This window comes from Oncorhynchus clarkii, chromosome 25 (genome assembly GCF_045791955.1).
Source record: "Oncorhynchus clarkii lewisi isolate Uvic-CL-2024 chromosome 25, UVic_Ocla_1.0, whole genome shotgun sequence".
Classification (NCBI taxonomy): Eukaryota; Metazoa; Chordata; class Actinopteri; order Salmoniformes; family Salmonidae; genus Oncorhynchus; species Oncorhynchus clarkii.
In genome coordinates, this window is record NC_092171.1 from 8,493,849 (window position 1) to 8,565,937 (window position 72,089).

A 72,089-nucleotide genomic window follows, 5' to 3' on the forward strand; every position below is an offset into this window, starting at 1 on the left:
CATTTAAAAAAGGACATTTGAATTTACTTTACATTAGAGAGTGTGTGCATTTTAAAATACTTATTTATTGTACTTTAACTCCAGATAGGTCAAACCCACTGAAGTAGTTTGTATGTTTCTCTTGATAGAGTCATTATAGAGGAGAATGCATACAAAAGCAATTAATGTCAATTTATACACATTTCATAGAAACATAACCTCTATTAGGGGCCCATTTCGGGGAACAGATAAGCGCTGGTGCTCTCACAATGAACGTCTGAGGTCCAGACATACTCCAATGATCCCTATCTCTATCCACAATGCCATGTTTATTAGTCGTTTCACAGAACTCTGATTTGGCTAATTTCCAACACATCTAATTTCATCCTAATCACGGCTGTAGCAGACCAAATGAAATGGAGCCGTATTGATAGTGAAGCTTCTGATGCTTTACTTTGATTCATGTCTGTGAAAATAGGCCTTCAGTTTACAAGATACAGATCTATAGCTCCTCTATGTCCATCTCATAGACCAATTACTTTTCTCCATGTTTAATTATGCAGAATGTGTTTAACATATAGGCTACTGGGAGTATAATTGCTATTACCATAAAAAAACAGAGGGAGGATCAACTATATTGTTTTAACTTTACTATGTCTCAACCCCAGAAAAACATCTCACCATGATTTCATAACAATATCAACCCTTTGTCCATCGCAATATCTAATTTCCGGAGTAACAGTCTATCTCATAACTTCCATCTTGCTGACTATAATGATTTTTTTTGCAAGCATCGTTGTTTGCCCTTTAACAATGCACCTTGTTGCCATTTATAGAGGAAAACCCAATGACATACCAGAGTCCCACCATTCATTAGGCCAAACAGGCTTATCTGCTTAAAGTGTTCCGGCAGCAGCCATTTGCTCCAAGGATGAGTCACCTCCATATTGTCTCATCCAGTAGGAACCATTACGTCATCCTTCAACTTGCCCAGCGGAGATTAGTGTATTACTCTCGCAAATCCTCTATTTAGATTCTATGAAATAATATTCTCGGGGCACAATGGATCTAGACAATCAGTTAGCTCTTGAAGAACCCCGAGAAGGAATGAGAGAGAGAGAGAGAGAGAGAGAGAGAGAGAGAGAGAGAGAGAGAGAGAGAGAGATATGTGAGGAAGGAGTCCCAGTCACTGATCAGGATGATAGAAGGATGATAGAGGAAGGGAGCATGGCAGAAGGAGGGATGAAGAATGGGAGGATAACAAACCTGCTGACATCTAGCGAGGCTTAAGGCTTCTCAATCTGACAAGCACATTATTGGCAAATGGTCAGCGGAAAACAAACCCAGCAGAAAAGTTTAAAGCTCTGGAGGAAGTGACCTCGTTTTTTACTTTTTATAGATAGGCTTTACCTTTATATTGAAAAACCAAGTAGCTTAAAGCACACATCAAACATGTGGACCTTGATTCGACCCACATATGAGAAGTATAGACATAGTGGGAAAATACTTTGACTGGTAATCGCATCTGCATTGCAGGTAGCCTAGGCCACCACACCACAGTATGTTCAGGCGTGATCCCATGATTCTGCCATTTATTTACTTGGGAAGCATAGGGGAGCGTGGAGCGGGCACTGTGAACTCAATCACAGCGTGGGAGATGTCACAGTGTGGAACTCTCCCAGTGAATCACAGACTGAAAGGCTATCACCCAAACCTCCAAGGTCCACAGCCAATTCATCATTAATCTTGGACCAGGCCAAGAACTGATCAGCCATGCACACAACAGTGCTGGCCACTGGGGAGAACCACCAACTTTGGCTCTATACTATACCCTCTATGAAACCAAACCATGATACATGTAGCCTATAACATAATTAATTTACCCATAAAAATAGTAAATTACACCAACATGATTGTGTGAATTTGAAGCCGTCAATGGTATGTGTTGATTCATGAATCCATTTGATATTCTTATCCTAAGAGTGGAAATGTTAACAGGTATGGTGTCAAATGTTACATGCTGAGTAGAATGCATACTGTTACGATCAACTAGGAGTGGTGGGTGGAATCAGGCGCAGAGAGCAGAGTTCTGTCGTCTGTCAAATTTATTCACCAGCGCAACAAAACAGTCACGCAGTCACGCAATAAGTTGCCAGTCCAAACAACAGGACAAAAATAGTCCGGAGAATAAAGACTCGAATAAATCACACCATCAAACACAGAGTAACAAAAAACAAGCCTGCACAAATACCCAGCGGGCCTAGTGTCCTTAAATACCCTACAAACAAACCTTAATACAAAACAGGTGTACCCAATTACCCAATAACCAAAACAAACCGAAAGGGAATCGATGGCAGCTAATAGGACGGCGACGACGACCGCCGAGCACCGCCCGAACAGGAAGAGGCACCATCTTCGGCGAGGTTCGTGACAGTACCCCCCCCCCCCCCCCCCCCCCTGACGCGCGGCTCCCGCAGCGCGCCAACCCCGGCCTCGAGGATGACCCGGAGGACGAGGCGCAGGGCGATCCGGGTGGAGGCGGTGGAAATCCCTCAAGAGGGAAGGATCTAAAATGTCCCTCCCCGGTACCCAGCACCTCTCCTCCGGACCGTACCCCTCCCAGTCCACGAGGTACTGCAGGCCCCTCACCAGGCGTCTCGAGTCCAGAATAGCTCAAACTGTGTACGCCGGGGACCCCTCGATGTCCAGAGGGGGTGGAGGGACCTCCGGTACCTCACCGTCTTGTAGGGGACCAGCTACCACCGGCCTGAGGAGAGACACATGAAACGAGGGGTTAATACGATAATAAGAGGGAAGTTGCAATCTATAACACACCTCGTTTATCCTCCTCAGGACTTTAAATGGCCCCACGCACTGCGGCCCCAGCTTCCGGCAGGGCAGGCGGAGGGGCAGGTTTCGGGTCGAGAGCCAGACCCTGTCCCCTGGTGCGAACACCGGGGCTTCACTGCGGTGGCGGTCAGCGTCTCTCTTCTGCCGTTCACTGGCCTGCCTGAGAGAATCCTGGACTGCCCGCCAGGTCTCTCTAGAGCGCTGTACCCACTCCTCCACCGCAGGAGCCTCGGTCTGACTCTGATGCCACGGAGCCAGGACCGGCTGGTAGCCCAGTATGCATTCGAATGGCGACATGTTCGTGGACGAATGCCGAAGAGAGTTCTGGGCCAACTCTGCCCACGGGACGTACCTCGCCCATTCTCCTGGCCGGTCCTGGCAATACGACCTCAGAAACCTACCCACTTCCTGGTTTACTCTCTCCACCTGCCCATTACTTTCGGGGTGATAACCAGAGGTAAGGCTGACCGAGATCCCCAGACGCTCCATGAACGCCTTCCAAACCCGGGACGTGAACTGGGGACCCCGATCGGAGACGATATCCTCTGGAACCCCATAGTGCCGGAAGACGTGGGTAAATAGAGCCTCTGCAGTCTGTAGGGCCGTAGGGAGACCAGGCAATGGGAGGAGACGGCAGGACTTAGAGAACCGATCCACAACGAGCAGAACGGTAGTGTTCCCCTGAGATGGGGGAAGATCAGTAAGGAAATCTACCGAGAGATGGGACCATGGCCGTTGTGGAACCGGGAGGGGCTGTAACTTCCCTCTAGGAAGGTGCCTAGGAGCCTTACTCTGAGCGCATACCGAACAGGAAGAGACATAGAGCCTCACATCCCTAGTTAAGGTGGGCCACCAGTATTTCCCCCTAAGACCCCGCACTGTCCTATCAATCCCCGGATGACCAGCAGACGGTAGTGTGTGGGCCCACCGAATCAACTTATCACGGACACCAAGCGGTACGTAAGTTCGACCAGTCGGACACTGCGTAGGTGCAGGTTCAACCCTCAACGCCCGCTCGATGTCCGCGTCCACCTCCCATACCACTGGGGCCACCAGCCGAGAGGCTGGAAGGATGGGAGTGGGTTCGATGGACCGGTCCTCTGTGTCATAGAGACGGGACAGCACGTCGGCCTTAGTGCTGAGGGAACCTGGTCTGTAAGAGATCGTAAATCTAAAACGTGTAAAGAACATGGCCCACCTAGCCTGACGCGGATTCAGTCTCCTCGCTGCTCGAATATACTCCAGATTACGGTGGTCAGTCCAGATAAGAAAAGGGTGTTTAGCCCCCTCTAGCCAGTGTCTCCACACCTTCAGGGCCTTTACCATAGCTAGTAACTCCCGGTCCCCCACATCATAGTTCCGCTCCGCCGGACCCAGCTTCTTAGAAAAGAAAGCGCAGGGACGGAGCTTCGGTGGCGTGCCTGAGCGCTGAGACAGCACGGCTCCAACCCCAGCCTCGGACGCATCCACCTCCACTATGAATGCTAACGAAGGGTCCGGATGCGCCAACACGGGAGCCCCAGTGAACAGTGCCTTCAACTGGTTGAAGGCTCCATCAGCCTCTGCTGACCACCGCAGACGCACCAGCCCCCCCTTCAGCAGTGAGGTAATGGGCGCCGCTACTTGGCCAAAACCCCGGATAAACCTCCGGTAGTAATTGGCAAACCCTAAAAACCGCCGCACCTCCTTTACCGTGGTCGGAGTCGGCCAATTACGCACGGCGTTAACGCGGTCACACTCCATCATCATCCCCGAGCTGGAAATGCGATAACCCAGGAAGGAAACGGCTGGTTTGGAGAACACACATTTCTCAGCCTTGACGTATAGGTCATGCTCCAGCAGTCGCCCAAGAACCTTGCACACCAGGGAAACATGCGCGGCAGAATAAATCAAGATGTCATCAATATAGACTACCACACCCTGCCCGTGCAAGTCCCTGAGAATCTCATCTACAAAGGATTGGAAGACGGCTGGAGCATTATTCAACCCATACGGCATGACGAGGTACTCATAGTGGCCTGATGTGGTACTAAACGCTGTTTTCCACTCGTCTCCTCCCCGAATACGCACCAGATTATACGCGCTCCTGAGGTCCAGTTTTGTGAAGAAACGCGCTCTGTGGAATGATTCCACCGCCGTAGCGATGAGAGGTAGCGGATAACTTAAACCCACTGTGATCGAATTGAGACCTCGATAATCAATGCACGGACGCAGACCTCCCTCCTTTTTCCTCACAAAAAAGAAACTTGAGGAGACAGGTGACATGGAGGGACGAATGTACCCCTGTCTCAGAGCTTCCGTGACATAGGTTTCCATAGCCAGCGTCTCCTCCTGTGACAGTGGGTACACATGACTCCGGGGAAGTGCAGCGTTCTCCTGGAGGTTTATCACGCCGTCGATGGGGTGGTAATTTGGTCGCTTTCTTCTTACTAAAAGCGATAGCCAAATCGGCATATTCTGGGGGAATGCGCACAGTGGAAACCTGGTCTGGACTCTCCACCGTCGTGGCACCGATGGAAACTCCTATACACCTCTCTGAACACTCGTCTGACCACCCCTTAAGAGCCCCCTGTTTCCAGGAAATAAGGGGATTGTGAATAGCCAGCCAGGGAACCCCCAACACCACCGGAAACCCAGGTGAATCAATAAGGTAGAAACTGATCATCTCCCTATGATTCCCCTGCGTTACCATGTCCAGCGGAATTGTGGCCTCCCTGACCAGCCCTGACCCTAACGTTCGGCTATCTAAGGAGTGCACGGGGACAGGTGGGTCTATCTGCACTAACGGAATACCCAATTTACGGGCGAGTCCACAATCCATAAAACTCCCAGCTGCGCCTGAATCGACTAGCGCCTTATGCTGAAGAGAGGGGAAAAACACAGGGAAAAAAATTAACAAAAACATGTGACCAACAGGGAGCTCTGGGTGAGTTTGGTGCTTACTCACCTGGGGGTGGCCGAGGAGTGTTCCGCCGACCATCTCGACTCCCAGAGGGACTCCTCCAACACCGGTCCGAAGTGTGTCCTCTCCGTCCACAATAGGAGCAGGAGGAGTCCCCTCTGATCCCCCTAGATGCAGCTCCTCCCAACTCCATCGGAGTGGGAGTGGGAGAGCTGGAAGGTGGAATTAACAGTACCCCTTCTGAACGCCCGCGGGCAGCTAGCAGGTTGTCCAATCGAATAGACATGTCTATTAGTTCATCCAGGGAGAGAGTTGTGTCCCTGCAAGCTAGCTCCCGGCGTACGTCCTCCCGGAGACTACACCGGTAATGGTCCATCAGGGCCCTGTCATTCCACCCAGCACCAGCAGCGAGGGTCCTAAACTCCAACGCGAAGTCCTGCGCGCTCCTCGTCTCCTGTCTGAGGTGGAACAGTCGCTCACCCGCCGCTTTACCCTCTGGTGGATGATCGAACACAGCTCGGAAACGGCGGGTGAACTCCAGGTAGTTGTCCCGAACCGAGTCTGGACTGTTCCAGACCGCGTTAGCCCAGTCCAGGGCCCTGCCCGTTAAACAGGAGACGAGGAGGCTCACACTCTCCTCACCCGAGGGAGCCGGACACACGGTAGCCAGGTAGAGCTCTAGCTGGAGCAAAAATCCCTGGCACCCAGCCGCCGCTCCATCGTACTCCCTCGGGGGGGAGAGACGCAGTGCGCCGGACCCAGAGGACGACGTAGGTGGAGTAGGTGGTGTCGGCAGTGGGGAGCTGGGGTAGACGTCGGTAGACCACTCCTCTCCCATCGCTCCATCCTCTCCATCATCTGATCCATCGCGGTACCAATCCGATGGAGGACAGCTGTGTGGTGATGGACGCGCTCCTCCATAGTGGGGAGATGGGTGGTCGCTGCTCCTGCTGACTCCATTTCTGGTGGTGCGGGCTTCTGTCACGATCAACTAGGAGTGGTAGGTGGAATCAGGCGCAGAGAGCAGAGTTCTGTCGTTTGTCAAATTTATTCACCAGCGCAACAAAACAGTCACGCCAACACACAGGGCGTATATAAGTTGCCAGTCCAAACAACAGGACAAAAATAGTCCGGAGAATAAAGACTCGAATAAATCACACCATCAAACACAGAGTAACAAAAAACAAGCCCGCACAAATACCCAGAGGGCCTAGTGTCCTTAAATACCCTACAAACAAACCCTAATACAAAACAGGTGTACCCAATTACCCAATAACCAAAACAAACAGAAAGGGAATCGAAGGCAGCTAATAGGCCGGCGACGACGACCGCCGAGCACCGCCCGAACAGGAAGAGGCACCATCTTCGGCGAGGTTTGTGACACATACACTATATATACAAAAGTGTTTAGACACCCCTTCAAATTAGTCGATTCGGCTATTTCAACCACACCCATTGCTGACAGGTGTATAAAATCGAGCATACAGCTTTGCAATCTCCATAGACAAACATAGTAGTAGAATGGCCTTACTGAAGAGCTCAGTTACTTTCAACGTGGCGCCGTCATAGGATGCCACCTTCCCAACAAATCAGTTCATCTAATTTCTGCCCTACTAGAGCCACCCCGGTCAACTGTAAGTGCTGGAATCATCAAGGAGCAACAACAGCTCAGCCGCAAAGTGGTAGTGCACATAAGCTCACAGGACGGGACCGCTGAGTGCTGTAGTGTGCGGCGCTTAAAAATCATCTGCAGCGGTTGCAACACTCACTACTGCGTTCCAAACTGTCTCTGGAAGCAATGTCAGCACAAGAACTGTTCGTCGGGAGCTTCATGAAATAGGTTTCCATGGCTGCACACAAGCCTAAGATTACCATGTGCAATGCCAAGCGTCAGCTGGAGTGGTGTAATGCTTGCCGCCATATGGCCTTTGGAATAGTGGAAAAGTGTTCTCTGGAGTGATAAATCACTCTTTACCATCTGGCAGTCGGACGGATGAATCTGGGTTTGGCTGATGCCAGGAGAACGCTACCTGCCCCAATGCATAGTGCCAACTGTAAAGTTTGGTGGAAGAGGAATAATGTTCTGGGACTGTTTTTCATGGTTCGGCTAGGCCCCTTAGTTTCAGTGAAGGAAAATCTTGACGCAACATTACACTAACATTCTAGACGATTCTGTGCTTCCAACTTTGTGGCAACAGTTTGGAAAAGGCCTTTACCTGTTCCAGCATGTCATTGCCCCCGCGCACAAAGCAAGGTCCATATAGAAATGATTTATTGAGATCGGTGTTGAAGAATGTGACTGGCCTGCACAGAGTCCTGACCTCAACCCCATTTAACACCTTTGGTATGAGTTGGAACGCTGACCGCGATCCAGGCCCAATCGCCCAACATCAGTGCCCGACCTCACTGACGCTCTTGTGGCTGAATGGAAGCAAGTCCCCACAGCAATGTTGCGACATCTAGTGAAAAGCCTTCCCAGAATTGCGGAGGCTGTTATAGCAGCAAAGGATGTACCAACTCCATATTAATTCCCATAATTTTGGAAGGAGACCTTCGACGAGCAGGTGTGCACATACTTTCGGTCAGTGAGTGTATGTATCCATTCTTAATATCCGGTGTGAGCTACAAAATATTAGGAATTACAATACCATTTCAACCTAATATCACTTTGTGCTATACATCTATATGCTCTCAGATGTTGAAAGACCCAGTGCAGTCAACATAATTGTTTTTCCTGTGTTTTATATACAGTTGAAGTTTGAAGTTTACATACACCTTAGCCAAATACAGTTTTTCACAATTCCTGACATTTAATCCAAGTAAAAATGTCCCTGTCTTAGGTCAGTTAGGATCATCGCTTTATTTTAAGAATGTGAAATGTCAGGTTAATAGTAGACAGAATTATTTATTTCAGCTTTTATTTCTTTCCTCACATTCCCTGTACGTCAGAAGTTTACATACACTCAATTAGTATGTGGTAGCATTTACTTTAAAATGTTTAACTTGGGTCAAACGTTTTGGGTAGCCTTCCACAAACTTCCCACAATAAGTTGTGTGAATTCTGGCCTATTCCTCCTGACAGAGCTGGTGTAACTGAGTCAGGTTTGTAGGCCTCCTTGCTCGCACCCGATTTTTCAGTGCCGCCCAGAAATTTTCTATAGGATTGAGGTTAGGGCTTTGTGATGGCCGCTCCAATACCTTGACTTTGTTGTCCTTAAGCCATTTTGCCACAACTTTGGAAGTATGCTTGGGGTCATTGTCAATTTGGAAGACCCATTTGAGACCAAGCTTTAACTTCCTGTCTGATGTATTGAGATGTTGCTTTAATATATCCACATAATTTTCCTATCTCATAATGCTATCTATTTTGTGAAGTGCACCAGTCTCTCCTGCAGCAAAGCACCCGCACAACATGATGCTGCCACCCCTGTTCTTCACGGTTGGGATGGTGATCTTCGGCTTGCAAGCCTCCCCCTTTTTCCACCAAACATAAAGATGGTCATTATGGCCAAACAGTTCTATTTTTGTTCCATCAGACCAGTGGACATTTCTTCAAAAAGTACAATCAATGTCCCCATGTGCAGTTGCAAACCATAGTCTGACTTTTTTATGGCGGTTTTGGAGCAGTGGCTTCTTCCTTACTGAGCGGCCTTTCAGGTTATGTTGATATAGGACTCGTTTTCCTGTGGATATATATACTTTTGTATATACAATTTTCTGAGGTTGTGGCTGATTTATTTTGATTTTCCCATGTTGTTAAGCAAAGAGGCACTGAGTTTGAGGGTTGGCCTTGAAATACACGCACAGGTACACCTCCAATTGACTCAAATCAATTAGCCTATCAGAAGCTTCTAAAGCCATGACATCATTTTCAGGAATTTTTCCAAGCTGTTTAAAGGCACAGTCAACTTAGTGTATGTAAACTTCTGACCCACTGGGATTGTGATACAGTGAAATAATCTGTCTGTAAATAATTGTTGGAAAAATGACTTGTCATCCACAAAGTAGATGTCCTAACCGACTTGCCAAAACTATAGTATGTTAATAAGAAATTTGTGGAGTGGTTGAAAAACGAGTTTAAATGACTCCACCCTAAGTGTATGTAAACTTCCGACTTCAAGTGTATATTTACACACTGAGGCTGGAATAATACTGTGAAATTTAGAAAATTATGATATTGCCCTTTCAGTGTAAGAGGTGTTTGGAAAGACCGCTTGTATTTCAGCCTGTTTTGGTGGGATTGAGTTTTGTCCTGCTGGGTTACATCACCAGGCGATAAATTAGTTAATAGAACAATAAGAAAGAGAATTGCAAACCTCTCTGCCAATATCAGCTAGTTTTCCCCTCTGTACTCGAACCACTCCCAGACAGTCCTAGCAAAATTCTTGCTTTAGAAGCTATTATTAACCATTTTAATTAAAAGCAATCACAGTAAAGTACTTAATTGTTACCTAGAAGTTAGTTGATATTGAGTTAAAACAGCTGCTTTGGGCCTTTAAACATAATTTGCATATGAAATGTTGAATTGCTCCGCACTGCAATTTTAAGTATGGTCTTTTATCTTCCCAAAGACAAATAACCAATTGCAGATTTGACTCATTCCATAGCATTGACATGTAATGTTCCAAATGAGGTGAGAAGAAAACACATGAAAAAATGACACCAAATGCGGAGAGGAGGGATAAAGTAAGTTTGCATGATTATATGGAAATGTGAGTGATTTACCTGAGGTTTTGTCTGACAGTCGTTTTGCATGAGGGGCAGATGAGTGGCATCTGATTCCGTATTCACAGAGCACCTGAATGAAACAAGTGATTTCTAATAAATTATGTATAAATGTGAGAGGAAGCAGTCAGCGGCGCAAGCATACCTCTAACTTCCTTCTTCCAAGCAAGAGACTTCTATCAATTGTTGACCAAATGTTTTATTTATAACAGTTCTCTCACCCTAACCTAAACCCTCCAAGGCTAGACCATTTTAAGACCCCCTCCCAATATTCTCTGACCCAATGCTTACTCACTGTTGTGTATATTTGCTCAAATTTTCCAATTATAGTATCCCCAAGTAGAAAAGTATCATCAGCCAAGCCGAACGACCCCGTACACAACCCCATACAGTGTACTGTATATATTGAACAAAAATATAAACGCAACATGAAACAATATTATTTATTTTTTAAACTTAGTTACAGTTCATATAAGGAAATCAGCCAAATGAAATAAATTCATTAGGCCCTAATCTATGGATTTCACATGACTGGGAATACAGATCTGTTGGTCACAGACACGTTTAAAAAAAAAGTATCTGGTCTGACCACCATTTGCCACATGCAGCATGACACATCTCCTTCGCATAGAGTTGATCAGGCTGTTGATTTTGGCCTGTGGAATGTTGTCCCACTCCTCTTCAATGGCTGTGCAAAGTTGCTGGATGATGGCGGGAACTGGAACACGCTGACGTACACATTGATCCAGAGCATTCCAAACATGCTCAATGGGTGACATGTCTGGTGAGTATGCAGGCCATGGAAGAACTGGGACATGTTCAGCTTCCAGGAATTGTGTACAGATCATTGCAACATGGGGCTGTGCAATATCATGCTGAAACATGAGGTGATGGCGGCGGATGAATGGCACGACAATGGGCCTCAGGATCTCTTCACGATATCTCTGTGCATTTTAATTGCCATTGATAAAATGCAATTATGATTATTGTCCATAGCTTATGCCTGCCCATACTATAACTCCACCGTCACCATAGAAAACTCTGTTCACAACATTGACATCAGCAAACCGCTCACCTAAACAACACCATACACATATGGCTTACTGGGGCTCTTTCATACCGTCCCTAGGAGGGGTGCGTCACTTGAGTGGGTTGAGTCACTGATGTGATCTACCTGTCTGGGTTGGCGCCCCCCCTTGGGTTGTGCCGTGGCGGAGATCTTTGTAGGCTATACTCGGCCTTGTCTCAGGATGGTAAGTTGGTGGTTGAATATATCCCTCTAGTGGTGTGGGGGCTGTGCTTTGGCAAAGTGGGTGGGGTTATATCCTTCCTGTTTGGCCCTGTCCGGGGGTGTCCTCGGATGGGGCCACAGTGTCTCCTGACCCCTCCTGTCTCAGCCTCCAGTATTTATGCTGCAGTAGTTTATGTGTCGGGGGGCTAGGGTCAGTTTGTTATATCTGGAGTACTTCTCCTGTCCTATTCGGTGTCTTGTGTGAATTTAAGTGTGCTCTCTCTAATTCTCTCTTTCTTTCTCTCTTTCTTTCTCTCTCTCGGAGGACCTGAGCCCTAGGACCATGCCTCAGGACTACCTGACATGATGACTCCTTGCTGTCCCCAGTCCACCTGGCCGTGCTGCTGCTCCAGTTTCAACTGTTCTGCCTTATTATTATTGGACCATGCTGGTCATCTATGAACATTTGAACATCTTGGCCATGTTCTGTTATAATCTCCACCCGGCTCAGCCAGAAGAGGACTGGCCACCCCACATAGCCTGGTTCCTCTCTAGGTTTCTTCCTAGGTTTTGGCCTTTCTAGGGAGTTTTTCCTAGCCACCGTGCTTCTACACCTGCATTGCTTGCTGTTTGGGGTTTTAGGCTGGGTTTCTGTACAGCACTTTGAGATATCAGCTGATGTACGAAGGGCTATATAAATACATTTGATTTGATTTGACATTTGGTGTGCGGTTGTGAGGCTGGTTGGACGTACTGCCAAAATCTTTAAAATCTCTTAAACAACTTTGGAGGAGGCTTATGGTAAAGAACAACAGCTCTGATGGACATTCTAGCAGTCAGCATGCCAATTGCACGTTCACTCAAAACTTGAGACAGCTGTGGCATTGTGTTGTGTGAGAAAACTGCACATTTTAGAACAGGCTTTTATTGTCCTCAGCACAAGGTACACCTGTGTAATGATCGTGCAGTTAAATCATCTTATTGATATACTACACCTGCCAGGTGGACAGATTATCATGGCAAATGATACATGCTCACTGACAAGGATATAAACACATTTGTGGAACATTTCTGGGGTCTTTAATTTCAACTCATAAAACATGGGAACAACACTTTAAATGTTGTGTTAATATCTTTGTTCAGTGTAGTACCTACTCCAGTGTGCACAACAAATGTCATACATTTGGCACACTCAAACCCGCCTAAATCGCTTAAAAAAACAGATGATATGACAATTTCACTTTCAGCGTTATTTCCCTCCTCTTAGTTGGACTCACCTGGAGTAGGCCTAAACACAATAATAAGTAATTACCATAATGTTAAGCATTTTCAAAACGTTGGAGGCCGAGGGAAATATTTGATTCATCTTCTAAACACATTTTATGTGCAGATTATTTGAGTTAATTTCAAGGACCGGGCCTAAAGGAGATTACCTTCCCTATGCTCCTGCACATTTGGTCATGAGCGATTTTGTTTATTTATATTTGATATTATAATGCTCCATCTGCAGTCTCTATCCACAGAACCACTGGCAAAAATGCAATTTATTTCCAGCTCTGCAAACGATGGCGAAGGCTGATAATGTCACCGGGAAATATGAAGACTGCTGGATCGGGACCAAAACAGCCTACTATTTATGTATGGAATATAAATACATTTATTTTGTGTGCTCTGCACCACCAAAAAACGTTGCTCCACTTTTTAAAGTCATTCCTTGACTGTTGTTGGACCAACACTTAGGGCTACACAACAGTGTATGTCTGTGCGGATGTTTGTTCATTTAAAAATCTAGTTGTTGGACAGTACACTGACAGTGAACTACGACTTCTCTAGATTAATATTTTGCTATTTAACTATAGGTCATTGTTGTATAATATCAAAGGTCAAATGAAGATTTAATTTTTTTATGCAGATTACCTATAAGACATTCCTTCAGTCATCCGTGACTCTTATCACTGATATCTAACACTATAACGAGCTCTCTTTCGGCTGGCACAAGTGTCAAACGCACATTAGTTAGCAATTTCTTTTTACGGCCTTAACGCCAGGTTCGGAAATGTACCTGTCTAACATCAGAGATGTGTCCGTTAAAAACAAGCTCTAAAGTGACAATTTCAAGCAGCGCTAGCGGGAAGTTTTAAGACCCACAACAAGCAGGTATTAAGGGTAACTCATTTGACAGTGAAATGGATTTTGAGAGCGGAAGCGCAGCCTATCCAGCCGTGATGCACAGTGTGTATGGAATGAGAGATGTACCTTTTGTGCCAGTGAATCTCGTATTTAGAAACTTTAAAAAACGATTGGTTTCTCCCCATTTTGTTTCATTTGATTAAAAAAAACAAAGCATTGATTACCTTCCCCTTAATGAAGGCTGGTTTAGCAGCATCGCATACGTGTGTCTTTTTCTCCTGGCCATCGGCCAAGTAGCCGATGTATACGGGGTTTAAAAATGGTCTACTGAGAGTGCTTTTATCCCTCATGCCTTTTCATTATACACAATTCACATACCTGCATATTTCATTTCAATTGTTCAAGTAGGCTATCCATCCACATTTTCAGTCCGATTACCAAAGACACTCCTCCAAACTATTCAGCCTTGCACAGAGGCAGTGATACAATTGACAGGGGCCTAGGATTTTGGATAAACCTGTGAATGTTATACGTAAAGACATTTAGGCCTACGTCTGCACACAGTGCCATGGAACGAGAGAAGCGAATTATGATATCATTCTTCTGACTAGGGCTGCTGCTGGGACCATATTACCGCCACCGGCAGTCATGACAGGCAGTAAAATGTAAAGTGACCGTTGAGTCACGGTAATCTCCTCTTATGCACTCAGGACATGCATTGGTAGTACCCTAATGACCATTAGGTTGCTAATGGCCTGGTACTCAGGGCTCTATTGTCCCTCTAACTGCTCTGACATCAATGCAAATGCAATCGAAAATCACATCAAACACTTATCATCAAAACAGTATTATTGTTTTTAAAACTCACCTCACTGTGATGATCAATTGAAGAAATAAGTTCAACAGCAGGTTGAACCTGAGTGTATAACATGGTCTTTGTGGAGGTTGTTTCAAAGCCTAACACAACGAACAGGACAATGCTTTCTGAGGTGATGATTAATTCAAAACACCAATATGCATATTGGTGTTTATGCATAGGCTTATGAGCCCCAAAAAAACTGAATTAAGATGATGATTGTGCTGTTATTCCATACATAGCCTACTGCATATTACGCATGGCAGAAAAACATAAAACAACACTGATTTAAGATGTATTTGGTACATAATTGGTCTAGCCTATATTCCAAAATTAAACACATTTGAATAATCGCCTTTGAGTGTGGACTGTATTAGTATGCATGCTGGATGTACTGGGTTACCTTATGCTCTGAAATGTCTATCCAATAGTCTGGGAGATTCTGTTGGTTCATTGATTGTGCAAGGTGGCTTACAGTTAACTTACATTTATAGTGAATTTGTACAGTACCAGTCAAAAGTTTGGACACACCTACTCCTTCAAAGATTTTTCTTTATATTTAAATTTTTTCTACATTGTATAATAATAGTGAAGACATCAACAATATGAAATAACACATATAGAATCATGAAGTAACCAAAAAAGTGTTAAACAAATCTAAATAGATCTATATTTTAGATTCTTCAAAGTAGCTACCCTTTGTCTTGATAACAGCTTTGCACACTCTTGGCATTCTCTCAACCAGCTTCATGAGTTAGTCACCTGGAATGCATTTCAATTAACCCGGTGTGCCTTGTTAAAAGCTAATTTGTGGAATTTCTTTCCTTCTTAATGTGTTTGAGCCAATCAGTTTTGTTGTGATATACAGAAGATAGCTCTATTTGGTAAAAGACTAAGTCCATATTATGGCAAGAACAAATCAAATAAGCAAAGACAGTTCATCATTACTTTAAGACATGAGGGTCAGTCAATTCTGAACATTTCAAGGACTTTGAAAGTTTCTTCAAGTGCAGTCGCAAAAACCATCAAGAGTTATGATGAAACTGGCTCTCATGAGGACCGCCATGGGAAATGAAGACCCAGAGTTACCTCTGCTGCAGAGGATAAGTTCCTTAGAGTTACCAGGCTCAGAAATTGCAGCCAAAATAAATGCTTCACTGAGTTCAAGTAACAGACACATCTTAATATCAACTGTTCAGAGGAGACTGTGTGAATCAGGCCTTCATGGTAGAATTGCTAAAAAAAACACTACTAAAGGACACCAATAAGAAGAAGAGACTTGTCTGGGCCAAGAAACATGAGCAATAGACATTAGACCTGTGTAAATCTGTCCTTTGGTCTGATGAGTCCAAATTTGAGATTTCTGGTTCCAACAGCCGTGTTTTTCTGAGACGCAGAGTAGGTGAACGGATGAGCTCCGCATGTGTGGTTCCCACTGTGAAGCATGGAGGAGGAAGTGTGATGGTGTGGGGGTGCTTTGCTTGTGACACTGTCTGTGATTTATTTACAATTCAAGGCACACTTAACCAGCATGGCTACCACAGCATTCGACAGCGATACGCCATCCCATCTGGTTTGCGCTTAGGGGGACTATCATTTTTTTTCAACAGGACAATGACCCAACACATCTCCAGGCTGTGTAAGGGTTATTTGTCCAAGACGGAGAGTGATGGAGTGCTGCATCAGATTGCCTGGCCTACACAATCACACGACCTCAACCCAATTAAGATGGTTAAGGATGAGTTGGAGCTCAGAGTGAAGGAAAAGCAGCATGTGCTCAGCATATGCTCAAGAATGTTGGAATGTGTATGTAAACTTACGACTTCAACTGTATACAAAACACAGGGTTGAAACCCAAGCAAAAGTACGAGGAGTACCTTGCATAAATACACCGGGGCGAGACCCGTAATATACACTCACACAATGATACCACATGGGACGAGACCCGTAATATACACTCACACAATGATACCACATGGGACGAGACCCGTAATATACACTCACACAATGATACCACATGGGACGAGACCCGTAATATACACTCACACAATGATACCACATGGGACGAGACCCGTAATATACACTCACACAATGATACCACATGGGACGAGACCCGTAATATACACTCACACAATGATACCACATGGGACGAGACCCGTAATATACACTCACACAATGATACCACATGGGACGAGACCCGTAATATACACTCACACAATGATACCACATGGGACGAGACCCGTAATATACACTCACACAATGATACCACATGGGACGAGACCCGTAATATACACTCACACAATGATACCACATGGGACGAGACCCGTAATATACACTCACACAATGATACCGCATGGGACGAGACCCGTAATCATCAATACAAGCGGCAGGAAAGCCAAAACAACACAGCACAGGTACTCACACGACCAACAGACATAGGGAACAATAATCGACAAAACCATGGAAACCAAAGGGCACATATTTACAAATACTTATCAGTGGGTATAGGGGACAGGTGTGCGTGATGAAAGTTCAGGAGGAATCCGTGACACCAACTCATATTCTGTTCTTCTAAGTAGCGCCACGGCCCTACTTCAGGCCCCATCCTTTTTAGAAATACTGTATATTGTTCTTGTTTTTAAAAACAGATTTCTCGTTGTCCATTTCATATGATTAAAAATCAAGCCCTCCATAGGCTACCCTTACCATAGGCCTAGGCTACTATAACAAAGGCTGGTTCAGCAGCAACGTATCTTGTATTTTTTTTTTATCTTGGCCTCGCAAAGTAGCCTCAGAGTGCCTTGAATTGAAAATATACTGCACATCCTAAAACATACACACATATGCCTACCTGCAAACTTCATCTCACTTGTTCCAACCCGATCTTCAAAGAGTGCCTCTCATCCGGTTACCAATGACTCGCTCCACTAAACATATTTCAGTGATTCAGTCCTAAAATACAGTTTCAACGGTAGGCCTACGCTATATTTTGCTTATTGAGAACATGCCTCACACGTACAGTACAATTTACAGGAGCCTAGTATTGTCACGCCCTGGTCTAAGTATTTTTTGTTTTTCTTCATGTATTGGGTCAGGCCAGGGTGTGGCATCGGGTTTTTGTATTGTGGTGTGTTTTGTCTTGGGGTTTCCTTCAGTGCGCCTCGCCTGTTTAGCGCAGCCAGAGCCTTTCTCCTCTACAGCGCTGCGACGCAGCCAGAGCTTTTCTCCTCTCCTGCGCTGCCGGAGTCTCCCGCCTGTTCAGCGCAGCCAGAGCTGCCAGCCTGCATAGAGCAGCCAGAGCTGCCAGCCTGCATGGAGAAGCCAGAGCTGCCAGCCTGCATGGAGCAGCCAGAGCTGTCAGTCTGCATGGAGCAGCCAGAGCTGTCAGTCTGCATGAAGCAGCAAGAGCTGTCAGTCTGCATGAAGCAGCCAGAGCTGTCAGTCTGCATGAAGCAGCCAGAGCTGTCAGTCTGCATGGAGCAGCCAGAGCTGTCAGTCTGCATGGAACAGCCAGAGCTGTCAGTCTGCATGAAGCAGCCCGAGCTGCCAGTCTGCAATGAGCCGCCAGTCTGCAATGAGCCGCCAGTCTGCAAGGAGCTGCCAGTCTGCACGGAGCTGCCATTCTGCACGGAGCCGCCAGAGCTGCCAGTCTGTAAGAAGCCGCCAGAGCTGTCAGCCTACATGGAGCAGCCAGTGCCGCCAGTCAGCATGGAGCATCCAGAGCCGCCAGACAGTATGGAGCAGCCAGATCTTTCAGTCTGCCAGGATCCGCCAGTCAGCCAGACTCTTCCAGATCTGCCAGTCAGCCAGACTCTTCCAGATCCGCCAGTCAGCCAGACTCTTCCAGATCCGCCAGACTCTTCCAGATCCGCCAGTCAGCCAGACTCTTCCAGATCCGCCAGTCAGCCAGACTCTTCCAGATCCGCCAGACTCTTCCAGATCCGCCAGTCAGCCAGACTCTTCCAGATCCGCCAGTCAGCCAGACTCTTCCAGATCCGCCAGTCAGCCAGACTCTTCCAGATCTGCCAGTCAGCCAGACTCTTCCAGATCTGCCAGTCAGCCAGACTCTTCCAGATCTGACAGTCAGCCAGACTTCCAGATCTGCCAGTCAGCCAGACTCTTCCAGATCTGCCAGTCAGCCAGACTCTTCCAGATCTGCCAGTCAGCCAGACTCTTCCAGATCTGCCAGTCAACCAGACTCTTCCAGATCCGCCAGTCAACCAGACTTTTCCAGATCCGCCAGTCGGCCAGGATCTGCCAGTCGGCCAGGATCTGCCAGTCGGCCAGGATCTGCCAGTCGGCCAGGATCTGCCAGCCGGCCAGGATCCGCCAGTCGGCCAGGATCCGCCAGTCGGCCAGGATCCGCCAGATCCGCCAGTCAGCCAGGATCCGCCAGTCAGCCAGGATCTGCCAGTCAGCCAGGATCTGCTAAAACCACCAGCCAGCCAGGATCTGGTAGATCTACCTACCTGCCTGAGCTTTCTCTCACTCCTGAGCTTTCTCTCACTCCTGAGCTTTCTCTCACTCCCGACCTTTCTCTCACTCCCGCCAGTCAACCAGACTTTTCCAGATCCGCCAGTCGGCCAGGATCTGCCAGTCGGCCAGGATCTGCCAGTCGGCCAGGATCTGGTGGACTATCCAGGGACGCGAGGAGAGGGGACTAAGACATTGACTGAGTGGGTTCCATGTCCCGCGCCGGAGCCGCCACCATGGACAGACGCCCACCCGGACCCTCCCTATTGTTTTGAGGTGCGTTCGGGAGTCCGCACCTTAGGGGGGGGTTCTATCACTCCCTGGTCGAAGTATTTTGTGTTTTTCTTCATGTATTGGGTCAGGCCAGGGTGTGGCATCGGGTTTTTGTATTGTGGTGTGTTTTGTCTTGGGGTTTTGGTGTGTATGTATTGGGATTGTAGCTAGTGGGGTTATCTAGCAAAGTCTATGGCTGTCTGGAGTGGTTCTCAATCAGAGGCAGGTGTTTATCGTTGTCTCTGATTGGGAACCATATTTAGGCAGCCATATTCTTTGAGTTTGTCGTGGGTGATTGTCCTTAGAGTCCTGATGTCCTTGTCCTGTGTTAGTTTACACAAGTATAGGCTGTTTCGGTTTTCGTTACGTTTATTGTTTTTGTAGTGTTTGTGTTTAGTGTGTTTTTTCATTAAACATGAATCGCAATCGACACGCTGCATTTTGGTCCGACTCTCCTTCTCACCAAGAAAACCGTTACAAGTATTTTGCTATTGTGGGAGATGTGCAATGTGTAAAGACATGTAGGCTGGACTCTTTGAAGCCAATTACAACGATGACCGCCAACACTCCAAAAAAAACGCTAATGAGCAAGCATTTGATTTTTCTTTCTACTGCTGCTATTACTCATTACTGTAGCCTAAACTATTTAATAAACTGTAGCATCAATCCACAATTGACCAGGAGGAGAATATTCTGTGCCCCAGACGAATTGGTGTGGATGACAAAGCAAAGACTGTCAATAACCTACAGAACTTGAGAAAAATGCATGCGTTATTGAGCCATGGAACTCGCTGATTGGCCAGTGAGTGGCTACGCCCAAATCACACCTACAACTTGTTTATTCATCAAAACCCAGCCCTTTTGCGCCACCACCAACTATTGCGCTCATAATTCAGGCTGTGAAAATAGACACACCCCTCGACCTATAGAGCTACAGCCTGCACTTAGATTTACCATCGCATTAGATTTGTTCAAATAGAGCCCATAAAGTGCAGTACAGCACACCTCTCTCAAAGGAAAAAAACATCTACAGTATGTTGTCATGACATGTATGACAGAGCCTGCTCATAATTCTTTAGTATGGCTTTGGTAGTAGGAACATGCATCAAGGCTCCCCATTGACCTGTTAATATGGATTTATCTGGCCTATTGGCAGTAGCTGGGAACACGTGGCGGGCTGAGTGACGTAACTCTCTTTACATTACAGTACCCCCCGTTCATTCACCCCATGTGATGATGTGGACCACAGCTCTTAGCCGGTGGACTGGATTTATGGGCTGCTGTGGCATCCCAGGCACGGAAATGCATTGTCTCCGGGAAGATCGTTCGGCCTGTCCTTGCTTTATTGATCTCGCTCCTCACAAGTTCACAACTTCCGCATTCTTGTTGCTTCGCTTGACAGAAGAGAGATTTAGTGGAGGGATGAGGTCAGATACCAGAGGAAGAGAGATGGAGGGAACAAGAGAGGAGGAAAGCAGAAGTGGACAAAATAGGAGAGAGAGTGTTAGTTCTTCAGGGAAAAATGCTCTGGGGCCAGTCAAGGGAAGATTGATACTGGAGTGTTCAGAGGATTGCTGAAGTAGCCCCCAGAAACATTGAAAAGCCTGTGGTAAACACATCTTCACACTCTCTTAGGTGTTCACGTCAATCTGAGCACATTTCCTACTTTGCAGTGCCCACTCCACCCACACACACACACACACACACACACACAGTCAGAGAGTACGTACACATTTGACAGTATCCATATCATCCTTGTGCCATCATGGAACATGAAAATAGAGCTCTTTGTCCACAGCCTAGTGGTGTGTTTGGCATCAAAATGAGAATGCATGAGCAGAAAATAACCTCATACCAACTGTAAAATATGGTGCTGGCTATTTTTCTTCCACTGGTCCTGGGGCCCTTGTTAAAGTCAATGTCATCATGACATTTTCCCAGGATGTCATCATAACATTTTCCCAGTACCAGGATATTTTAGATGAAAACCTGGTTGCCTCTGCCAGGAGGCTGAAACTTGGCTGCAAGTGGATTTTCCAGCAAGACAATAACACCAAGCACACATCAAAATCCACAAAGAAATGGTTAATTTGCCACAAAATCACCATTTTGCATTGGGCATCTCAGTTTTTTGGACTTCAAAACCTGTGGTTTGAATTGAAGAGGGCAGTCCGTAAGCACAGAAAAGGATATCAAGGATCTGTATTGAGGAATGGTCAAAGATCCCTCTCAATGTGTTCTCCAACTCATAAAATATTTTAGAGCTCCGATAAACCATTGCAGGTTTATTTTTTTGTGTGTTTTCTAGTGTTTTTCTCAAATTCTCGTAATCAGTTTATTTCATGCATTACTACACACACCCAGGTAGAACGTTTGGACGAATCGCTGGGTACTCACCATCCACCCGATCTCCCCGAAATCCCTGAGACGGCAGAACAATGGACTAGCTTCTTTGACAAGGCGCCGAGCTGCTTGGGAGTCCTGCCGGAGAGTAGGAAGTGGAGATACAGACGTGGGACGCCAGGTGAAACATCCTCCATTACCTAGCATACTACTCGCCAATATTCAATCATTAATGAACAAACTTCATGAACTCAGAGCGAGAATCTCCTTCCAGAGGGACATCAGATCCTGCAACATACTCTGTTTTTCTGACACGTGGCTTTCCTATGACATCCAGATGGATTATATACAATCAGCGCGTTTTACATGTTTTTGAGCGGATAGGAAGCTCTCTCTCTCTGATCAGAGCAAGAGTGGTGGGCTCTGCTTTATGGCCAACAAGGCATGGTGCGATGGGGGAGCCGACACCAAAAATGCTCTCAAAGATTTTAATTGGAACCTGAACAAACTGGAGAGCGCTTTCCCGGAGGTAGCGTTCATTGTTGCATGGGACTTTAACCTAGCGTCCCACCTCGACAACAGCCAGTGAAATTGCAGGGTGCCAAATTCAAAACAACAGGAATCCCATAATCAAAATTCCTCAAACATGCAAGTATTACACACCATGTTAGAGATAAACTTCTTGTAAATCCAACCACAGTGTCCGATTTCAAAAAGGCTTTACGGAGAAAGCACACCATGCGATTATGTTAGGTCAGCGCCTAGTCACAGAAAACCATACAGCCATTTTCCAGCCAAGAAGAGGGCTCACAAATGTCAGATATAGTGATTAAATTAATCACTAACCTTTGATCTTCATCAGATGGTACTCACAGGACGTCATGTTACACAATAAATGTGTGTTTTGTTCGATAAAGTTAATCTTTATGTCCAAAAACCTCAGTGGAAATTGGCGCCTTATGTACAGTAATCATTGTCTCAAACAAACATCTGGTGAAAATGCCACATAAAATTACAGAAATACTCATCATAAACATTGATTAAAGATACAAGTGTTTAACATACATTTAAAGATAAATTGCTCCTTAATGCAACCGCTGTGTCAGATTTCAAAAAGGCTTTACGGCGAAAGCACATGACGCGATTATGTTAGGTCAGCGCCTAGCCACAAAAACCATACAGCCATTGTCCAGCCAAGGAGAGGGCTCACAAAAGTCTGAAATAGCATTAAAATGAATCACTTACCTTTGATGATTTTCATCTAGTTTCACTCCCAGGTCTCCATGTTAGACAATAAATGTTAGTTTTGTTCGAAAATGTCCCTCTTTATGTCCAAAAACCTTTTGTTGGTGCGTTTAGTTTTAGTTCAGAAATCCAAAGGCACAATGTGTACTCTCAATATCAAGACAAAAAGTTTTTAAAAAGTACAATAAAAGTAAGTATAAACATGTCAAATTATGTTTGAAATCAATCCTCAGGTTCTTTTTGTCATAAATTGTCAATAATATTTCAACCGGATAAAAGCTTTGTCAATAGAAAAGGAGAAACAAGAAATGCGCGCTCCTGATCACGCACAGGACTCATGGCTAGAAATTTCCACTGACCTCTCATTGAAAGTGCTGTATCTCCCCTATTTTTCAGAGTAAAAACCTGAAACAATGCCTAAAGACTGACCACGTGTAGAGGAAGCCATAGATATTGTGAACTGGGTCCTAAGTCTTTGTATGGTGGATAGGCTTTCAATAGAAAAACAGCCTTTCAAAATAATAGTACTTCTGGGTTGGATTTTCCTCAGGTTTTCACCTGCCATAACAGTTCTGTTATACTCACAGACATTATTTAAACAGTTTCAGAAACAGAGTGTTTTCTATCCAAATATGTATGCATATCCTGGCTTCTGGGCCTGAGTAACAGGCAGTTTACTTTGGGCACGCTTTTTATCCGGACGTGAAAATACTGCCCCCTACCCAGGAGAGGCTAAATGCCTTTTCTACACGGGTATAAGGCCCTCTCCCATCCTCCTTTCTGAAAGTCCAACCATGACTCCAACTTGCTTCTCCCCGCCTATGAAAAAAGACTCAAGAGGGAAGTTCCGGTGGTCAGGTCTATACAGCGTTGGTCCGACCAATCAGAATTCACACTCCAAGACTGCTTTGATAATGTGGACTGGAATATGTTCCGGGTCGCCTCTGGAGATGACGTCAATGAGTATGTCGACTTAGTCGCCGGATTCATATAAAAATAGATAGATTACGTGATACCGATAGTATCTTTAAAAACGTACCCGAATCAAAAACCGTGGCGTGATAGCAGCCTTGTAGGAAAACTGAAAGTGAGAGAGCTTATAAACAGGGCATGGTGACCAATGACAATAGTTTGGTTAAACAGTACAAGTATGATTTACTCAGACTATTCAATATGATGAAACAAGCATAGCAACAAAGTGGAGGAGCAATTTAAGGGGTCGGATGCAAGGCGTATGTGGCCGGCCGTATGTGGCCATCCTAACCATCATGGAATTAAAAAAGAAAGCCGACCACATCACTGTCAACAACGCCACCCTACTGGACAAGCTAAATGCATTATTTTTGTTGGGCACAATGATCCTGAGCTGCTGAGGAGAGCCCCGATGACAACGTGGCCTACACACTCAGTCTCCACTGAGGATGTATGTAAGTCATTCAAAAGTGTTAACCCTTGCAAGGCTGCCCACCCTCAGAGCATGTGCAGACCAGTTGGCTGTTGTGTTCTCTGACATTTTCAATCCCTCCATAGCTCAGGCCTCTATATCCACCTGCTTCAAGATGTCCACTATCATCCCTGTGCCCAAGAAAGGGAAAGTAACTGACCTGAATGACTACCAACCAGTAGCACTCACTTCCATCATCATGAAGTGCTTCGAGAGGCTAGTCAAACACCATAGCAGCTCCTCTCTCCCCAACACACTCAACTCTCTCCATTTTGTCTACCACCCTGACAGATCCATGGACGACACAATCGCCATTGCACTGCTCACTGCCCTTACCCACCTGGACAAAAGGAATGCATATGTGAGTTGCCTAGTTGCTCATTACATCCTCAATCCCCTTCTATATTCCCTGCACACCCATGATATGCGTGGCCTCACACAGTTCCAACACCATCATTAGGTACGCTGATGACACGAAAGTAGTAGACCTGATAACCAACAACGACAATATAGCCTACAGGGAGGAGGAAGGCAATCTGACCGTGTGGTGCCAGGTGAAAACAACCTCTCCCTCAATGTTAGCAAAACAAATGAGCTGATTGTGGACTTCAGGAGTAACCAGGCTGGACAAGCCCCCATCCTCATCAATTGAGCCGCAGTGGAGATGGTCAATAACTTCAAATCCTTCGGCGTACACATCTCAGAGAATCTGAAAAGATCTAACCACACGGATACCATAGTGAAGGAGGCACGACAGCAACTCTTCAACCTCAGGATGCTGTAGAAATGTGGCCTGTCCCCGAGTGCCCTCACAGTGTTCTACAGGAGCACCATTGAGAACATACATGCATCACAGCCTGGCATGGCAGCTCCACCGCCGCAGACCACCAGGCTCTTCAGAGGGTGATAAACACACCTGAACGCAGCATTGGGTGCACACTGCCTGCCCTACAGGACACCTACAACACCAGATGTCACAGGAAAGCCAAGAAGCTCATCAGGGACCTCAGACACCTCAGCCATGCCATGTTCACGCCGCTTCAATCACTCAGACGCGGGCAGTACAGGAGCATAATGGCAAAAACTGAAACACCGGGCAATAGTTTCTACCCTCAGGCTGCTGACTAGCCACCACTAGTCAGCTACCTGCTACCCCCTTCCTGCTGCTACTCCCCCTATCGACATCCATTAAAACCATTTTCATTCTCATTATTATTATTCATATGACTATTAAACACTTTGAATTTGAATCTGAATTGGTATTAGTCCAAAATAATCGGATTTCCCAGTTTTTTGGAGTATGCAATATAGCTCACTATTTGAATGATTTATTTTATACAGTCATTTTTAATCAAGGGTGTCAATATTTTCAGATCCCACTGTAAATATTACAGTTTAATAAAAAACGTAAAATAAATAGTTTCAACGGATTTGAAAATCGTACCGTAGGTATTTCAAAATACCCTGGGATACAGTATACCGCCCAACTCTAACACACAAACACACACACACACACACACACTCACACACTCACACACACACACACACACACACACACACACACACACACACACACACACACACACACACACACACACACGGCAGCGTAGCCTAGTGGTTAGAGCGTTGGACTAGTAACCGGAAGGTTGCGAGTTCAAACCCCCGAGCTGACAAGGTACAAATCTGTCGTTCTGCCCCTGAACAGGCAGTTAACCCACTGTTCCCAGGCCGTCATTGAAAATAAGAATTTGTTCTTAACTGACTTGCCTGGTTAAATAAAGGTAAAATAAAAATAAAATAAAAAAAACACACACACACACACACACACACACACACACTCTTGTACAGCTTGTACAGCTACTCTTGTTCAGTCCCATTCAAAAACCTATTTTCCCTAACACCTAACCCGTGCTCTTACCCTAACACATGCACATACATACACACCACACTTTCTCTCAATGTTTGATTGCAGGGTTCAGTGTTGATATTTCTCTACACCCTAACATGTTTAACTTGAACCGTTTGACTTGGACATGTGTGTTTCATTTGGTAACATCCCTTTCCCTTTGTGAGAGTTCACTGGGACCAATGGGAGTGTGAGGAGGGCAGGGAAGGCAACATCAGGCCAGAAAACATCTGAAAACACACTCCTCACACGTTCAACCCACCAACAGAGAGGGAGGACTTGACCACCTCCCAACACTGCTCCATACACTCTCCTTGGAATGGTCAACTTGCGAGCACAGACAGTCTTTACATATGTATACCGCATTCATTTTTAATCATGAATCCTGGTCGGGGCGCCAATCTGCTGGTGGATATTAATTACTACTATATAAGTAGCAGTAGCAGCCTCTTGAAACTCAGGTTTAATCATTAAATGATGAGAGACGAAGAGCTTGGTGTATTTGTTATGTATAAGGGAGAGTAAGGTTTTAATTCCGATAAATTATTTGTTAGTGTTAAAATCCCTCTCTCAAACCCTCTCTCATAGAGACAAACTGTGCGGCTTTTAGTAATGAGGTGGGCTACCATCCGCGCCTCAGCCTGACCCTGTTGTTCAATGGTACCTATGTGTTAGGGACGGGTTTGCCAGGGAACTCAGACAGCTGACAAGGCCCAGCCAATCACTGGCTCTACCTGCTGGGGATAACATTCCTCCATTCCTGCTTGTGCTTTAGTTGTTTTCAGGAGGGCAGGTTAAAAATATCTCTAATATCCTGTCCTTCACTACAACTCATAACTGAACCTTTCCTGAATGGACAATCCTTCCCTGGACTTCCCTAAACGTGTGTTAGTGCATCACTGAACATGTACGTGGACTTTGTTCGGGTTCATGTGTGTATTTGACCTGTATACATGTTAAATTCTGCTATTGCTCTGTTAGTATATGCTTATACAGTATATGTTTCCTTAGGATGTATATACTGTATGTCATGATTGCCTCCTTCTGTGATCCCATGTTACATACTTCACACAGTCTGCCATTTGGCATAGTTCTGTGTCCATTTATGTTCAGGCCATGAGATAAAATATCAACCCATTTCTTTCTTGAGCAAGATGGCTGCCAGTCGTGTCATTGTATATCCTTACCTAAAATGGCCGACCAGTGACGTCACCATACTTCCTGATATGGTCATGGCCTCTTGTTAGCATTGTAGTCTTTGTAGCCACCAACACTGATGCTAACTTGCCCTTAATATCCATACTACTGTAATACATGCTGTATTTTCTTCTGTTCCCTAGACTATCACTTCCACTAGCCTATCCTCCTTCTTATTTGCTGTGTGTGTGTGCCTGTCTGGAGTGTGGCAATAAATGTGTGTTCTGTACACCTGTCTCCTACTGGTCACTTTCATCCTCCTACCGGGACGCGGGGACAGTATATCTACAGTATATCTAAAGCGGCACCTCTATCGGAGTCCATCACCATTTGGTGGCACTCTTTTCCAGTTAGAATTCTTGATAGTTATTGTTACATCAATCTATGTCACTGCAGTTGTGTAGTTTTCAGAAATGAAATGCAGACAGGTGGAGGAGTTTGTCATGTAGATTTCAAAGGGACAGGCATTTGGCATGTATCATTGAAGTGTTCCAGTGAGTACCGAATTGGTGGAACAAATGCTTTATCACCCCGTGCTGTTGTGCCATCAACACTGGAGGAGCTTCAAAAGCACACATTTGTTTGCCAGTGAAGTCAATGAAATGCAGAACACACAAATTAGGCCTAGCACATGGAGTATTTTGGGTTTGCCATCCAAAAATAAAATGGGTCATCAAATTACCGCATGTGATTGTGTGTACCTGCCCAATTATGATTGATCTTTGCGAAAGACAACAAAGTGGTGCATTTGCATGTTAAGGATGCTCTCTCTCTCTGTCTCTGAGCACCATCATTATCTCCAATGTAAAAGGTTATTTGCATATTTGTAATTTATTTCCATTGGAGGAAACAATAGACAAGCAATGCTTCGCCAAGTCCCAGACTTTTTTTTTTTTGCGGTTAATTTAAATTCTAATTTGCATGAGCAAAATCAAACATTCATTTACATACAGGAGATTATAAAATGATAACTGCCAGTGTTTGTTTTTTCATATTTGATCTGAGCATTCCCTCTAATTGCTAAACGCTGTAAAAAGGGCACGCTGTAAAGCTCAGAAACTAATGTTTAACAAGGCACCAATGTAAACATTTCAGTTCAAATGCTTCTGTAGGTTTTGTGTCTGTCTGTGTTTGTAAGCATATGCGACTGCCTCCATGTTTGTGTGTATGTCCATGTAGTTTCATATCGGAGACAAAGTAGCCGTATGCACTATTTATATGATTGGACTGTTGCCAAAACCCAGTTTGATGTTTCATATCCAGCCCCGGCCTCAGTGCTAGTGTTATTCCCTATTATGAGGGAGAGATCAGAGGTGTCCTGTTTCACCCCCTTTACAAACAAGCCCATCAATTCCATGAGGAGTCCATTACAACCCCAGCCCCAGCCTCTGTTCCCTACATGAGCCTCATTAATGCATCGCCCGACATGGGCAGACAACAGGAGATTTCCACCCCCCCCCTCCTCCCTCTTCCTCATCCTTCTCTCCATCCCTTCATCCCTCTTCCCAAAAACATGATTAATGGGGTTTATTTAGGGGCTGAGCCCAGGGTAAAACCTGGCCTGAGCCACGGACACGCTCCTGTTTCATCTAAAATTATGAATCAGTTGGGGCAATTTAGAGAGGAGGCCATAAACAGCAGAGTAAGCTGTTGTCCAATAAGGGATTGTACAAATACTGCCTGTGGGGATTTGCAGTTGGGAAGCGTGTGGCACAATTACTCACAGTGTGAGACACAAAGGGAGGTCGGTCTAGTTAACAAGTGTACACAGAGTTCACACGTCTCTAAGATGTTTACTCCTGCTTTTAGAGCTCCTGGCTAAAGTTATGGTAAAAATATACATAAACTTGAAAAATACAGGCTGCCTGCTTGTGTACCTAGCCTCACATGCCTTAGCACATTATATAACACCATATCTCCTCAACTCCTATATTGTAGTGTGTAAAAGTTTACTCACAGAGATCAGAAGACCCACAAATTCAGTTTTTTCCAGCACACGTGTTGCATGATTAGATGCATGGATACACATCCAACTCCAAGGTCTGTTTTTAAAGCTTTTTGAAGCTCCTACAGTCATACATGTGAAGGCCTCTTCTGTCTAATTAAAGTACATGCCCTTTGAAAATCTCACTTTTAAAAGGTTCATATTCTTTTAACTCATACCCAAATAATGTTGTTGACTCATCCCATACATGTATTTGTGGCAAAAGCATAAATTGGAGGGAAAAAAACACAACAAAAGCCCCTCCTCAAACTTGAATCTCAAACAGATTGTTTAAAATATGCTTGCTACCTCCTCATAGATTATGATGTCATACTCCTGAGCCAGCCAATCAGCGCTCTACTCGCTTGAATATCTTTAATGACTGGTACACGCCCGCACAATTTTGTTGTTTGGGTACGCCCACACAATTCCAACACAGAAAAGCTGCTTTTGAACATACTTTAAAAAAATTCCCTTCCAATTTCTTTATTAACTCATATTGTAATATTACTCATACACTGATCAAACAGAAACGCAACATGCAACAATTTCAAAGATTATACTGAGTTATAGTTCTTATAAGGAAATCAGTCATTTGAAGAACATGTACCAGACCCTCATCTAGGAATTTCACGTGACTGAGAATACAGATACATAAAAAAAAGGTATGGGCGAGGATCAGAAAACCAGTCAGTATCTGGTGTGACCACCATTTGCCTCTTGCAGCACGACACATCTCCTTCGCATCGAGTTGATCAGGCTGTTGATTGTGGGATGTTGCCCAACTCCTCTTCAATGGCTGTGCAAAGTTGGTGGATATTGGCGGGAACTGGAACACTCTGTCCTACACGTCGATCCAGAGCATACCAAACGTGCTCAATGTGTGGCATGTCTGGTGAGTATGCAGGCCATGGAAGAACTGGGACATTTTCAGCATCCAGAAATTGTGTACAGATCCTTGCGACATGGGGCCATGCATTATCATGCTGAAACATGAGTTGTTGGTGGCTGATAAATGGCTTCAGGATCTTGTCATGGTATCTCTGTGCATTCAAATTGTCATCGATAAAATTCAATTGTGTTCATTGTCCTTAGATTATGCCTGTCCATACCATAACCCCACCGCCACCATGGGGCACTCTGTTCACAACGTTGACATCAGCATACCGCTCACCTACACGACACGGGGCGATACAAACTGTCTGACATCTGCCAACTACAGTTGAAACCTGGATTAATCTGTGAAGAACAAACTTCTCCAGTGTGCCAGTGGCCATCAGAAGTGAGCATTTTCCCACTGAAGTGGATTACGACACCGAACTGCAGTCAGTTCAAGATCATGGTGAGGACGACGAGCGCGCAGATGAGCTTCCCTGAGACGGTTTCTGACAGTTTGTGCAGAAATTCTTTGGTTGTGCAAACCCACACTTTCATCAGCCGGTCGCTGATCTCAGAAGATCCCGCAGGTGAAGAAGCCGGATGTGGAGGTCTTGGTCTGGCATGGTTACAAGTGGTCTGCGGTTGTAAAGCTGGTTGGATGTACTGCCAAATTCTCTAAAACGACATTGGAGGCAGCTTATGGCAGATAAATAAACATTACATTCTCTGGCAACAGCTATGGTGGACATTCCTGCAGTCAGCATGCCAACTGCATGGTCTCTTCTCTCGAAACTTGATAGATCTGAAGCATTGTGTTGTGTGACAAAACTACACATTTTAGAGTGGCCTTTTATTTGATATGACACACCTGTCAGGTGGATGGATTATCTTGGTAAAGGAAATATGCTTGCTAATCGGGATGTAAACACATTTTTGCACAAAATTGAACAGAAATAAGCTTTTTGTGCATATGGAACATTTCTGCAATCTTTTATTTCAGCTCTTGAAACATGGGAATAACACTTTACATGTTGCGTATTTTTGTTCAGTATACTACATAGACATCTGGAAATACTGGAAAGTTACTTCAAATGACATAAGGTATATTTTATTTACAGTATCTGTGTGTCTGCCCTAAGAATTTTGCCACAGAAATGCATCCACCAGGTTTGTAGAATCACAAGCTTGATGTGATCATTGTGTTCTAGGAATATTGGACTAAATACTCAACTTTTGACTAATACACATAAGTGAATTTGTCCCAATACTTTTTGTCCACTATAATGGGGGTATATGTACAAACAATACTGTAATTTCTAAACGGTTCACCCGGTATGAATCAATACATTTGGTCAACGATCTACACAAAATACTCTGTCGAAGTTGAAGAAAACGTCTAATAGTTATAAAAACATTATGAAAAATAAAACACAAATATATCTTGATTAGATAAGTATTCACCCCCCGTGACAATACATGTTAGAAACACCTTTGACAGCAATTACAGCTGTGAGTCTTTTGAGGGTAAATCTCTAAGAGCTTTGCACACCTGGATTGTACAATATTTGCCCATTATTATTTTGAAAACTCTTCAAGCTCTGTCAAGTTGGTGGTTGATCATTGCTAGAAAGCCATAGATTTTCAAGCTGATTTAAGTCAAAACTACAGTACAACTAGGCCACTCAGGAACATTCATCTTGGTAATTGACCAAGATGGCCAGCATCCTGGAGTCGCCTCTTCACTGTTGAAGTTTAGACTGGTGTTTTGTGGGTACTACTTAATGAAGCTTCCAGTTGAGGACTTGTGAAGCATCTGTTACTCAAACTAGACACTCTAATGTACTTGTCCTCTTTCTCAGTTGTGCACCGGGGCCCCCCACTCCTCTTTCTAGTCTGGATAGAGACAGTTTGGGCTGTTCTGTGAAGGGGGTAGTACACAACGTTGTATGAGATCTTCAGTTTCTTGGCAATTTTTTGCATGGAATAGCCTTCATTTCTCAGAACAAGAATAGACTGATGAGTTTCAGAAGAAAGTTCTTTGTTTCTGGCCATTTTGGAAGAAACCTAGAGAGTAAACCTGTAAAATAACCCACAAATGCTGACGCTCCAGATACTCAACTAGTCTAAAGGCGACCAGTTGTATTGCTTCCTTAATCAGTACAACAGTTTTCAGCTGTGCTAACATAATTGCACATGGGTTTTCTAGCCTTTAAAATGATAAACTTGGATTAGCTAACACAACATGCCATTAGAACACAGGAGCGATAGTTGCTGATAATGGGCCTCTGTACACCTATGTATTTATTCCATTAAAAGAAAATCAGCCGTTTCCAGCTACAATAGTCATTTACAACATTAACAATGTCTACAATGTATTTCTCATCAATTTGATGTTATTTTAATGGACAACAAGTTTGCTTTTCTTTAAAAAACAAGGACATTTCTAAGTGACCCCAAACGTTTGAATGGTAGTGTATATATTTTAAATTCAATTGCTCAGAAAAATGTATTTTGTTTAACAACTAATAGAGCAAAATCTCTAAAAGAGAGGGCTCAAAATGATAAGCACCCCTACTTTCACTACTCCAGCACAGGGTCTGTTGAATCTTTTTTTTATGAGATTGGAGAACACATTAGGAGGGACCTTAGACCATTCCTCCATACATAGTTTTTCCAGTTCCTTGATATCCTTCATCTGCGCTTATGGTCTGCCCCTCTTCAATTCAGAGGTGGCACCACAGGTTCAAAAGCTTTGTGTGGCAAAATTTACCCTCGACAACCACGGTGATTATTATTATTTGACCCTGCTGGTCATCTATGAACATTTGAACATCTTGGCCATGTTCTGTTATAATCTCCACCCGGCGCAGCCAGAAGAGGACTGGCCACCACCCATAGTCTGGTTCCTCTCTAGGTTTCTTCCTAGGTTCTGGCCTTTCTAGGGAGTTTTTCCCTAGCCATCGTGCTTCTACACCTGCATTGCTTGCTGTTTGGGGTTTTAGGCTGGGTTTCTTTACAGCACTTTGTGACATCAGCTGATGTAAGAAGGGATTTATAAATAAATTGTAATGATTGATTGATATACAGATATTTTCTGGGGCCTGGAGTTTTTCCTGATCTCATGACCTGGTCAAGTAAAACTGGATAGGCTATGACAAATATTTCTATCCCTTAATCTGTGCTATGATTTTAGTGCTGGAGTTTTTCTTGTCGGGTCATGTGAATAGGAAATACTTCTGGCCTAAGGTGGATCAAACCCTTTCAAACTACCACGAACCTTGTTATTATTCATTCTGAATTTGATATCAAAAGAGACAGAGACAACAACTTCAATGGACAATACTCTGAAGTTCAATTTAGTTATAAACACATTATTTGTTCATCTGATTACAATGCTCTACAATTATTCATTCTGTAAGCTTTATGGAAGGCAGGGTTACATTTAACACTAACAATTCTGTAACAATTATTTTTGATGTGTAAGTCATAAAACCCACTAACCTTGTGTTGTTGCCCTGGTCTCTATCTGGCCCACCACAGGTTGGTATCCTGGCGATCACTTCAGGAACTGATTGCCTGTCAAATATCGGGGCAAATGCTGTCTCACCACTTGTTTTCCGACGGCTCTGCTTTCATTCAAACCACAGGTTATCAACGGAGTTCAAGTCCGGAGACTGAGATGGCCATAGCAAAATGTAGATTTTGTGGACCAATAACCATTTCTGTCTGGATTTTGAAGTGTGCTTGGGGTTTATGTCTCATGGAAGATCCACTTGTGCCAAGTTTCAGCCATCCTGGCAGTGGCAACCAGGTTCTTGTCCTTATACTGATGCCGTTTTTTTTTTATATCTATCAAATCAAATTAAGAACCTTACTCTGATTGTTTTCAATTGAAATTGCAAAAAAAGAAACAAGAATAGCTTATTAGCAAAAAGCAATTTCTTATTCCAGAATTTTGCTAGGACTGTCTGGGAGCACCCCTGAGTGAGGGGCCTAATTGAAGGAGCCTAATAAGAGGGATATGTAACTTGAAAATGAGAGAGGAGAGAGGAGGGCAAACTGTCTTTGTTATTGGTCCATTAACTTCAGAAAAGGCTGGTGGGAGGAGCTATAGCAAGACAGGGTCATTGTAGTGGCTGGCATGGGATAAATGGAACAGTATCAAACATATGGAAACCACGTTTTGACTTGGTTCCATTTAATCCATTCCAGCCATTACAATGAGCCCATCCTCCTATAGCTCCTCCCACCAGCCTCCTCTGATTAACTTATACTGCCTGGTGATGTCGCCAGATGGTCCAACCATGCAATGGTCCATACCATGCAAACCAGCTGAAATTTCAGCGGGTCTTTTCAAACAGCTCTTACACTAAAAGAGCATTAGCATAATTTTCACTATATCACAGTACCCTCAGTGTGGAAATACAGTGCCGTGAAAAAGTCATTTCCCCCTTTCTAATTTTCTCTACTTTTGCATACTCTTTATACTGAATGTTATTAGCTCTTGAAAACAAAACCTAATATTATATAAAGGGAACCTGAGTGAACAAATTACATACACAGCATTTACATACTTATTTAATTTATTTAATAAACAAAGTCATGCAACACCCAATTCCCCTGTGTGAAAAAGTAAGTGCCCCCTTACACTCAATAACTGGTTGTGCCATCTTAAGCTTCAATGACTGCAACCAAGTGCTTCCTGTAGTTGTTGATCAGTCCCACACATTGCTGTGGAGGAATTTCGGAGGACTCTTGCATGCAGAACTGCTTTAACTGAGTGGCATTTGTGAGTTTTCAAGCATGAACTGCTCGTTTCAAATCTTACCACAACATCTCAATTGAGATTAAGTCTGGACTTTGACTAGGCCATTCCAAAACTTAAAATGTGTTGCTTTTTAGCCATTTTCATGTAAACTTCATTGTGTGTTTTGGAGCATTGTCTTGCTGCATGACCAAGCTGTGCTTCAGCTTCAGCTCACAGACAGATGGCTTGACATTGTCCTGTAGAATTCTCTGATACAGTGCAGAATTCATGGTTCTTTCTATTTAGGGCAAGTCGTCCAGGTCCTGAGGCAGCAAAGAATCATTAAACCATCACACTACCACCACCATACTTGACCATTGGTATGAGGTTTTTGAGCATACAATATAGCTCAGTGTTCTTTTCCCCCCCATCTTTATCAAGGGATCCAATCATTCCGGACGCCACTGTATACTAGGTCCCATAGAACATACAGTATACAGTACATCTGTATGTCGTCAAACATTTTACTGCCATTCACAGTGTAAATTAGAGAGTGTGTGTGTGTGTGTGTGTGTGTGTGTGTGTGTGTGTGTGTGTGTGTGTGTGTGTGTGTGTGTGTGTGTGTGTGTGTGTGTGTGTGTGTGCATCTACTCACATAGTCTACACTCCCCTTGCAGTATTCACATTGTCCTGCCTAAAAATGTTATCTAGAAAGGGATTCCATTCATTTCTTTCCTTATCAACCTACACAACCAACTCCACATTTTATCCACACAAAAATGTGTGCTTTTGAGTTTAACCAAGGACTGGATTTTGGGAAACACTGTCTTAGGGCAACATTTGTAAAAATTCAAACACAACACAACACAGAGTGAAACTCTGTATTTTCAAGTATGTTGGTGGTAGCATCATGTTATAGGTATACTTGTCTTTGGCATGGTCTGGTGAGTTTGTCAGGATCAAAAGAAACATGAAAGGAGCAAAGCCCATGTAAAAAGCTAAATGCAAAGTGCAGTAAAAAAAAGTGATTGTCCATGCGGTAAATTCGTTCATAGACCAATAAGAAAGAGAGTTCCAAACCTCACCCTAAGCCTTAGGCCCACCCATCTCGTTTCACTCTCGAAACGTACACTTGACGCTCTGGACGATTATTTATTTACCTTTGGATAACATGAAAACAGCCTAACCAGCTCTGCTGGCAACAATTTCGTTATGCTTTTTTGCAGACGTTTACTGACACCGGCCATATTCAACGGGTGTTTTACACACGTCACGTAACGTTAGCTAACGAGCCAGCCAGCCAACCTACATTACCTAGTTAAACAATAAACAGTGCCAACAATGCCACAGTGCTGGGAGCTAACCAACCATGTTCAATGTTAGCTAGATCTGGGAAATAAATAATAATGTCAGCTAGGGAGCCAGCCAGCTAACGTTAGCTAACAAGTTAATAGTACACTTTAGCTTGAAATGAAACCCCTTTCTGTCAAAATTAGAAAATGTGTAATATCTGAAAATGTAGCTAGCTATCTTACCTAAACATGGGATAGAGTTGTATTTTTCAGCAAGAATTACACACAATGGCTTTCCAAGATGTGTTGAGTGTTCCTCAGGGGTCTAGTCTCAGTCCTGACTTAAATGTGAAAATCAGACACAAGGTTTGAAATTTGCTGTACATCAATGATTCCAAACCAAATTTACTTTTGACATAAACAATAGACATATGTTGTCCTAAGAGTTTTGCAAAGAATATTCTAAAAATATATTCACAGCTCTAACGGCTGCCAAAGGTGCTTCATCCAAGTAACTCTGTGGAGTGAAGACATACACAATAAAGACATCTTCATATTTTGTTATGTATTATTAATTTGGAAAATGTTCTATACATTTCTTTCACTTTAAAAATGTGGAGAAGATTGTGTAGATCTGCAGGAAAAAGGTCAAATGTAATAACATTTCAGGTGACATTTTTTTAGGCAGGAAGATTTTAAGACTGTGCAAGGGGTATGTATAATTTCACTAGGCACTATATATGTGTGTGAGTGGAAGCTCAGTCCCTCATCTAATAAGTGCATAATTAAACCCCTCTGACAATTACATCATGCATTATCAGGCCAAGCCAGATCCATTACTCCCAATCAATGGCATGGCACAAACAGAGCTGCTCCCACCACCAGGGACTGGCAGCCAAGCAGCTGCTTCTACTGGAGCTAGAAACCAGTAAGTGCTCTTTATGATATCTAACACCAAGCATGGGGAAGGAGCAGGGTACTTAGTGCTAGGTGGAGAAAACGAAAAGTGAATTGGCCTAAATGGGGAGCTGCTGTGAGCGTGAGAGCGTAGTTGGGATATACTGTTTGTTGAGTCATATTTTTAAGTGTATGTTTAAAAAAAAAATGGAAGTGTGAACTTGCCTGGTAAGGCAGAGCAGTGTAGAAAAGGACGCATGATTTGGAACATACTGTACAGTTTATGTGCCTTTACAGTGTCATCTATAATTCAAGTTCTTTATTTGATCAACAGTATTAGTCTTCTATGATGTTGTATTCTTAGAAAATGAACATGCAGTAGGCCTATGTATCCAAAAGAGACCATCGTCATTGTAGAATCAGGTCAACTAAAAAAAATGGTCTCTAAAAATGACCAGAGACCAAATGTCTCTTGATTGCTATGAATTTCCACGCATTAACTATCGTGAAGGCCAACAGCAAACCATCCTGCATCCCACTGCTGGCTTGCCTCTGAAGCTAAGCAGGGTTGGTCCTGGTTGGTCCTTGGATGGGAGACCAGATGTTGCTGGAAGTGGTTTTGGAGGGCTAGTAGGAGGCACTCTTTCCTCTAGTCTAAAAAAAACATTTCAATACCCCAAGCCACTGATTGGGGACATTTCCCTGTATGTTTTTCAAATGGAACATTAAACGGGTGTCCTGACTATGTGGTCACTCAAGATCCCATGGCACTTATCGTAACAGTAGGGGTGCTAACCCAGGTGTCCTGACTAAATTCCCAATCTGGCCCTCATACCATCATGGCCACCTAATCATCCCCAGTTTACAATTTGCTCATTCATCCTCCCTCCTCTCCCCTGTAACTATTCCCCAGGTCATTGCTGTAAATGAGAATGTGTTGTCAGTCAATTTACTTGGTAAAATAAGGGTTAAAAAATGAAATCACTCCACAATAGACTGTATGCATAACGGTACTCAATCTAATTGTCAGTGATACTTAGGGATGACCTCTTTATGAAATATTTGAAGTACCAGGAAATAATGTCAGAGTTCATTGGAGAAGAGGCTATATGTAGTATACCACTCTCTACAGCATTGAGGATTGTAATGAAGCCTATTGAGATCATTTGGGTTCAAATGTGTTGAGTCCAGACTGATGCTAAGACTATGTAACCAATATGAATTAAACATCAGAGGCACTTCAGCCAGCTGTCCCAAGTCGTTGGATCGTTAGCTGCCATATGGGTGATATTCATGTAGAGATATCTACTGTAGCTAACACTAGCTAAGAATGCTAACTCAGTGCAAAGCAAGGCACTTAGGATTGTTATGACTACCTGTAATGAAAAGTGCTATATAAGATAAATGTATTATTATTTGTATTATTATGATTACCCGTAGCAAGAATTACAGTGAACTATACGTGTATCATAGGCATTATTAGCATGTTCCCCATAGAAAGTGTCACTCTGTGTCTTTTACATTCATGATCGTATTGGTTGTGTGTTTATTTGGACACAAGGAATAGAATTAGTGAAGTCAAGCCATATTCCAGTGTTTTTACATAGATAATTATGCATCATCATGAGGCGGGACAGGTTCAATGTCATCATTGGCTCTGGGAGGTGGGAGGATGACCACATGCACGCCGCCTGCCTGCCTGCCAATGTGAGCTAAGTGGAGGATGATTGTCTAATTTTGATTAATCTGCCACGTTCCTGTCTGCCTGTCAGAGTGGACTGGGAAATGAGGGACCAGAGACCCAGAGACCCAGAGAAAAGATGAAATCATCACCCTCCTCCTCCTCTCTCTCTCCTCTCTTCCCTCCCCAACACTCCTTTTCACCGAAATTATTACATTACACGTCCAGGGGAACAACCATTAGCTCGGGAACATGTTTTTTCAGGCCTGGCACAAGGCAATGTTATTTCAGATTATCCAGTTGTTAGAGCTCATTTAAAACGAAACGGCAGGATATCAGAGGCAGTGAACTCTGCACAGAGGGAGAGGAGGAGGTGTTGATAGAGTTTCAGTGCAGGTGACAAATGGAAAGGTCTGAGGGAGAAAGAACCCAGAATCAGATGGATGGTGTGGATTAGGGAGCTGTTGTTATTCATGGTGATGGGAGCCAAAGATTTCTATGTAGGATGTAATACAATTGGGTGACTATTATAAAGAAATAGGGAAGAATAGGCCCAGAAGCTGAAATTCAAGCGTGGTGTATTGATGTGAAACATTGAACGTTTTAGAAGCAGGATATTCAGTGACCAAGATTGCAGTGTGCCTCTTTTATTGTCTGCAACAAAAAAAACTCCCATGGAAAAGGATGAAACTAATGAGTTTACAGTGGAATAGGCAATTGCACTTCTTTTTTAAGTAAACAAAAAAAACATGCTCTTCCAGGACAAGTAATCCTTATATCTAATTATTTCTCTTGAGTAGACCAGTGCATGAGATCGATTAGTATAGCATCTAGGCTGGCACTGCCTGTTTTATGTAATCCTGCCTCAACTCCCCAAAGCCCCCTATATGGTTGCTGTCCTAGTATGGACACTGTACCCCTGTCAGGACCTGTTCTCATTTGGTCTGCCCTAACAGAATTAGACAGACTTCAGTAAAACAAGCACAACACATTCAATCCAAGCCTGGCTGACATGACCCATGTGACAACACACCGAGGCAGAACTGTGACTCACTGGTCTGGACAGGAAGCCGTTTGTTAATGCAGAAATTGAGCGGACGCATGAGGATGCATTGATTGGTTCTCGCGCTCTTAAAAAAAAAATCCTGTTGTTTGGAATTAATAATCCAACAGTTGTAATGAAAAAGGGCGGTGCTCTGGGGCTACGTGTGGCTGGGCCTGTGGGTGTTTGAGTGAGAAAGACACGGAGGAGAACCGACCAGTAAAAGCACAGCCTCCTTCAATATCATCGCATCACGCAGGACAGCATCAAAACAGTCTTCACAGACTACGAAGTCAGGAGGAGTTCAAATTGGGTGTCAGACACACTAATCCAAACCCCTCTTCAAACAACAAGCATCTAAAGCATGTACGATGGCTTTTGCTTTGTGAATTTTCCAATTGCACATCCCATGTCATCTCAATGCAAGTGTTGGTGATTGATGATCCCGCCTCCTGCTGATTGAATGCATGGTTGCATACCCTAGATCATGGATCGTCAACTAGATCCTGCCGCGTGTCGATTTTTTTTGAGCGGATGGTTAGGGGCCAGACTGCAAATGTTGTTGACTGCAAATTTCCTGCAAGAAGCCAACATATAGGGCTCCTGAGTGGCGCAGCGGTCTAAGATACTGCATCTCAGTGCTCGAGGAATCACTACAGACCCTGGTTGGAATCCAGGCAATATCACAACTGGCCGTGATTGGGAGTGGCGCACAATTGGCCCAGCGTTGTCCAGGTTGGGTTTGGCCAGGGTAGGCTGTCATTGTAAATAAGAATTTGTTCTTAGCTGACTTGCCTAGTTAAATATAAAATATTGATAAAACAACTTACTTTCAAACCTTGTTTACATTTGTGTCACGTATTATTATGCATGGGAATACCTTGGAACACAATTTCCAAAGTGTAAATCACATAGAGCTGATTTGCTCATTATTAATAAGAAAATAATAATAAGAAAAAATATTTTGCTCAGAAAACGAATAAAATGATCCGCGGGCTAATTTATGTCCGCAGGCCCCCAGTTGGGGAACCCTGCCCTAGATGAAGGGACCAAAACGCACAGTGGCGGGGGTGAGGATGCCATGCATCAAGTCTATTCCCTCTAACCCCTCTCCCCACAGGATGGGGGTCTCTGCACGCCTCCACCCACGCTGCTAGAGGTTGAGTAGGCTAAAGACAGGACTATTATCCAAGGGCCGTAGGAACTATGACCCAAGCATAAGCAGATCTCCATTGGCTGTGTGCTGAGGTGGATTTAGGGGGCTGCGGGTCTCGAACCCTGCTCTCCCATGAGGTAAGTATTTAGCTGTTACAGATGGTAGAGTTATGGTTCTGGTACCCGTGGTCTCTGCACAGTACAATACAAAGCCAGTGCTCTACTACAGTTTAAAGCTATCTGTTGTAAACGTGAACTGGGATAATCAAATACAGTCTATCTGGCAACCATATCCTGATACCACATAAATACACTGGTATTACATGATGGAAGCCAGATGAGGGGAAGGAGGACATAAAAGGGACAGTATGTATGAAGTATGACTAAGGTTATGTTGATGGTGAGCCAAGCCCTGGGGGCCCAATTTATTTTTCTTCCCCCTGTATTTGATCTTTACATGTTAGGTGAGATTGTTGCACATCTGTGAAGACAACACACATTTTATCAAAATCAATCAATGCTATTGGGAACTGTAAGGGAATGGTTCTGTAACGGTATCGTCCTACAGCGGTAGGCCAAGTTGTTCCATGTTGGGAGACAGAAGCTGCAGGGAAGCTAGTAGAGACTAATGCCGGCTGAAAGGGGAGGCTAATATTTACCTCATTGCTCTGTTCTCCGGTACGTATTGATCCACCATAATATATGTTTAGCTGATCCTGTTCGGACTCCTTTCAGTAAACAGGCTCCAGTCAATACTGTCACACAGCGTTTGACTAACACCTCGCCATGTAACTTACCAGAGCCGGTTGCCAGGGGTCCAAACACTGCATTTCAAATGAAGAGGTGGCTGGAGCTCTCAGTTTTTTCCGACGCACCAACACTGGAGATGTTAATGACTAGCAGAGTTCCAAACTGTCATGTCGTGGCATGTTTGTGCCATCTAGTAGCGCCTAGTAGCGCTTGGCCCCTGTGCACCTGCTGCCGGATTCATTATGGATTTCTCTAATGGCTTTTTGAGTTTTAATAGCATGGTTTAGCTCCGTGCCTGTAATGAATCACTAGATGTCATCCCAGGGCCTAATGAGAGAACTCACTGTTTCTCCAAATGGGCAGACGCTCTGCCAGAGCTGTGGCAGCTCCATGGATCCTCTACTTTATTCATTCTTATGCAGTATTTGTTTGTGTGATGATCTATTAGTATGTGGATTCCAGTTTCAGAAGGATACAGTTGCATACTGAACAAAAATATAAATGCAACATGTAAAGTGTTGGTCCCATTCTTCATGAGATGGAATAAAAAAAAATGTCTCTTAGCCATTTAACATGTACTGTATCAAACAACTCAAATTCATATAAACTGCCACGAACACAACAACGAACTTGTATTCACATGTCCCTGGTTGTGTAGACTGGCAGCCCAAAACTGATCTTTTGACCAATCGCATTATTATTATTTTTTACATTAACTCTTTTTCAGACCTGTTCTGATTGGTCAAAATACCAATTAGTGAAAAAAAGATCAGACTTGTGTCTAAACACAGCCTATTTGTCCTATTCTTCAGTCTTGTCTGGGATATATATTTTAGTTGGCACACCTGTGTGATGTCTTATATACATGAATAAAAATGTATTCACCCTTAAGACCTTTTTGAATCATAAGCTCTAAATGTTGTCTTGATGGAGAAAGTTTGCATGTTGTCAGATGTTTAAGTTACCAGAGTAGTAACCTTCCAAAAAGTGAACATGAGTAGTTTAAACCAAACTGTATTACATTTGGTGGTCAAACCCCCAAATTTGTCCATTTACAGCCTTGATAGTTGCATCCTTCCTCAGGGAACTGTCTTCTTATAGCTTACAACAGGGTGGCAGGTTTTTTGATGTGCTGCTCTGGAGTTCCATGGACCATCAGACTCACCTGGGAATAGAAGGATGGACACGTTCGTTTTTATAAAAGTCTGGGAGACTTAGAAGGAGGAGAGTGCATGAGCTTGAGTGAGTACAGTAAATAAACTCAAAACCAGTGGCCCTGGATAATTAAGCAATAAGTCCTGGGGGGGTGTGGTATATTGTCACACCCTGATCTGTTTTACCTGTCTTTGTGCTTGTCTCCACCCCCATCCAGGTGTCACCCATCTTCCCCATTATCCACAGTGTACTTTTACATGTGTTCTCTGTTTGTCTGTTGCCAGTTCATTTTGTTTTCCTCAAGCCTACCAGCGGTTTTTCACATGCCCCTGTCTTGCTCTAGTTCCTGTTGTCTAGCTTTCACAGTTTTGACCATTCTGCCTGCCCTGAGCCTGCCTGCCATTCTGTACCTTGTCATACCACCCTGGATTACTGACCTCTGCTTGCCCTTGACCTGATCGTTTGCCTGCTTTCAGTAAAACAGTTTTTTACTTCGAAACAGTATGCATCTGGGTCTTCTCCTGAGCCTTGATAGTACGAACTGGCCATGACAGACCCAGCAGACTCGGACCAGCTCCGCAACGCCGTGTCCTCCAAAGGAGCCACCATTGGAAGGCACGGGGAGTTGCTTCATGGTCTTATGGGAGGGTTCCAGACCTTGGCCGAACGCCATGACCGCGCGTTGAACACATCGCTGGAACAGTTCCGTGGGTTGTCTGTCAGGCAGTCTACCATGACGGTAACCTCCCAGCCCCTCAGTAACCCAGCTGTTAGCAGCGTGGCCTCCAAGGCCACTCCGGTTTCCCGATAACCCCGCTTACCTCACCCGGAACGCTTCGCTGGAGAGTCGGGAACCTATCGGGTGTTTTTCGTGCAGAATTCTCTTATCATCGTGCTGCAGCCCTCCTCCTTCCCCTCGGACCACTCGAAGATAGCGTACCTCATCACGCTGATGTACGGGAGGGCTCTCGCCTGGGCTACGGCCGTCTGGGAACAACAGTTGGCCGTATGCGTCACTCTGGAGGAGTTTGTGGGGGAGGTGAAGAAGGTTTTTTGATTCTCCATTGTCCAGGAGAGAGGCTACCCAGAAGTTAATCCAGCTTTGGCATGACTCCCACTGTGTGGCAGACTATGCAATGGATTTCTGCACGTTGGCAGCTGAGAGAGCCTGAAACCCGGAATCGCTGTTCATCACGTTCCTGCACAGATTATCTGAGGAAGTTATGGATGAACTAGCAGCCTCGGAACTACCGATGAATCTCGACTCGCTCATTGCCTTGACCATCCAGATTAATGGACGGCTACTGGAACGTAGGAAGGAGAGGAGGTCCAATTTCACTAGCCTGCCCAAGGATTCCACATCGCCTCCGAGGCATCCCGGAAATCCCAGTCGCCTCCGCTGCCAAGAGGTCCCGAGGCCATCCGAGTTCCACCCAGTGTCCCCGAAGTCTGCCGATTCACCCCTTCCTGAGCCGATGCAAATAGGCAGAGCTAGGGTGTCCCCAGCCAAACGCCTACACCGGATTCACAATTTGAACACAGAGTTGCCTGTATTGCGGGGCGTATTGCGAGTACTCTAGTGGGCCATATGGATAACTTTTCCACTCCCCTTACTGCTGTGGGGGAACCAGTCAAAATCTCTCAGGGTACTCATCGACTATGGGGCCGATGAGAGCTTTATGTACGCTACCCTGGCATCGGAGCTGGACATCCTCACTCAGCCCCTGTCCATTTCCATGGATGTTAGAGCTCTGGACGGGAGCTCTATAGGCCGGGTCACCCACAATACCACTCCCATCAACCTATGAGTGTCAGGGAACCACAGCGAGGCTATCCAATTCATGCTAATTAACTCTCCTCGGGTTCCTGTGGTATTGGGATTCTCTTGGCTCCAGCAACACAACCCCCTCATTGACTGAACTGTTGGTGCCATCATGGGCTATAGCCCGTTCTGCCACGCCCATTGCCTGAAGCCAGCGCAGCCTGCCCTGTGATGTCTTCCGGTGGGAGAGTTGCCCCGGACCTCTCCTACATTCCAGCGGAGTACCAGGACCTCCGGGTGGACCGGGCCACTTCACTTACTCTGCACCAACCTTATGACAGTGGGATCACCCTTCTCCCAGGCACCACGCCACCCAGGGAATGACTGTACTCTGTTGTGTCCGGAGAACAACACTATGGAGACCTACACCGAGGACGCCCTAGCTGCAGGGTGTATACGTCCTTCTGCCTCCTCCGCCAGAGCAGGGACAAAACCCTGCGCCCATGCAAGACTGGGGCCTCAACGACACCCTAGTGAAGAACCGCTACCCGCTACCACTCATCGCCTCAGCCTTCGAGCCACTCCAGGGGGCCACCATTTTCTCCATGTTGGACTTGCGGAACACCTACCACCTGGTGCAACTACGGGAAGGGGATGAGTGGAAGATTGCCTTCAACACGGCCAGCAGCACTATGAATATCTGGTCATGCCATTTGGCCTTACAAACGATCCAGCTGTGTTCCAGGCCCTGATCAATGACGTTCTCCGCAGCATGTTGAACCGGTTTGTCTTCGTCTACCTCGATGATGTTGTCATTTTCTCATACTCAGCCCAATAACATGTGCTGCACGTCCGATAGCCCTCTAGCTTCTCTTGGAGAACCAGCTTTTTGTGAAAGAGGAGAAATGCAAATTCCATCACTCCACCATCCCCTTGCTTGGTTACATCATCGCTGCAGGGAATGTACAGATGGCTCCCGGGAAGGAGAGAATGGTGGTGGATTTGCCCCAGTGTGCAGCTGCAATGCTTCCTGGGATTTGCTAACTTTTATCACCGCTTTATCCGGGGTTACAGCACCCTGGCTTCCCCCCTGTATGCACTCACCTCTCCCAAGGTTCCGTTCACGTGGTCCCCAGCTGCGGACCGTGCGTTCCAGGACCTCAAGCACCGCTTCGCCACAGCTCCCATATTGGTTCATCCTGACCTGTCCCGTCATTTTGAGGTGGAGGCCAATGCTTTGGATGTCGGAGTGGGGACTGTCCCAGCGTTCTACCCTGGACCTCAAGTTACATCCATGTGCCTTCTTCTCCCATCACCTCAACGCCACAGAGAGGAATAATGATGTGGGAAATCGTGAGCTTCTCGCGGTGAAGATGGCGTTGGAGGGGGCGGAACAACCATTAATTGTGTGGACGGATCACAAGAACCTGGAATATCTCCGCAACGCCAAGCATCTCAATTCCAGGCAAGCTAGGTAGGCCCTGCTTTTCACCCGGTTTAACGTCTCTCTCTCCTAACGACCGGGATCCAAGAATATCAAACTGGATGTGCTGTCACTATAGCCCCTCGGCTTCAACCTTGGACCCCGAGACCATCCTTTCCACCTAGTGCCTAGAGATGGCACTCAGCTGGGGAATAGGGAAGCAGGTCTGTGAGGCACAGCGTTCCCAGCCAATACCCGGGAGGAAGCAGATAACCTGATGTTTGTTCCTGACTCTGTCCACCCCTTAGTCCTGGAGTGGAACCCCTCCTCCAGGCTTTACCTTCCACTCGGGCTCCCATCAGACCCTGGTCTTTGTGCAGAAATGCTTTTGATGGCCTATTATGGTCCCGGACGTCTCCGCATTCATCACCGCCTGCACGATCTGTGCGCAGAACAAGAACCCTCGGCTAGCTCCGGCTGGCCTCCTTCAACAAATGCCTGTCCCTCACCGTCCCTGGTCTCACATATCCCTGGACTTCATCACGGGTCTACCACCATCTGATGGCAACACCACCATCCTGACAGTAGTGGACTGGTTTTCCATAGCCGCCCACTTCATTCCTCTCCCCAAGCTACCCTCTGCCAAAGAGATGGCCGAGCTCATAGTGCAGCACGTCTTCCGGATCCATGGACTCCCAGTGGACATGCTCTTCGACCGGGGTCCTCAAATCTCGTCCCGGTTCTGGAAGGCGTTCTGCACGCTCATTGGGTTGTCCGCCAGCCTGTTCTCCGGGTTCCATCCTCAGTCCAACAGCCAGTCGGAGCGAGCCAATCAATACCTGGAGACGACTCTTCGCTGCCTTGTCTCCGCCAACCCCACCACTTGGAGCCAGCAACTCATGAGGGTTGAATATGCCCACAACACACCCTCCCCTGCTTTGCCACTGGGCTCTCAGCTTTCAAGTGTTCCCTGGGTTATCAGCCCCCACTGTTCCCGGAGGAAGTCGGCATACCCTCAGCCCAGATGTTTGCCCTCCTCTGTCGCCATACCTGGGAGAGAACCCGGTCGGCTCTTCTCAGGACTACATCCAGGTATTGACGACAAGCGGAATGCCAATGGACCCCGGCTTCCCGGTATCATCTCAGGCAGAGGGTATAGCTGTCCACTTGATCTGCCCTTCCGGGTGGAGTCCCGTAAACTTTCCCACCGTTTTATCGACCCTTTTCCCATCTCCAAGATTATTAGACCCTCTGCTGTTTATCTTCTGTTGCCCTGTACCCTTCGTATACATCCCACTTTTCATGTGACTTGGATTAAACCTGTGTCTCACAGCTCTTTGTCTCCTGTTTCTAGGCCCAACCCTCTTGCCTATCTCATCGACGGCCAACCAGGTGTACACGGTGAGGCGCCTCGTGAATGTTCGAACGCAGGGCATCGGATTCCAGTACCTGGTTGACTGGAAGGGTTATGATATGGAGGAGAGGTGCTGGGTCCCTGCTAGGGACATCCTCATCGCTGAGGCCTGGGTCCAGGTCAACCAGGTACCCTGGTCAACCAGATACACGCCCAGGTAGGACACCAGGTAGGACACCAGGTGGCGGCCCGGACCACTTTATTTTAAGAATGTGAAATGTCAGAATAATAGTTCAGAGAATGATTTATTTAAGCTTTTATTTATTTTATCACATTTGGTAGCATTGCCTTTAAATTGCTTAACTTGGGTCAAACATTTCAGGTAGCCTTCCACAAGCTTCCCACAATAAGTTGGGTGAATTTTGGCCCATTCCTCCTGACAGAGCTGGTGTAACTGAATCAGGTTTGTAGGACTCCTTGCTCGCACACACTTTTTCAGTTCTTCCCACAAATATTCTATAGGATTGAGGTCAGGGCTTTGTGATGCCCACTCCAATACCTTGACTTTGTTGTCCTTAACTGACTTGCCTAGTTAAATGAAGGTTACATAATCACAATATCTCTGACAGGGAGGTACTTCTGGAGTAGACAGGTTTATGGTGCATAGGGCTTCTCCACTCCTCATATGAGTGGAGTTTTAGCTATACATATTTGAAACAAATATGCATGACTTACTAACATGGAGTGCTCCATGTTCCTGCTGGCAGCAGGCCTCAACCTGGATACAGGGATATGTCCTGCTTTGGAGAACTGTTGTATCCATTTCCACCAGGCTCCTGGAAATCATATGACAACCACAGGAGTGTACAGGTTTTTGTTCCAGCACTTCACTAACACCTCATTCAACAAATTGTGGTCAAAATTACACAGTTTAGTCCCCTGGGACAGAAATCACCCATGTCTGTATTATTGAATGAGCTTCCCAAGTTACAAGCTTTGCTACAATTCTTCAATTCTTGTGAATAAACTCCACGAACAAGATGATTTTCCTGGTGTCTGGGAGGTTCCCAAATTCTTTAGATCTGTCTGGGTGTTAGAGATGTGCTTCAACCTGAGGAAAAGAGCAGAGGGGGGAGAAATTAACCTCACTGCTCAAATGTCCGTGCTGCTTCAAGTTGCTGAGAACCCCAACTATCTTAAATGTGCCTTCTTGTAAACAGTTTTACGTATTCATAAGCTTGATCAAGCCGTCACCAGTTTTTTTTTTAGCTTGCTAGTCTATTTGCAGTGTAATTGAGAGGGGTATTTGTCTTGGAAAATTATTCATTCACCAGTTAATCAACAAACAGGCAGTGGAATGAAGAAGTTTGACAAAAAAAGTGTTCAAAAGTCAGTAACAAGTCAAATACAGCTAGAGTTAATCGTTTTATTTTCTAGAAACGTAGCTAACATTGGCTACACTGCAGTGATAATGGTGGGAGTTAACTAGCTACCTTTCCCCCAGCAGTTGCAACTAAGCAGTTTCAATTGAACGTCAATGTCATCTATATAAACAATCAATCTGATGGTTATGTAGCAAATGTTTTTGTTTTCCGACTCGTCACTAAAGCTGCAACAGTGACAGTGACAGAACCCAGAGCGCGCGCAGATTGAAAACCTGGAAGTGTATTTTTGTTTTCCGACTCGTCACTAAAGCTGCAACAGTGACAGTGACAGAACCCAGAGCTCGCGCAGATTGAAAACCTGGAAGTGTGTTTTTGTTTTCCGACTCGTCACTAAAGCTGCAACAGTGACAGTGACAGAACCCAGAGCGCGCGCAGATTGAAAACCTGGAAGTGTATTTTTGTTTTCCGACTCGTCACTAAAGCTGCAACAGTGACAGTGACAGAACCCAGAGGGCGCGCAGATTGAAAACCTGGAACTGTGTTTTTGTTTTCCGACTCGTCACTAAAGCTGCAACAGTGACAGTGACAGAACCCAGAGCGCGCGCAGATTGAAAACCTGGAAGTGTATTTTTGTTCACAACAGAATATTCATAGCCATAAATGCATTTGCAATCATTCTGAAAATCATTTTTGCTACAAATCTTATTGAATGTATTCAAGTTTGTGACCGTTGTTAAATCTTTCACACATCATGATACAAGCTTGCGAAATGAAATTACACATTTGCGAATCGTATTTGCAACCACGAATCTGAATGTGCGACCACGAAACTCAAAATACAAACTCACGTAGTACTGTCATCATTATAATCCCATAGCACCAGATACTGACTGGTTTTCTAATCCACGCCCCTGACTTTATTTTTTAAAGGCATCTGTGACCAACAGATGCATATCTGTATTCCCAGTCTTGTGTAATCCATAGATTAGGGCCTCAAAATGTATTTAAATTGACTGATTTCCTAATACGAACTGTAACTCATGTTGTGATTTATATTTTTGGGTCACGATGATGAAGAGCATTGATAACCTCACCTCTGTGTTGCACGTTAAGTGCTCCCCCAACGGTAGGGAGCAGCCCAGGAACAACAGGGGATGGATGATCTGGTTACACACCTGCTATACTAATGACTCTCAGAGCTCTAAAATAAGGCAAATCCTCTAATTGAGTTTCAGCTGCCTGCCTCCTCATTTAAACAGGAAATTGTATTGCAAAGTAATAACACGAGAAATCAATTAATTAATTACTTTGCTTTTATTCACAATCAGAGAAAGATCCCTTATTGAATGAATCTGGAGGTAAGAGAAGATGCGTTCCTATAGCACTCAAAAAGGTGAAATATACATGTCAATAATTTTCACACTCTATCAACGTGCCAACGTGTCAATGTCAATGTATTCTCTATGGCGGATTATATATTCCATATGAATGTATGGGGTCATGTCAATATCTATTGGCGGGAGGTCTGTTTGGTCCGATTTAAAAGAGAGGGAAGTTTACTTCTAGATAGCCAATCAATATGACCTCTACAAAATGTATTGGCATAATCAATCACTTGGTCACATACATATTTAAACATTCTGTCTTTCAGCACTAGGTGACAAGTCGTATTACCATTCATAACATTGCAATCTTTCAATGACGAATGTCCTACAGATAGAGCATTACTTTTAGACCTGAAACATGTGAAGTCTATGCAGACTATGCACCTTTTCTGATGAATCATTGATGCAAACATTTGCTGTCAAATATTTATTTTAACACATTTTTTTTCAAGATCAGAGTACAACAATTTGCTATGCGGTTTTTTTACGAGCATGCATGTTCGATCTGTTCACATCTAAAACACACACCTGTCTCTCTTTACAAATTGACAGCAGGTGCTTGTGTAATGTAATCATAGCGGTAGAACATCTTGTCTGTGCTGGAGACTTTAGTCTCCTGCAGAGGCAAAGGGCAATGTTGTAACATTGTTGTACATCTGCAAACTGTATGTCAGTCCAGAGTTACTCATGTTGCAGTTGTACAACATCCAGCAATGCACATTTGTTAGGTCTAGAAAATACTTTCTAACCAGACATCAAATCCCAGGCTATACAGGCATGTTCAAGTTGATCCCCACCCTACATTATGCATTGACTCTCTTCTGGGTTTGGATACAATTGTTCCTGTAAGTGTCGACCATAGACTAATGCTCTGCAATGAATACGAATAAGGTTATTTTAAAGTGAATTTGATGAAATGTTCCACATAAAGTCATGTACGACATATAGCGCCGTATATTTGCTCTATCCGTACAGCACCGCAATACTTCTGTTTGTCACAGTTTTGAAATCAATCCGACTGTGTTACTCACAGTCCAACATCAAAAAGGCATTACTTATCTGGTGCTTTTAATTTTCAATCCCTCTGTCAACACTGCTGAAATATGGAATCTCATTACTTTGAACAAGTGGGGAGGGGGACAACATAAATCATATTTAATTTTATACCAGGTCCATACATAACTCTGAAGACTAGAGAGAGACACTCACACCATCAGAGAGTAGGACCAATGTGTATGTTACAACTGCTTTGGGAAATGTTCATCTCCGTACGATTTGGAGTCAGAACCAAGTTGACTTATTTTTAGTCGATATGTCAGAAGAATATATAACCTCTTAAGTCAATGATTACAAAATATTGGTACATGAAAGTCGCAAGTGTTTCACTTTAGCTGAATACTGATACAAGCAGGGTCAGACGCTAATTCATCTCGGAAACCCAGAACTAAGATCTCAAGTAGTAATTGCGTCAGATAGTCAATGAAGTTCTAAGGGAGATATTTGAGAAAAGATTCTATAATCCCTCCCCCAACCCTCCTATGGGCCAGATGTGTCCTCCCCTTCTGAATTTCCAACGATACACATCCACTAAATTTTCTTATTTATCTGTTTAAATAACCCATGATGAAAAACCTGCGCACATGAACAACTGTTGCCCGTTAGTCAGCGCATCCCGCAGTCTTCTGACAGACGTTACGATACTACTCATGTTGCGTAGTCTTTTCATGAGAGATAAGACTTTCAGAGGCCAACCTTGAATACAGTTCTTCTGTACTGCTTGTGTTGTTGTGTCCATTTTGCTCGTTAGAGAAGAGATTCTGCTGATTATTCATGACACACCATAGTAGATTGAGATACAAATTGAACGCGGTGTCCTTTTAAATCCATCAATGTACAAAGTCGAATAATTCATGTCTATAACAGACCACTAAATTATTCATTTGCCAGGGTAATGAAAATATGCTAATTAGAATTGCTATCAAAAGAGAATATGTAACACTTCTCACCCGTCTTAATTAGAACAAGTCATTATTTCAACATTATTTTCTGAAGTGGAATTATTAGGGACTGTCACATTCTCATGGCGTGTGAGAACACCAAATCCTGTTTGATTGAAAATCATTTATGATGACTCATTTAATACAAACAACTTATTTTGAGGGTTTGGTTGTACGACAGTAATGAAAGCATAATTGAACTAATGAAATGAAAACTTTGTAAACAGTATCACAAGCTGAATGTGTCCTCGTAATGACATATAGCAAGCTATATAGGCATCCACCAACAACGTTCAGTGGTGTTAATTTAGTTTCACCCATACCAGTCAGCCTTACAGAACCTCATAAGTCAGGGTATTTCCTCTGAGTGAAACAGCACTTGTTCCCAACCAGCGTCTCTCACTCAGCTGCTTCTGATTAAGCAAGGAAACCCTTCAATCCCTCGCCCTTAGTGTTCTGTTTCTTTTCTCCCCCTTCATCTATAACGGGGCCACAGAATCGTAACCCAACAGAGAACTATTCTGAAAGTTTATCAACAGCTCCTAGTCAGTCCTCCCTCCCTCTTTGTGCTCTCCTCCCTGGGTTCCTCTTCCCTTCCTCCCTTCTACTCCTCTCCCTCTGGGCCCACTAGAAAGAAGGCCTCTGTCACTAACCAGGGGAGAAAATGGCGGAATTCATCCCATGCTGTGTCGGTTCTAACACTCCCCGAGCGTGAGACATCCCAGGCTCAGATTACAAGCAGAGGATTCATTCCTTGCGTTTCTCCTTGTCACCTCGCTTTCAATGCCTCGCATTAAGCAATTTGCCACAGAATAATGGGCGCTATCAGGACAAGGGAAGCCCCCTAAAGACTGGGTGTCTATGCAGCCGTCACGTTGAGTGACCAACAGCCATGCGGTTGCTGCATTCTTACATCTACATACACTTGATTCGTGTAGATAAAACAGAGCCTGTTTGTGTGTTTTGGTGAATTCCATTTATTTCCATAGCCTTTCAGCACAACAAGCATGGCTTTGGTATGGGCCATCATAGCTGTTGAATCATTTCACATAGTATAGGAGTGAGTCATAAAATGTAGCCCACACACAGTTGTCTGATATCAAATCCACCCATTAGCTGAATTAACTTCTTGATGCACCCATCCCGTTAGCGGGATCATTTTCGTCAACATCCGTTGAATTACAGAGCGCCAAATTCAAATTGAATTATAAAAAATATTACATTTTCATGAAATCACAAGTGCAATATAGCAAAACACAGCTTAGCTTGTTGTTAATCCACCTGGCGTGTCAGACTTCAATAAAGCTTTTCGGCGAAAGCATACCAAGCGTTTATGTAAGGACATCTCTCTCAGCAGACAAAACATTACAAACAGCTAGCAGCCAAGTAGGTTGGTCACGAAAGTCAGATAAGCAATAAAATTAATCACTTACCTTTGATGATCTTCGGATGTTTGCACTCACGAGACTCCCAGTTACACAATAAATGTTCCTTTTGTTCCATAAAGATTATTTTTATATCCAAAATACCTCCATTTGGTTGGCGCGTTATGTTCAGAAATCCACAGGCTCGAGCAGTCATTACCGGGCAGACGAAAATTCAAAATAGTATCTGTAAAGTTCGTAGAAACATGTCAAACGTTTTTTACAATCAATCCCCAGGTTGTTTTTACAATATATAATCGATAATATTTAAACCGGACTGTACCTTCTTCAATAGGAAAGAGAGAGAAAATGTCTGCTCCACTCTGTTGTGCATGCAAAACGCTGCTGGCACCCAGCCATACAATGATGCGATGTGATCTTTCTCACTCACTTTTCAAAATAAAAGCCTGAAACTATGTCTAAAGACTGTTCACAACATGTGGAAGCCATAGGAAAAGGAATCTGGTTGATATCCCTTTAAATGGAGTGAAGGCAGGCAATGGAACAGAGAGCTTTCATTAAAAACAGCACTTCCGGGTTGGATTTTCCTCTGGTTTTTGCCTGCAATATCAGTTCTGTTATACTCACAGACAATATTTTGACAGTTTTGGAAACTTTAGAGTGTTTTCTATCCCAATATGACATGTATATGCATATTCTAGATTCTGGGCCTAAGAAATAAGCAGTTTAATTTGGGCATGTTTTTCATCCAAACATAAAAATACTGCCCCCTACACTCAACAGGTTAAAGGTGAAATTATGGTCAAGAAGCCTTAATATACAATTGTTGCTGTTATCATCTTCACATGCTAGGCATTGCAATGGGCATGTAAGTTGCTGTAAGATTCTGTAAGTGGCCTATCAACTGATCTGTGAACTCCCCTGCTTCTCTGCACTGGAAAATAGTGCTGATTAATGGCTCTCTCGCACTGCCTGGCTGGTGCCAGTTCTGATGTAACTCTGCCAGGAAGCAGTCTGTTTGCAGATATTCGAGACAAAGCCGAATGCCAGCCAAGCTTGAGTCACTCTATTCTTCAGTGTGCCTATTTTTCTAGTTTCAGAGGGAGTTTAGCGTGTACAGTACTGTCCTCAATGAATACCAAGCGAAACAAGCAGGGAAGTCCATTTTCCAGTCAGTCTGCTATAGAGAGATTAGATGCTCTATTGTGCTCTATATGAATAATATTCACAAAGAAAGAATGCCCAAATCAACAAATGACTGAAATTAATTGTTTCTATGAAAAGTTATATTTAGTTGTTTTCTAAAGGGAATGGACAGGTGTAACATCATTTGAGTATAAAGTACAATTTCTGAGGAATATTACAGCTAAATACATTTTCTCTTTCTAATGTCTACAACTGAGATCTTTGACCAGGTACTGAGAATGTGTAAGTCTTGCCTTCACTCTGACAATACATCTGGCAATAATAACCAATCCCTGAACCGAGTGCGCTCTGCCTAACAACAGTGACCCTCCATGACAATGGCGTTACCCTTGTGTTCTCCTTAGAGTCGTAATGACCACCGGGGCCCATCTCCCCGTTGACCTTAACCCCATCGAGAGGTGAGTTACAACACCTGGCCCAGTGGCCTAATCCACAGAGTTCGGACACAGAGACAACAGTCTAGCTGGGTCTGGGGCAGACTACTTTGCAGACATAGGGAAATGACAGGCAATATTACCTTTCGCCACCAATCGTGAGTCTGGTGAATGAATAAGCAGAGAGATCCGATTAGCCTGATTACCTCATCATTAGAGACAGAGAGCGAGAGATAGAGAGTTAATTTCACAGTCTGACTGCACTGCACTGCACTGCAGTCTCTCTCATTGGTACAAGGGGCTAATCAATGGATAGATTATGTAATTGATATAAGAGCCAGGGCGAGTTGAGTGACACTGAGTGGTATTGCAGTGGGTTTCCCTGACCAATGTCCCAGCCTGTCCATTATTTATGTTTGTTTGGTAACGTGGTAATGTACAAGTAGTTCAGTACTGGACGTTCATGTTGGTCTGAGAGTCCTGTTCTTTATTCCATTCGACTAACAATAAGCCTACTCTTTGATGGTTAGGCTTCCAGAACTTGTCTGGTTATGTTTTTAAAAATTTGGTTTTATGTCTTGTTTTACTCATAGATAACAAAATTGAGAAAGCATTGATTTAGTTTTTGACCACCACATTTTCCTGAAAGATCTCAGAGCAAATACTGCATATTTTTGGAAACATTCCCACGATCACCTTAGAAACATTCCCACGGTCAACAATTAACAGCTAACCAGTATGGTAAACTCAATATGAGCAAATTATTGATAACCACCCATGTTGCCCTTGACATGAAGTGTCACTCTTTGAAAGTTCAACCTTCCAGCAAACCAAATTGCAGGACTCCTAGAATTGTACGAATTTTCCTTGAAAATTGCCTTGGAAGTAGTCTTCTGCAGCTCACTTGGTAGAGCATGGCGCTTGCACCGCCAGGGTTGTGGGTTTGATTCCCAGTAGAGATGTGCACGGTTAGTCGAATATCCAAACAGACTTTAGTGTTAGAAATTATAGGCATATTTTAACCCTGGAAAGGCTAAGTTAAATTATAATATCCATGTGACATTGTTACATAAAATTACATTTCAAATTATTATTTTAATAAAACAACAAACTTTTAAATGAAGTTTTTAATACATGCACTCCATAAAAAGACCAGTCGCCTGCCAGTAACATTGACATGTGTAGCTTGTTGTTTATGTTGGCCAATCAAAGCAGTAAAGAGGCTAATGTGTAGCAAGTGGAGTAAGAGTTCACTAATGCAAGATGGAATTAAATGACATTAGCTAAAATGAGAAGTAGGCTATGATGAGCAACCAACAGCAGTTGTTTTATCCGAATGGGGTTGGGGAGAAAGCGTAGCATGTAGCCTCAATTAGCCTAGCTAGCTACAAGACAAGCACTGTTATATGGGATGATAGATAATGTGGCTGCTACAAGTTAGCTCATCATGGCTGCAGCCGAGTTGCTTTGGCTACTGCGTTTCTCTCTCTCCCTCCATCTGCTCCATAGCTCCCATCTCACACACCCCGGTCACTCCGCAGGTGCAGCAACAGAGCACCAGCCTCTCTCCCTCGCGCAGGTATTTTGAATATCCGGATTTACAACAAAAATGTATGATATTATTTCAAACTACTATCCCTAATTCTCTGGACCACTCATATGTACAAATGTACGCATGACTGTAAGTCACTTTGAATAGAAGTGTCAGTTAAATGGCATATATTAGTGCCTGGAGTCTGGCATAGTGGTTAGCACTCCAGACCATGCTCCTAGCGAAGGCGCCGACATGGGTACGAATCCCATCTCAGCCCTTTCTCTCTGTCTCCCCTCTACATTCCGACTATCACTGTCCATAAAATACTAAAAACAATGTATTGAAAATTGTCTTGATAGATATTAACGAGGCAAACATGATGAAGTGAACTTCGATACTCACACTGTTACACCAACTGACTGCCACACAAATTCACAGCTAACTGTTTCCTCATACAACCCCCCCACCCCCCCCCCCCCTTATGTTCTCTTCCACTGTATGTTATTAGAAAGTCTGGACACATTATCCATCCTGTTGTCACCACTGAAGACAGCCCCCCCCATTCCTCCATCCCTTTTTCACTGCGATGACAGAAGAGTCAGCGCAAGTCACAGTGATCCCCTCCTCCATTCCCATTGACCTGGGAGAGAGACGGTACATTCCTTCCCCCCTTCCTCCTCACTCCCCCCCCCATCCACAGGGCCCAGCTTTCTCAGGATCCAAATTCCTGCCCATCACAGCTCCCACAGTCCAGCCATACAGGCGTCCAATTACATAGCGCCTGCTGGGAGATGGGACGGGGACAGCTCTCCCCCTCTCTCTCTCTCCCTTTCTCTCTCCCTCTCTTTCCCTCTCTTCCTGGCCTGTCAAAGCTGCCGTTGATCCTCCTCAAAGACATCGATTGTGTATTTCATCTTGGGTTTACCACTGCTGTTCCCTCATTATCCGCCCTCTTGTTTCCTTTATCTCCACAGGTCCCTATTCAAATCGGTGGCACGCACTAGTGCGTACTGCAATAATCAATGTACAATGTGCAAGTCCAGCGGAAGGTCAACCTGAGAAAAATGGAAGTTTGCCATTTCAATGAAACCACGTTCCTAATTATCCTTAAGGTATTGTATATGTTTTGTTGTGCAGACTTTATTTTACCAGTGTACAGTGTGTAGGAAATTGCACGCTTTTTTCTGATGCCATTAAATATCTGCTCTGAATTAAGGTTAAAATATGTCTGCAGAAAGAATGCAGTGTGAACTATGATACTAACTTTGAAACTGACTTTGAACAAAAATATATTTTGGTTATTAGTGAAGTGGATTTACACCCGGTAACAGAATTACGGTAAGATAATTTCATTATGGGTCCCTGATCTGTACTAGACAGAAATGCATATTAATTTCATTATTTTTCATGTATCCTGAATAGGTACAAAAATGTAGACATATGCAATATCCTTCTTTGCATAATTTGGTATTGTTCTACACACGGGTTATTATTCTAATGAGCTCGGCCCCCAAACAAGACCACATTTGGTTGGTCTTGAACAGACCACATCAGAACCAATCATAGAATTCTATGGTTCACAAGTTTGGACATCACAGTACAGCACAGTAGAGAACAGTAGACTACAGTATAGTAGATATGTTCAGTACAGTACAGTCAATTTGTCTTTATTTTACTGTCCTGTGCTGTCCAAACTTGTTCAACATAGACCTCTATGATTGGTTCAGATTTGGTCAGGCCAGGACGGACTACTTTTCAATGTCTATTGTAGCCAATTCAATTGCAGAATCGAATTGGTAACAGAATACCAAGTTACAATAACGTAATAATTCATAAACAATTTTGATATCAGTAAAAAACGCTATAACTGATTGGTAGGTCTACCTTTACTTATTACTTCTGTGAACTTTATCCGACCTCATGAGGGAGATAAATTAGAAAATATCTTAAAGATATGTGGGTTTTTGGTAACGGAATTTAAAGGCACAAGGCAATGTTTCTTAAACTTACAGAAGGTAAACAATTTCTCCAAAACGAAATGTAAGTGTTGATATTAGTTGGCAGGCGTCTTTACTTCAATATTGTATTTTGATCTATTCCTATAGCTATTAAGACTTTTTTTGGTAGATGTTTCTAAGACACATTTTACATATATTGGACCAGAAATCTAAGCCTTTGATTATTCCTCATTTTTAGATTGGAAAAGGTTAAAAATGTCTTAATTTAAAAAAACAAATGGACTCTGAGCTTTAATTTTACATCCTATTTGACATGCTCCTATGAACTTCGAATTGTTGCTCATGTGTCCTTTTACATGAAAATGCGTATGCATATGTAAATTTCACGAATTTCCTTCAAAAAATTTCCTGTTGACATTTTACAAACTTTCCAAATAACAACAAATGTTTTAGAAAAAGTATAGATTTGAATGTCCATTTCAGACACTGTTGTTTGTTCTCTCCAAAGTAATAATGTAGATGACCACCTTTTAAAAATGATAATTTTCCTTTGAAATGGCTATCCATGTTTTAATGTAAGGACTTACAAATTCACAGACCTTTGCTAATATGTTCAGTTTCCCCGAAAAATCTAAACATCCATAACGCTTTACTTATCCAACATGCCAATATTTAGAACTCTGCTCCCCCAAAGAGTACTGTAGAAACACATATCAAAAGTGTAATTTATGTTTTGTTTGTCTATCCTCTGAGGCATTTAGATTATGGGTTTGTGTGCAAATATCACATGTATATTGCTGGAACACATGTTTGTATAGCTTTTTACTGCCTTCATGTTTTTGCATCAACGTTAATATATAGAAAGTACTAAGATTATACTGGCAACGGGTATGCTGTTTACTTTCATTTTGAGAAGTTATATACAATTTAAGTTTGAGCAGCCACCAGCAATTATTTTGTATTTATTTCAGCAGTCGAAAAGGAAAAAACATTAGCATGGTAAGTTTGATGTCATTTTCTCTTCTTAAAGTTGCATATCTTTCCCAACCATACAGGTTTCTACAGTATCTATTTACCTTGGGCCATTTCGGTGACAGTCTTCCAGCCTTAAATAAGAAAGGCAAATCAGATTCTGTAGTACCTCAGTGCTCACTGAGTTCTGTTCTTACTCCCTAGCGTAGACATATAGGCTAGCAGACGCTCATACGAGACAGACAGGTTTCAGATGCTACAGTAGTTTTATAGCTGAAGCTTATATTCAATATGTTTCAGATGCAATCTTCTCTTCCACTGTAATGAAACAACCCCTGCCAACCACACTGGCTTTTTTTCCACCGCTAATCTCACATCATCGCGTCAGGCCTGTCATATTGATTTCTTGGGAAAGTAGCCCTAAATTGGTCTTCCTTTGTCAATCTGGGGCTTGTTACCAGGCAACAAGATGACCCAACTACCATGTAGATCCCTCTTCTGGCACAGTGCCAAAAAATGCAATCTGAGAATACCTGTCATTTCACCCATATGAGCTATGATGATTTGCTGGGGGAAGATGGATTTACTGTATATTTCAACAAATACAAATCAACATAGGTGCCACAACTAGAATTACATCTCATAAAGAGCAGAAATATTTATGAGATATTCAAAATGTCCATAATAACTTTGTTAGGCTTTTGTGAAGATTGTTTAGATCATTCATCTAAAGAGCACAATGTTCTCCAATTGGTTTTAATGTGATATCCAATTAGAACTACTATTGGTCTTAATGTGAAAGCTTTGGAGGCCACATTATTTCAAGGTAGTTATTCCAATATCAATTGTACATCAACAATGAATATGACATAATCATATGAAGAATTGTCACCAGCATTTTGACAAATTGTTTCAAATATACAGTTGCGGATAAATATATTCGCACCTTTGCACTTTTCTTAAATCATTTCCCTATTTCTTCTAAAAGTAAGTGAAAAACAAAAAAACAAACACCTTGTCATTGGATTTTCAACGCTGCATAAACTATATATTTAAAAAAAAAAACGAAGACAAATGGCATGGACAAAATCATTGGCTCCCGGTAGATGGTTGCACAGCCTTTGGCCAAGATAAAGGCTTATTATGTGGACAAACTCTTAGTGGAGCCATCAATGAGCTTGCTGCACCTTTCTACTAACAATTTTGCCTACTTTTAAGCAGCAAACCGCTCTAATTCAACCACTTTTGAGGGGTGCCATCCACCAACTGCTGTTTTCAGATTTTGCCATAGGTTTTGGATGTGATTCAGATTTGGGACTCTTCATTGGCCACTCCAGAACAGTCCAGCATCTCTTCTTTATTAGCCATTCCTGAGAGCTTTTTGATGTTTTTGGGGTCATTGTCCTGCTGGAAGACCCATAACATTCAATGGAAACCCAGTTTTTGGACACTGAGTTTAACATTGGACTACAAAATCGCTAATCATCTTCTGATTTCACATTGCCTTGCGCACATTCAAGGCCCCCCAGTAACTGAGGCAGCAAAGCAAACCCACAGCATTATCAAACCTCCTCCATCTACGACTGTAGTGAGGTTTTTTTTTAATTGAATTATTAATTTGGTCGTCAGGAAACACAGTGCTGTATTGCCAAAAAACAAACATTTTGTTTTGTTGGTCCAAAGAACATTATTCCCAGGATTCAGGCAATTATTTTGTGGATTTGTGAGAAGTTACATCAGGTTTCTTATGTCTCCTTCAGCAGTGGGTCTTTCCTATGCTTACCAATGACCAAATGAACCGTTCAAATTCAATAACAAGCTCCCTACAATCAGTTAAGTGGGAGGTTCTATAATGATAATAAGGTTGTGGGTCTTCCAGCAGGACAACAACACCCCACACATATAAAAATCACCCTGGAATGGTTCAAAAAATAAACAATGAACTGTTCTGGAGTGGCCAGTTAAGAGTCCAGATCTGAATCACATCCATAACCTATGGCATGAGCTGAAAACATCAGTTGGTGGAGGCACCCTTCAAAAATGGAAGAATTTGAGCAATTTGCTGCTGAAGAGTGGAACAAATTACCAGTAGAAAGGTGCAGCAAGCTCATGATGGCTACAAGAAGCATTTACTGGCAGTTATCTTGGGCAAATGCTAGCTCCGGAGTGCTAATAATGTTCTCTTCATTTTCTAAATTAAAAATGTAAACTTAAGTTCACAAATTTGTTCTGCAATGTTAGAAATCATATTTAATTTGTCAAATTTTGACCACTTCGTCTAGCTTGTACAACTCAAAAGTTGAATACCAAAGTAAATTAGAGAGAGAGAGAGATTAAATTAAATGGTAGGCCACCCGCATTTTTTCACCTTGGACCAACTTAACATAATTGAGCCAAATGTTTTAGATTGAACACTCATGAAAATACACTCAGAAGCAGATTTTTGGTTGTGCAAGATTACAATATGAGTATTCTATAGTAAATAAGCCATGCCTTTGCTTTGGTCATTAGCATATCTTAAAACTAATTTCAAGCTGCAATGTCCTTGTTAACGACCAATAAATGTATTTCATGTTCACATGGACACTGAGCACATTGTTTGTGTGTGATTTGCACACTGATGCGTCATGGCTGCTTCATGGTATGATCAAGTTTACTTATATAGGCCTAGGGGAGAGTGGGGTAAGTTGAGCTGTATATTACATTCAGCATCACTACATCAAGGGAAATATACATACAGTTGAAGTCAGAAGTTTACATACACTTACAGTGCCTTGCGAAAGTATTCGGCCCCCTTGAACTTTGCAACCTTTTGCCACATTTCAGGCTTCAAACATAAAGATATAAAACTGTATTTTTTTGTGAAGAATCAACAACAAGTGGGACACAATCATGAAGTGGAACGACATTTATTGGATATTTCAAACTTTTTTAACAAATCAAAAACTAAAAAATTGGGCGTGCAAAATTATTCAGCCCCCTTAAGTTAATACTTTGTAGCGCCACCTTTTGCTGCGATTACAGCTGTAAGTCGCTTGGGGTATGTCTCTATCAGTTTTGCACATCGAGAGACTGAATTTTTTTCCCATTCCTCCTTGCAAAACAGCTCGAGCTCAGTGAGGTTGGATGGAGAGCATTTATGAACAGCAGTTTTCAGTTCTTTCCACAGATTCTCGATTGGATTCAAGTCTGGACTTTGACTTGGCCATTCTAACACCTGGATATGTTTATTTTTGAACCATTCCATTGTAGATTTTGCTTTATGTTTTGGATCATTGTCTTGTTGGAAGACAAATCTCCGTCCCAGTCTCAGGTCTTTTGCAGACTCCATCAGGTTTTCTTCCAGAATGGTCCTGTGTTTGGCTCCATCCATCTTCCCATCAATTTTAACCATCTTCCCTGTCCCTGCTGAAGAAAAGCAGGCCCAAACCATGATGCTGCCACCACCATGTTTGACAGTGGGGATGGTGTGTTCAGCTGTGTTGCTTTTACGCCAAACATAACGTTTTGCATTGTTGCCAAAAAGTTCAATTTTGGTTTCATCTGACCAGAGCACCTTCTTCCACATGTTTGGTGTGTCTCCCAGGTGGCTTGTGGCAAACTTTAAACAACACTTTTTATGGATATCTTTAAGAAATGGCTTTCTTCTTGCCACTCTTCCATAAAGGCCAGATTTGTGCAATATACAACTGATTGTTGTCCTATGGACAGAGTCTCCCACCTCAGCTGTAGATCTCTGCAGTTCATCCAGAGTGATCATGGGCCTCTTGGCTGCATCTCTGACCAGTCTTCTCCTTGTATGAGCTGAAAGTTTAGAGGGACGGCCAGATCTTGGTAGATTTGCAGTGGTCTGATACTCCTTCCATTTCAATATTATCGCTTGCACAGTGCTCCTTGGGATGTTTAAAGCTTGGGAAATCTTTTTGTATCCAAATCTGGCTTTAAACTTCTTCACAACAGTATCTCGGACCTGCCTGGTGTGTTCCTTGTTCTTCATGATGCTCTCTGCGCTTTTAACGGACCTCTGAGACTATCACAGTGCAGGTGCATTTATACGGAGACTTGATTACACACAGGTGGATTGTATTTATCATCATTAGTCATTTAGGTCAACATTGGATCATTCAGAGATCCTCACTGAACTTCTGGAGAGAGTTTGCTGCACTGAAAGTAAAGGGGCTGAATAATTTTGCACGCCCACTTTTTCAGTTTTTGTTTTGTTTAAAAAGTTTGAAATATCCAATAAATGTCGTTCCACTTCATGATTGTGTCCCACTTGTTGTTGATTCTTCACAAAAAAATACAGTTTTAAATCTTTATGTTTGAAGCCTGAAATGTGGCAAAAGGTTACAAAGTTCAAGGGGGCCGAATACTTTCGCAAGGCACTGTAGGTTGGAGTCATTAAAACTCTTTTTTCAACCACTCCACAAATGTCTTGTTATACAAACAATAGTTTTGGCAAGTCACAAGTAATTTTTCCAACAATTGTATACAGACAGATTATTTCACTTATAATTCACTGTATCACAATTCCAGTGGGTCAGAAGTTTACATACCGTGAATTTAAACAGCTTGGAAAATTCCCCAAAATTATGTCATGGCTTTAGAAGCTTCTGATAGGCTAAATGACATAATTTGAGTCCATTGGAGGTGTACCTGTGGATGTATTTCAAGTACTACCTTCAAACTCACTGCCTCTTTGCTTGACATCATGGGAAACTCAAAAGAAATCAGCCAAGACCTCAGAAAGAAAATGGTAGACCTCCACAAGTCTGGTTCATCCTTGGGAGCAATTTCCAAAGTGCCTGAAGGTACCACGTTCATCTGTACAAACAATAGTATGCAAGTGTAAACACCATGGGACCACGCAGCCGTCATACCGCTAAGGAAGGAGACGGGTTCTGTCTCCTAGACATGAATGTACTTTGGTGCGAAAAGTGCAAATCAATCCCAGAACAACAGCAAAGGACCTTGTGAAGATGCTGGAAGAGACGGGTACAAAAGTATCTATATCCACAGTAAAACGAGTCCTATATCGACATAACTTGAAAGGTCGTTTAGCAAGGAAGAAGTCACTGCTCAAAAAACGCCATAAAAAGCAAAGGTTTGCAACTGCACATGGGGACAAAGATTATTCTTTTTGGAGAAATGTCCTCTGGTCTGATGAAACAAAAATATAACTGTTTGGCCATAATGACCAATGTTATGTTTGGAGGAAAAAGGGGATGCTTGCAAGCCAAAGAACACCATCCCAACCGTGAAGCACGGGGGTGGCAGCATCATGTTATGGGGGTGCTTTGCTGCAGGAGGGACTGGTGCACTTCACAAAGTAGATGAGGTAGGATGTGTATATATTGAAGCAACATCTCAAGACATCAGTCAGGAAGTTGAAGCCTGGTCGGAAATGGGTCTTCCAAATGGACAATGACCCCAAGCATACTTCCAAAGTTGTGGCAAAATGGCTTAAGGACAACAAAGTCAAGGTATTGAAGTGGCCATTACAAAGCCCTGACCTCAATCCTATAGAAAATGTATGGGCAGAACTGAAAAAGTGTGTACGAGCAAGGAGGCCTACAAACCTGACTCGGTTACACCAGCTCTGTCAGGAGGAATGGGCCAAAATTCACCAAACTTATTGTGGGAAGCTTGTGGAAGGCTACCTGAAACGTCTGACCCAAGTTAAACAATTTAAAGGCAATGCTACCAAGTACTAAATGAATGTATGTAACCTTCTGACCCACTTGGAATGTGTGTGGGGTAAGTTGAGAGTAGTGATATGGTAAGTTGAGCCAACATGGGGTAAGTGGGTGTTGGTGTCCTGTGACACTGGGTGGAAGGTAAGTGATACTCAACAGAGAAATACATTTGAGATATACAATAAACCACACCCACATTCCATTAATTCAACTATTGTATATCTCAAATGTATTTCTCTGTTGAGTATCACTTACCTTCCATTTCTTAATAAGTTGTCTGGGACAGGGATGTTAAGTTCTCTTCATTTGACACAATTAAGCCCGCATGAAACGCTGCTATATCATCATAGACTCTCTTTCACACAGGTACATGTTTGTTTTATTTTCTTTCAATGTACCTCTTCAGTATTATTTTTTAAATATTTTGCTGGTGCTCGAATGGACTTCTTCACTTCTCTCACTTCCTTTGCTGCTCTCTCAAGAACCTCAAGGGGGGGGGTCTAGACCCCTGCTCGTTTTGCGTTTGTATACACAGTGCATGATGACGTCTGCTCCGTAACATAAACAAACAAAAAAAAGATATGCATGACACATTGAAAAAATACAATGCATATTATATGCATAAAACTGACTAAATGTAATCATCATTTGTATAGGGTATGGTGGCAATTGGCATTGGCTCAACTTATCCCAAGGAAAACATGTTAACTATATTTTCCCTTTGGTGTGCCCTCTTCCATTGCATTAACGACAGCAATAACTTATTCAAACAAATTTCGACAATTTACGGATGGGGATTGGGATTCTAATGAGAAAATGAAATACAAAGGAGGAAATGAAACACTGGCTACCCACACAAATAGCTGTAATAACCATATCTACATCAGGGCTCTGTAATAACTTCTACTGCATCGCATATCAGAATAAAAAAAAAAAATGTCTATCTGGAGTGACTAAGTTAATATCGCATTACGGTATCGCATCATAATTCTTTGGTCTCATTTCAAAAAGAGAAAGGAATTACACACACATTAAATATTTTAAGCAGGGATATTGCCACTGGTGATACATTTTTTAGTCATTGGCTAATGTTGAGGACGCTACCTATCAATCAGGAGTGATTATGGCTGGGAGGGTGATCTTTTCCTCAGTAAGTTCTATGTTTCAATGTTATTTTTGTCTCTGTGTGAAGATCCCTTAACCTCAAACCTATATATTTGAATTGAAGTCAATTGTTAAAGGAGTTAGAATTTACTGACAGCATATTGCAGCATTATAATCTAGAAAGTGAATGTGAGTGTATACTAACTATTATTTTGCATTTGTTGGCCAGTATTGACAAAATTATTAGAATGATGTACATTTCTACATCTGGCACAGCCAGAAGAGGACTGGCCACCCCTCATAGCCTGGTTCCTCTCTTGGTTTCTTCCTAGGTTTTGGCCTTTCTAGGGAGTTTTTCCTAGCCAACGTGCTTCAACACCTGCATTGCTTGCTGTTTGGGGTTTTAGGCTGGGTTTCTGTTCAGCACTTTGACATATCAGCTGATGTACGAAGGGCTATATAAATACATTTAATTTGAAGACATCAAAACAACGAAATAACACATATGGAATCATGTAGTAACCAAAAAAGTGTACCTTTGCCTTGATGACAGCTTTGCACACCCTTGGAATTCTCTCAACCAGCTTCACCTGGAATGCTTTTTCCAACTGTTCGATAATGGCGCCGGAGGAGATGGCTGCCGTTTTACGAGCTCCTAAACAATTGTGCTATTGTGTGTGTTTTTTCACATTATTTGTAACTTATTTTGTACATAATGTTTCTGCTACCGTCTCTTACGATCGAAAATAGCTTCTGGATATCAGAACAGCGATTACTCACCTCGTACTGAACTAAGATTTTTCGGACTCAAAGTATTTACTTCAGACACCGGACAAGGCCCAAATCTCCGTCATTTGCATGAGGAAGAGACAAAGAAATAAGGGTTGTAGGTCGAGGTGCCTGGTAAGAATCCGACGGCGAGTGGGTAACCCACTGCTATGATTCAGTCCTATTAGCCACGTGCAATCATTGGATAATTAACTGGATGAGCTCCAACCAAGACTATTCTACCAATGGGATATTAAAAACGAATATCTTTTATTTCACGAGTCATGGCTGAACAACGACATGGATAACATACAGCTGGCTGGGTTTACAATTTATCGGCAAGATGGAACAGCTGCCTCCGGTAAGACAAGGGGTGGCGGCCTGTGTCTGTTTGTTTGTTAATAATGGCTGGTGCACAAAATCTAATATAAATTATGTCTCGAGGTTTGCTCGCCTGAGGTAGAGTATCTCACAATAAGCTGTAGACCACACTATTTACCAGTTTTTATCTACATTTTTTTGTAAATGTCCATTTACCAACAAGTACCGATGCTGGCAATAAGATCACACTCATCGAGCTGTATAAGGTCGTAAGCAAACAAGAAAATGCTCATCCAGAGGCGGTGCTCCTGGTCGCCGGGGACTTTAATATAGGGAAATTTAAATCCATTTTAGCTAATTTCTACCAGCATGTCACATGTGCAACCAGAGGGAAAAAAACTTGAGACCACCTTTACTCCCCACAGAGTGTCTTCAATCAGTGCATCAATGATGTCGTCCCAACAGTGACTGTTCGTACATACACCAACCAGAAGAAATGGATTACAGGCAACATCCGCACTGAGCTAAAGGCTAGAGCTGACGCTTTCAAGGTGTGTGATTCTAACCCAACGCTTATAATATAGCCCGCTACGCCCTCCGACGAACCATCAAACAGGCAAAGCGTCAATACAGGACTAAGATTGAATCCTACTACACCGTCTCTGACACTTGGGGACATTTTCCACCTGTCCCTGACCAAGTCTGTAATACCAACATGTTTCAAGCAGACCACCATAGTCTCTGTGCCCAAGAACACCAAGGTAACCTTCCTAAATGACTACCGACCCCTGGCACTCACGTTTGTAGTCATGAAGTGTTTTGAAAAGCTGGTCATCCACACCATTATCCAAGAAACCCTAGACCCACTCCAATTTCTATACCGCCCCAACAGATCCACAGATGATGCGATCGCTACTTCACTCCACACTGCCCTTTCCCACCTGGGCAAAATAAACACCGAGAAAGCTGTTCATTGACTGCAGCTCAGCGTTCAACACCATTGTGCACTCAAGGCTCATCACTAAGCTAAGGAACCTGGGACTAAACACCTCCCTCTGCAAGTGGATCCTGGACTTCCTGACGGGCTGCCCCCAGGTGATATGGGTAGGTAACAACACATCTGCCAAGCTGATCCTCAATACGGGAGCCCCTCAAGGGTGTGTGCTCAGTCCCCTCATGTACTCCCTGTTTACCCATGACTGCATGGCCAGACACAACTCCAACACCATCATTAAGTTTAAGGACGACACAACAGTGGTAGACCTGATCACTAACAACGATGAGACAAACTATAGGGAGGAGGTCAGAGACCTGGCAGTGTGGTGCCAGGATAACAACCTCTCCCTCAACGTGAGCAAGACAAAGGTGATGATCGTGGACTACAAGAAAAGGAGGGCTGAGCACTTCTCCATTCTCAGCTGATCACCACTCCATTTTGTTGCTCCCTGCCTACAGACAGAAACAAAAACAAGAAGCTCCCGTGCTCAGGGATGTTTTCACTCACAAGACTCCCAGTTAGATAGCAAATGTTCCTTTTTTCCATAAAGAATATTTTTGTAGCCAAAATCGCTCCGTTTGTTCTTCACGTTTGGTTGAGAAATCGACCGGAAATTGCGGTCACGACAACGGCGAAAAATATTCCAAATTAGATCCATAATATCGACAGAAACATGGCACACGTTTTTTATAATCAATCCTCAAGGTGTTTTTCAAATATCTATTAGATAATATATCAACCGGTTCAGTTGGCTTCTTAGGAGGAGCGAGAGAATCAATGGCAGCATTTGTCTATTACGCACATATCACTCTGAGAGCCACCAGCTGACCACTGACGCAATGTTGTCGCTCACGCTCATTTTTCAAAATAAAAGCCTGAAACTATGTATTGTGACACTAGACACATTAGGGAAGCCATAGAAAAAGGAATCTGGTTGATATCCCTTTCACTGCTCAATAGGGATGCATAGGAACGCAGAGGTTTCTAAATAAGAGTCACTTCCTGATTGGATTTTTCTCAGGCTTTTGCCTGCAATATCAGTTCTGTTATACTCACAGACAATATTTTTACAGTTTTGGAAACTTTAGAGTGTTTCCTATCCTAAGCTGTCAATTATATGCATATTATATTATCTTGTCCTGAAAAATAGCCTGTTTACTTTGGGAATGTAATTTTTCCAAAAATGAAAATAGTGCCCCCTAGTTTCAAGAGGTTTTAAACTAGGGGGCACTTTGTTTACATACCCTACATTACTCATCTCATATGTATATACTGTACTCGATACCATCTACTGCATCTTGCCTATGCCGTTCTGTACCATCACTCATTCATATATCTTTATGTACATATTATTTATCCCTTTACACTTGTGTGTATAAGGTAGTAGTTTTGGAATTGTTAGCTAGATTACTCGTTGGTTATTACTGCCTTGTCGGAACTAGAAGCACAAGCATTTCGCTACACTCGCATTAACATCTGCTAACCATGTGTGTGACAAATACATTTGATTTGATTTAATGGAGCAGGTTGAGAGTTGAATTAATTATTATTTACCTCACGTTAGTCTCATTCCAAGCATCACAAATTGTTGGTTATCTGCACGAACCCAGTCTTTACTATGAATCATCCATACACCAATTGTCTTAATAATGTATTTACTAATTAACTAAATAATCACAGAAAAGCATAAACAAACAACATAGTAGATATGGTTACAAGGAAATGATAGGGGAGGTTGCCTAGTGGGCTAAGCCGATATGATGGCTAGGTGGACAAAGGGAAGTGGGTGGGGAGTTGATCATTATTGATAACAGTTGATAATTATATTAATTAAAATGGTAATCCTTTGCACATGAATGCTCACTCATTCGGGAATAACTGCAATCAATATACACAGTGGGGCAAAAAAGTATTTAGTCAGCCACCAATTGTGCAAGTTCTCCCACTTAAAAAGATGAGAGAGGCCTGTAATTTTCATCAAAGGTACACTTCAACTATGACAGACAAAATTAGAAAAAAATCCAGAAAATCCCATTGTAGGATTTTTAATGAATTTATTTGCAGATTGTGGTGGAAAATAAGTATTTGGTCAATAACAAAAGTTTATCTCAATACTTTGTTATATACCCTTTGTTGGCAATGACAGAGGTCAAACGTTTTCTGTAAGTCTTCACAAGGTTTTCACACACTGTTGCTGATCTGTTGTGGTTAGAATGGATACTTCAGAGTACTATTCAGAAATTTTCACAAGTGGACATTTTGTATCAAATCCCCATTTTGGGAAATTCTTTGTTCTCTCTGCATAGCCAGAGAGAGAGGGAGGGAGAGAGGGAGAGGGAGATCTATACCCAGAAAGTGGTGCATTGTTAGAGAAAAGCCCTAAAAATTGCCAAAGCCTCCTGCCACCCTAGTCATAGACTGTTCTCTCTGCTACCGCATGGCATGTACTCTCGGATCGGACCCTTTTTTTCAATTTACGCCTAAAATGAAATACCCAAATATAACTGCCTTTAGCTCAGGCAAGGATATGCATATTCTTGGTATCATTTGAAAGGGAACACTTTGAAGGTTGTGGAAATGTGAAAGGAATGTAGGAGAATGTAACACATTAGTAAAATCTGGTAAAATATAATACAAAGAAAAAACGTTTTTTTTGTATTTTTTTTGTACCATCTTTGAAATGCAAGAGAAAGGCCATAATGTATTAATCCAGCACAGGTGCCATTTAGAATTTGGCCACTAGATGGCATCAGTGTACGTGCAAAGTTTTAGACTGACCTGATAGCATTTCTGTTCAAAATGTTGTATGAAGACTGCCCAAATGTGCCTAATTTGTTTATTAATAACTTTTCATGATCAAAACTCTGCACTCTACTCAAACAATAATAGCTACTGTAAATTGGAAAGGGCAGTTAGATTAACAAGACTGTAAGCTTTATTGCCCTGGGAAATGTTCTTGTTACTTACAACCTCATGCTAATCGCATTAGTCTGTTTGATTCTGTACCAGTACCTCTGTATGTAGCCTCGTTGCTGTTATTTTATTGTTGCTCTTTAATTATTTTCTATTTTTCCATTTTTATTTTTGTATTGTACATTCTGTAATTCAGTTTATTTTGTAAATACTTTAACACTTATTTATTCTTAACTGCATTGTGCACTCTGACAACAACAAAAAAATCGGCATACCCCCAAACAACCCCTTGTTACCTTTTAAAACAAAGACAAATTAGTCTTAGCTAGGATGAATAGATGTTTTATCTACATGTTGCCTACATTCTCAGACTAATTAACCATTGTTACTCATAGACATGATACAACATGATGCACAAA